Source organism: Ammodytes marinus (genome assembly GCF_949987685.1).
Source record: "Ammodytes marinus genome assembly, chromosome: 15".
NCBI classification, from domain to species: domain Eukaryota; kingdom Metazoa; phylum Chordata; class Actinopteri; order Uranoscopiformes; family Ammodytidae; genus Ammodytes; species Ammodytes marinus.
Window position 1 is genome coordinate 19711152 of NC_137219.1, and position 57397 is coordinate 19768548.

General features: G+C 38.9%; 1 protein-coding gene across 1 annotated transcript; it reads right to left on the reverse strand.

The window, feature by feature from the left end:
* Positions 1-1476: 1476 nt before the first annotated feature.
* LOC307261989 (thyroid peroxidase-like) lies at positions 1477-41489 on the reverse strand (the record flags this gene model as incomplete). Its single annotated transcript, XM_080042720.1, has 10 exons — positions 1477-1793; positions 17341-17549; positions 17726-17963; positions 26109-26279; positions 26612-26870; positions 27617-28102; positions 35174-35374; positions 36073-36202; positions 38742-38865; positions 41393-41489. The coding sequence occupies 10 exons, from the start codon at positions 41487-41489 to the stop codon at positions 1477-1479; spliced, it is 2232 nt and encodes a 743-aa protein (XP_079898846.1).
* Between the last annotated feature and the right edge of the window lie 15908 nt (positions 41490-57397).

Genomic DNA, 57397 nt, shown 5'->3' on the forward strand with positions numbered 1-57397 from the left:
TTGTCACAATAAGTGAATATCTCCTCACAATCAGCTACGTGTCTCTACTGTGTGTGCTGAAAATAAATCCAGTGTTAATACACAGGGGTCCGTGAACAGGCATGTTGCTTGCTATGGTTGGTTCACATACCTGTTTACAAAGCCTATGATGTGAATTACCACTGGATTTCTTAAGTTCACACACAATACGGACAGGTAGCGGATTGTGAGGAGATATTTGCTGATTTGGACAAAAAGTGATTTTGACAACAAGTGTTCTCCAGAATCGCTGACTCCACCATTAATGGGAGATCCTCGGGATTTAACGAGAGAAAGCAATTCTACCTTGTGCGGGAACATCCCTTTTATGTCTTGTTCGTTCCCCTAGGACTTGCAGAGATGTTTGAAAGACCTCTGCTGCTCTGGAAATCTCCTGGGTCTCGGGATCGGTTTCCCGGATGAATGTAAACACATTTGTGGAAGACAAGGCTGTGCTTTGTCTGGGCAGAGAAATTGACAGATAAAAGGAAAAAAAGTTGTTTTCTCCTGTCCTCATGAAAATGTACTGTGTCAGTTCTAACAGAGAAAGACAATGGCTGTGTTCGAAAAGCCATACTAATGTCCTATTCATACTAATTTTGAATATGTGGTTGTGTATGCGAGTTTGTGTAGGCGAGAAATGCCCGGATGAGTACTTACTTCTGGGAAGATTTAGTGTATGGTATGGATCGATAGGTTGCTTTTCCTACTCAACCGCCCCACAATGTATTGCGTCTTTTCAAACGACACCAATTTTTTTTTGGATGTTATAGGGCTTTTCTAACACAGCCAATTTGATAGTTCATTACCGTTGTCCAGAGTGCAAGGCTTCCTGGACAACGTGAAGGCTTTCTTCATAGGAGGAGATTAGAAATTCTCTGACAGATGTTGCTGGAAGATATTCATAACAGTTCAGCAGACATTGGACACTCTCAATCCATAACATAACATTTGTTGACATTGATGAAAAGTTATTAAATACACTTTACAAATACATGCATTAGAGCTGTTTTGAGGTGCTTGTACTTGATATATTTGATGCCATATTCAATGACAGCTACAATTACTTTTCATATTTTGACTTTTTATAAAATATTTATATGTTTTTAAAATAAAGTTAATTGTCATATAATAAGATAAGATAAGATAAGATAAGATAATCCTTTATTAGTCCCTCAGTGGGGAAATTGCGGAATTACAGCAGCCTTGCATACAATAGAGACACATAGTAATAAAATAATATAATATAAATAAAATACAATACAATTCAAGAAACAGTAAGAAAATTTCTAGTTAGATATACAGACGGAATAAGAGTATATATAGTATATATACATATAAAAAGTGCTTCAGCGTATTTATATTGCACCAGCTGAGTACAATTAAAGTGTCCACAGTGAGTAAAGTAAAAATAAAGTAAAATGACCATGTGTCCAAAAGTCCTGAAATGAACATGGATTAATGAGAGCTTAGTTTGTTGTGCAGCCTGACAGCAGCGGGGAGAAAGGACTTCCGGTACCTCTCCCTCAGACACCGGGGATGAATCAGCCGGTGACTGAAGGAGCTGTGCAGCGCTGCCAGAGTGTCCTGCATTGGGTGGGAGGCGTGGCTTAACATGGACGAGATCTTAGTCATCATCCTCCTGTCCCCCACCACCTCCACGGTATCCAGAGGACGTCCCAGCACGCTGCTGGCCTTCTTCACAAGCTTGTTTAGTCTCCTCCTGTCAGCTGCAGTGGTGCTGCTGCACCAGAAGACCACTCCATAAAAGATGGCTGATGCCACCACGGAGTCAAAGAAGGACTTCAGGAGTGCTCCCTGCACCCCAAAAGACCTCAGTCTCCTCAGCAGAAAGAGTCTGCTCTGACCCTTTTTATATAGAGCGTGTATGTGGTCGGACCAGTCCAGTTTGTTGTAAACAAGTTATCATATTATCAAATATTGCTATTTTAAGTTACCGCTATTCTTAGTTAATTATTTACTAAGTAATGGTTAGCTAAGCATATGTAATGCTTATAGAAAGCATTGCTATAAATAACAGTTAATAAGCAGTAACAGTTAGTTAATGCTAAAGAAGTATTAAATGTGTATTAACCAACTTTTAATAGCATTAAGAATGACCTGAGAGTTAATTAATGTAGTATTATTTTCCTATTTACTCAGATTTGGCTACAAAACACAAAATATAATCAACAAATACATTATGACTTATTATATTAAGATAAGATAGGACTATTGAAATGCACAAGCTACCCAGCTGCATATCAAGTAATTGTCATGATGTGAATTGCAATTAATGCATCAATTATCATAATAATAATAATAATCTGATAATACAAGGTACAATATTTTTCTGAAATGGATCCTACTGCCTGATGAGTACATTTTCTGTTGGGACTTTGAGTAGATATAAATGTTTATGTACTTCTTCTTAAGTAAAACATAGAATTCAGGACTTTACTTGTATCAGGGTTAGAGTAAGGCATAAATGCAATTTTCTATTAATACTTATCTGCTTTTAAATTAGCAGGATTTGTATCTTGACTTTTACTAGTAATGGAGTATTTCGATGTACACTGCATTTACTTAAGTACATAATCTGAATATTTGTTCCACCACTAAGTGTAGTGTAACTAAATTATTTATCTTGCAACTTCATGACATGATGGCACAAACAATCTAAATGTAAGGATTCAATCCTAACATTTGGATTGTTTGTGCTATTAAAAAGTATTTACTTACAGTTGAAATGACTGGATTCTTCGGTTGAAAAACCCGGAAAGTTAATGCAGAGCAAAATAACAAGGTAAACTTCACCAGAATAACACTTCATTTTCTCGGTCAGTTTTTGAAATCAAAAAATCCACAACAACTATAAAGATTGAAGAATACAGCGCTGAGTTCACTGCTGAACCTGTCCTTATATTCAGATAGAGCGAAGGTTAAGTGAACCAAGCCCCAGTAGAGTAACTCAGAGGTTTCTCTTGTCCTCGGTTGACTGGTTTGAAAAATAATCTTATCTCCCTGACAGTATTTCAGACACTTGGCTGTTTGATAGGTCCAGGAACTCTACGTAACATTCCGAGGTATCTGTATCTTGTATCATGCATACATCGACAGATCTGGCCAATGCTTATACACAACTTGTAAGCTGACAATGTTGGCCCATAGTAACTAACAATAGATGTATCCAGATATAAATGCTTTACCTATAATTTCTATGATCAGATCATTTAATTTAATGAGGAACAACAAATGAGGATCATCTTGTTATTATTTTAGTCATCAACCTTTAAATTGAACAGATGTGCAAGTTTTCCACATCGATACAATTTTAAGTTTTTTGTCAAAATCAGTGAATATCTCCTCACGATCTGGAGAATGCTTGTCGATCCGCTACCTGTCCGTACTGTGTGTGCTGACAAAAAAATCCAGTTTTTAAAATACAGCTTAGGCAAAAGGGAATGTTGCTCACTACAGTGGGCCTCTTTTGTTATAATTCAGGCTAGGCTAGGCTAGGCTGTGTTCTAACATCATATTGTTTTAGTTTTTTGGCACACACACAGTATCGGCGGGTAGCAGATCGTGGGGAGATATTCTCAGATTTTGAAAAAAAGTGATTTTGACATCAAGCGTTCTCCAGAATCGCTGACTCCACCTTTAAACCCTTTTATATACACTATAAAAGGGAGTAACTCTGAAAATGACTAGCCTACCATCGTATTAATTTATTGGATAGGACTTATTTTCCAAGCCTATTTTAAAAGTTTAAGACGCGGACTGTAGGAATTACTTACAGTTAGAAAGGCCATTGACAGTGGTCCTTAAGTTTCCCTGAAGACATTTCATTTTCAAATACTTTAGTTAGCATTCAGGGTCCAACGGTGCCACTGGAGTCAACTGTGAGAGTCATGGCCCATTGATAGTTGAGCAGTGTACATGAAATTCATGCTCAAGATGGTGCTGATGCAACTTCATGACGCTATGTGTGTGTGTGTGTGTGTGTGTGTGTGTGTGTGTGTGTGTGTGTGTGTGTGTGTGTGCAATACATTCCAACTTTCTAAAATTTAGCAATGTAAACTTTTCCACTGTGTCAGGAGGTGTTGAATTCATTTTATGGTCATTTTTGTCGACACTATTGTATTGTTATTCATATACCCCAGTAAATATCCTTGAGTCAGTTTTGGTGACGGTTTCTCTGACTTCTGCTGCTTTTTGCCAATCATTTTCCAATTTCCAGTCTTTAGGAGTAATGAACCAGCAATAAGCAGAGACTCTCTGGCTTTTTTTTTTTGTAATGATACCTTTGAAAAATCACTGCTGGTGGTGACAGCTAGTATTCAGCTTATCAAGGCTATAGGTTCTAGATGGTAAGTGAAAATATAATATTTCACACAGCATACTCCTTATGCACAAATAATTGTAATTTCTTAAGTTCACATATTAAATGCGATAAATTAAGAATCCTTTATCGTGTTAAATATATATGTTTTTAGAGCAGAACATTTACGGAAGAGGGATTAAAGAAAAAAAGCGCTTTGGAAATATAAAAAAGTATGTATAGCGAGAAAAATACATTTTAACATTCAGATTAACCTAAATTTGAGTTTAAGAGGATAAGACTGTTTAAAAAATAAGATTGAAATTATGAAGCAACTATGTGAGAGTGAGCAATTCATTGACTCTGTAGCAGCTATTGCATCAGGTGCTGAGCTACCAAAGACAGACTTTTATACACTGGATCACATTAAATAAAGAGAATCCTGTCACTGACTTGGCTGACACGCTCCCTTGGATATGTCCAAACACCACTGGATGAGCAGAGCTCCAGAACCAGCCTTCCCTTATGACGCTTCCTACTAGCACAGCTCCGGTGCCAAAACAAAAGCATCAACCCCGGCCAGGATTGCCGTTGTTCGCAGCAGAGGCAAATCCAACAGAGTATCTAATAAGAGAGCACCAATGCTTGTTCCACCGCCTGGACTCTCACTGCTAAACAGGTACAACCCACTGACTCTGAATGAAACGTGACAAAACTAAGTATTTTCACCCAGGGAAATTGAAGACACCACTAGCATTATAGATAACACCACTGGCATTAGGGCTAACAAAAAAATATATATACTGTATAAACCCCTAAAAGCAATGCCAGACTGAGGGCAAGAAGAACAAATATGGCTACAGTAAAACCACACCTAATAAGACAGACACCCTTTTGAATGGGATCTCGCCAGCCATCATCTCCACACATCCAAGCAACTTGACGATTATTATCTATGCTGAATCATTCGATATTATGTGAAAGAAAACAGGTCCCAGTCCAACCTTGGAAAATGGAATTGAATCTTTTAGCAGACTTCTTTGGCCTGAATACATGGCTGACATCGGCACGCCTTCCCCGTCGGATAAAGTTCCTCGACAAATTCCAACATATTTTGGAACAATAAAGACCGCTTTATGCTTGATGGTGCTTATCCAAACATCACTGGACTCAGATTACTAACTTACTACGTCATGCCCATGGGATGCCAAACCCCCCAAAAATGTGTTGATAAGTGTGAAGGACAGGGCACACTGACAGGTACCTCTCGCCTTCCGTCTGACCTTCTACTCCACATTATCACACACGGCTTTCGAAGGGTGTCGCTGTCCCAACCAGACATCCCTCAGCCCAAATCCTCTCCCCTGCCCCCCCCCCAAAAAAACACTTTTCAACAATCAAGGAGTTAGTTAGGGCTAAAGAAGACTGAAGCTCAGTCAAATGACTGGACTACAAAACATCCATGACCACAGACTGCAGTGCTCAGGTGTCCGTCAGAGATGAGAAAGACCCCATGTCAGACGTATCACAGACCGTCTGGTATCTGTCTTAATCTTCAATTTGTCAATGTTCAGCCACAACCAGTCTTATTTCCTGTCATGCAATCCCTAAAGTTGAAGTAACTGTCAGATCATTAGTTCAGAAATCCTTGTTGGTTGATTATCTGTTTATTGAAAATATTATGCATTTAATGGGAGACACTGCAGGCAAAAATAGGCACAGGTTTATTTTCCTCCGTAACATGTCTTCTTTCATACTAGTACAAAGAAAGGTCCAACATTAACATGTATGTGTTTATTTTGATAAATATTGTCTGTTTGCATCTTTATACAGTATTCCTCCTATACAACCATCTATCACTGCCATTATCTCAAAACATTTTTAATACTAATAATAGAACCACAAATCTCATCTTCTAGTATACCCACATCGACTCAACTTTCCATAATCAATCATAGAACTATTTGGTAGGTTACTACAGAAGGATCTGTCCATATGTTTTTGATTGTCTGATGTATGATACAAATTGTCCTTAAAACATGCGTTAGATGCACTTGTACATAGTATTTTTAGATCTCAAAAAGTAGGCTGTATATGTTGGAAAAAATTCAAATAAAGATTGTAATGTAAATGTTCTAGTTGAGAGCTGGCTAAACTAGGCTTGTCCTCCAAACTATAATTTGTATCAGTATAGTTACACTAAACAGGAGAGGAGGAGGGATTGCAGTATGTTTTGACATTGACCTCGGTGAATTTACATCATTTGCATACCTTGCTGTTGCTCAAAATGTAATGATGAGAATGGTCATCAATACATTATATCAGCTTCCAAAATATTCATCACAATTTCTACAGTACCGTTATTCTCTGAGCTTATCTCACTTGGTATCACTAGATGGAATTTGCCTCCGGAATGACATTTAATGACATCAAATGATAAACCTTGGCATTGCAAGCAACTCTTGGCCACAAAACTAAATGAGAAGCTGTTAACGGTGGTGGTGGATTTAGTTAAGTTTTTTCCTGCTTCAAATACCACTTTTTAAAATTAGAAACATAATCGTAAAAGTCAGATGTTCATGGAGTTGAGGTCTATTCCTTAAATTAAGCCAAATTAAATGTAGAAACAAGTCAAGTTCAGTATGGTGATCACAGATTCAGTGCTTGTATGTGTCTAAAATAAGATAATTTGCACCCACAATGAAAGAAAAATATCCAATCAGGGTTTCCAAGGCTGGTCAAGCAAGTATAGCATGTACCTACAAAACTACAAGTGAAAACTTAACATTAAGTTACTTTATTAGTCAATGGTTACATTGAAATTTGTCTTTCCACATATCCCCTCTCAAGTTACCACACTTTGGAGGGGGTCAGCGCTCATGGTCAGCCGTAGTACAGCCCCTGGAGCAGTTTGGGTTTAAGGGTGTATTCACACTGGGAAAGTCCGCTAGTTCACTTGCTTTGGTCCAGACCAAATACAATTTAGATTTTTTTTGTATGGTGTGGTCCACTTTCATATTACCCCTTTTGCAAGTGAACCGGCATTAAGAAGCAAAACCACACGTGATCTGAGGTCATTCATTCATCGGACAGACATTCTGGGGTGGAGAGAAACAGGAAGCACAAAGTAAAAACTGCGAAATAAATATAGAATAAAAACATCAAATTACATATGGTTATAATATGTAGCCCTATGACAATGCCACGTTATGTGAAACATAATTTTTACTGTATTTTTGCTGCTGGACACGCTGCTCGCGAGAAGAAAAGCCTCAAGCTGACACTCAGCTGATTTAGCTGTGAATCAGCTGGGTGTCAGTTCGGTGCAGCTCAGCTCCAAACTGACATGGGGATAGTATAAACGGTCCCGTTAACATAGGAACAAAAATGAAAACACGCACGTCATGCAAAGCGCAGCGTAAACCTGTTGTCACTGTGCGGGAGACGCTCCCTTCTCCTTAATCTGATCGCTGAACACATCAGCATGTTTCCGCATCTCTATCAAATGTAATATGCATATTCGCTGGGGGCTCCCGGTCAAACCACAACTTATCTTCCTAATAATGGCGACAACAACACTTTCCCATAATGTGAAGCAGACGGCGATTTATTAAACAATAAAAGAAAGAAAAGGCACAGTGCTTCCTGCAATTGGGTCGGATCGAGTCCGGCCGAATTCACACCACAAATGAACTGCAGCAGAGTGCATTTGGAAGCGCACCGAGACCACCTCTTCAAGTGGGTCTCGGAGCGCATGTTTGGTCCGCCCCCGAATGCGATTGCTGTATGCACACCTGCCTGCAATATGCGCACCGAAGGCGGAAGTGCACCTGAGTTTGTTTCAACCGAACTAAACACGACAGGTGTCAATACACCCTAGGTGCCTTACTTAGACATAAGTGAGTCTGCCATTTTTTCACAATATGGAAATGCACAGAAAATAATGCATGCAGGGTAAAAATCACTAGAGAGAGCCAGGGTTCAATCTCTAGCTGCTGGTAGCCCAACTGCTCGTTTTTATACAATCAGGAGACAGAGCGCTATAAAGAGGCAGGTCTCTGACGAACACGGCTGCGTGTTCATTTGTGGTGGCGACGTAGGGACGAGGGAGGGGACTGCTAACTGCAGTCACTGACAGGAACTTAAATAAAAGGACCATATCACTTACTTCTCCTTTAACAGTAATAAGCTGATATCTATACCACAATAGGTGATGTATAATGATTAATTGGGAGAATCCAAGCAATTACATGTAAAAACGGACATTTAGCCGGAAAAGCATGATCTTTGTTTCACATTTTGCAAATATTCGACTGTAAGATTGTAAATCAAATCAGGCTCCTTTGATCGAAATGCGAATAGTTGACCAGGTAGCATAGGATTTCTGTTATTCCGCATCTGTTGAAAAAGTATATTAAAGTATAAATTAAACTTTCTGAACATGTTCAAATCTTTGTGAAGACCATTAAGTTGCAAAAAAATCCAAAGTTAAAGTGATGAAAATGTTTCAATAGCTGGAAATGTGATTTAATCTTTATCAGTGTCAAAATATGCCTAAAGACTGCCTTAAATAAAGTGACAGCAGGAGGAAATCAAATTTCAGTAGTGGCAGGTGCAGTGGCGTGCACAGGTAGACCTGAAGTGGTGCTGAAGCACCTGCCCTTTTCCCCTGGCCCAATCAAGTGCCCTTTTGAAAAAATAAATAAATAAAAAAATCTGAAAGTTCGTTTTTTTTTTTTTTTTTTTTACAGTGTATGTGGCCCATGCCGACATTATCATCTATAAATGCTCAACGTTTAAAAACGTTTGACAATAATGCCCCAAGAAATATGCCCCCCCTCCTCCTCCTCTGCACACACTTCCTTTGTCAACGTGAATGCGCAGAGTGCCCTGCCCCATCAGCGAGGTAACACATACATTGAATGGAGTCAAGAGTGTATTGTTTGCCCCCTAAGCCTCAGTTGCCAAGCTATAACTTGCATTTATTTGTCTCTGTTACAAAGTAGCCTCTATCATGCAGCGCCACACAGCTGAGCATAAATTAGCCGACTGTCCTGCTTAACAAGCTAGCCTCCCAAAAAAATAGATATGACGTGATGAACACAACTAATGTCGGCGGAGTTTGTCATTGGTACAGCATGTGAATCTATCAGTATGCTGAATATTTAGTGTTGTTTAGGTTAACTTTAGGCTATATAATTAACACATGCAGTAATTTATTTGCTAACAGGCAATTCCCAATGTAGCCTTGTGCCTGGTTGTAATGTAACCAAGCTCTCTGCTCTCCTGGATGAAAGCATCCACCAGCAGCAAGGAGGAAGATGAAGATGAAAGGTCAGAGTCAAGACCAGAGTATCTTAACTGTTCAGGGCCTTTTAAAGCTCAGATTTAAATGTTGAACTGTTCCTCAAATGTCATTGAAATATCTTAAAAGCTGTCCACACATTTTATTTTAACTACGCAAAGTGGGTTGGTGGTACTAAATCAGTCATGACACCAGGGCCGCTGCTACGCTTTTGGGTGCCCTAAGCAGAAATTGTCAGTGATGCCCCCCCCCCAAAAAAAAAAACACCCAGAAGCTCGCGTCCGCAGGGCGCGAGCAAATTTTTTTTGCCATTACAAGATCTCTGCGACTGCTTTTTGGCACATTTGCCAGCATTTACTAACAGAAAGAACAGCTTAACTTGTGAAAAAACTGCCTTTGCAAAGGAATTGAGTGATAGGATCATAGACTGATTATGAGATAATGGGCCCCTGGGCTTACACTCTTAAAGGGCCCCCCACTTGTCCCTATCCAGTCAGGTACACTGAATTTTCTACACGGATACATACAATTAATGGCAAAAACATATTAAGGAAGTCAGTGTTTCCCACAGGATCTTGGGGTATTGTTGGAGGGACCCTGTACCTTGTTGGGGGGTGGGTGGAATTTTTTTTAACCTTTTTAAAGTAAAATGCATCAATCTGGTGCACTTTGTGAGGAAATTTTAGAGACTAGAGAGATATCAAATCCTGAGATGCAGAAGGAACCTTATTTTTCAGATTTTTCTTAAACAGGCAGCACTCTTTACTCTGCAACTGTAAAAACAGTAGATTGGTCTGCAGACCCATGTTCTATGATGGAGAGGCCCATTTCAACAGATATAGGGTGGATATGAACAATTTAGAATTCACACATATAAAGTTTATTTGTGTATGTGTGAGGGGGCCTTCAACCCCCTTAGACAGAGCTATTAATGCTGTTGTTTTTAACTTGCTTTTGTATTTCTCCCCTACTAGTTGAGGGGCCCATGATGATTTCTATCTTGTTACATTTTAATGAGTACTTATATTTAGGCTATTCCTTTTTGGACCCTGTTATTGACATCAGTGACTGAGCTCTTTGACTATGCAACATGAAAAGTTACTATCTGTATCTCTGGCTAAGGGCCCCCCTGAGCCCTTGGGCCCCTGGGCCTGTGCCCGGTGTGCCTGTGCAGTAATCCACCCCTGGATAGGTTACACAATTAAGAAAAAACAACGATGGGCCTGTTCATAACTAATTTATATGTTTTTTGTAATGTAATGATTATCATGAACTTTAAAAAAAAAAAAAACTATTTTGGGGGGCACCCGGACCATCTCTTTTTCCTTTTTAATTAAAAAAAAAAAAAAAAAAAATTATAATTATAATTTTTTTTTTTTTGGGGTGCCCCCCCCCAGGAACTTGGTGCCCTACGCAGTCTGCGTACTCTGCGTATAGGGAGCGGCGGCCCTGCATGACACTATACAAGTTAATTATATTATTTTGTCCCAACCATAAGTTATTTCTATGTTACAAGACTTGCAGTAATCTTGTATTTACCTTAATAGGATATTATTAGTACGGAGATCAGGGGCCTAACAAAGACTTCAAAGAGAGAATTCGGGATAAGGGATTATTTAAAAAAATCCGAACTTTTTTTTTTTTCAAACATGTACATTTTTTCTTTCTGCTTTTTGGTAATTCTGTGTCTCCAAATCACTCCAGAAAATAGTACTAAATAGCCCACATTGACACAGGTGATTTAGCCTTAGCTTTCTTCTCAAAGTGCACCCCCGGATCCCCCTAGAAGGTCCAGGGTCCCAAACACAGTCTCCCAAATTACTTTGAGAAAAACCCTATGTGTGGCCGGGTATTAAAAGTAATTCGGCCAGGGGGGGATTTTGTACAAGTACCCTTAAAATGATTTGGTCATTCATCGATAGAATATATTGTGGCCTTTTTTTTGCAATGAGCACCTGCCCCCGAAAATATCTGTGCACGCCACTGGGCAGGTGGACAGACGAGCAAGGTGCAGGTTGTCTGTTTACTTGATCATGTGGACTTTGGGGTGATGACGAGAGGACATTTGGCGCTATACTCAAAATGGAAGCCAATGAGGCAAATGAGAATATGGATAGATGAACAGGAAACAATTCTATTAAGGTAGGTCAGATCCATACAGTCTGTTCGGCATGTGACATGCAGCTCATGGAACAGTTTTCAAATTGTACCTGGCTGGTGATGTGAACCTGAAGACATTGGTGTCAAAGACTTTAGGGTGTATTCACACCTGCCGTGTTTAGTTCGGTTGAAACAAACTCAGGTGTACTTCCGCCTTTGGTGCGCAGCTTTCAGGCAGGTGTGAATACAGCAATCGCACTCGAAGGCGGACCAAACAAGCACTCCGAGACCCAGCCGAAGAGGTGGTCTCGGTGCGTTTCCAAGCAGTTCGTTTCTCTGCTGCAGTTCGTTTGCGGTGTGAATTTGTCCGGACTCGATCCGACCCAATTGCAGGAAGCACTGTGCCTTTTCTTTTTTAATAAATCGCCGTTAGCTTCACATTATGGGAAAGTGTTGTTGTCACCATTGTTAGGAATATTAGTTGTGGTTTGTTTGACCGGGAGTCCCAGGCGAATATGTTACATTTGATAGACAGGACGCGTAAACATGCTGATGTGTTCAGTGATCAGATGAAGGAGAGGGGAGCGTCTCCCGCACAGTGATAACAGGTTCACGCTGCGCTTTTAAGCCTATGGAGTGCGTGTTTTTATTTTGCTTCCTATGTTATGGGACCGTCATTACTATCCCCGTGTCAGTTTGGAGCTGAGCCGCGCCGAGCCTATTCCTCGCGAAGCCGCGCGTCCAGCAGCAGAAATACAATAAATATTATGTTTCACATCGTAGGCTACACGCCATACATTGACACAGGCCTACATATTATAACCATATGAAACAACAATAATTTTATGTTTTTTTTATTTTATTTATAGGCTAGATGTAGGCCTATTTGTTTATTTATTATTTTTAACCCCATATAATATCAATTATATATTTCACTTTGTGATTCCTGCTTCTCTCCACCCCAGAATGTCTGTCCAATGAATGAATGACCTCAGATCACGTGTGGTTTTACTTCTTAATGCTGGGTCACTTGCAAAAGGGGCAATATGAAAGTGGACCACACCAAACAAAAAAAATCTAAATTCTATTTGGTCTGGACCAAAGCAAGTGAACTAGCGGACTTTCCCAGTGTGAATACACCCTTAGACGTTATTGTCATTATACGTTGTACGTTGCGAAACCAAACATGTTCATAGACTCAGGAAAATGACTTTAAGTAATTACCCTGTACACTTTATAAGAATGTAGAAACACTACACAAGGCACCAACCTCTTTTCTGTTTTATCTGAGGGGTCCAAACACTTTTTACAAATCAGACACCCAGACACAAGTAGCAGAACAACGGTAAAATAATCAAGCCAAAAGTGTACAACAATATATCAAAACCCAATTGTTTCAGCATATGGTACACAACAAAGGAATGAAAAGTAATGCATCATTTTATTTAAGAACTACATTCATCTGATATAGAGGCACCTGAATTCATCAAAGAAACAATTTTACTGTTACTCAAACTTAAAAAAGCTATTCAAGAGTGTAGTGTTTAATGCGGTGCCACTTGAGTTCATGGGCATTCAATTTTAATTTTCAACCTTGTCCCTTACGTGACGAGATTTTGGTAACACTTTATTTGAAGGGGTATGCATAAGACTGACATCATTACACTGTCATGACATGACACCTGTCCTGAACATTATGAATAGTTATGACTGTTGTCATAAAGTGTCATTCGGTCAATTATGTCACGTGTAATGCAACATTGACATTGAATGAGATGTCTAACATAAACTAAGACAAAATATCTTGACTAAATCTTGGTTATGTCGACTTGACATTAACCAATAAAATGACCTGTCGTTGACGATGTCTGGGAGGGAGCGCTAAAAAGCATAAAATCCTGCTCTATAAACTCGAGGCTTCAGTTAATTAAATTTAAGGTCACACTTAGATTGCACTATTCTAAGGTTAAACTGCATAACATTTTCCCAGATCTTTCGCCTTTATGTAACAGATGTAAGATTGCAGAGGGTGCACTTGCTCACCATTTTTGGGAATACCCAAATCTTTACAACTTTTGGTGTCTTGTATTTCAATGGTATTCTAATGTTTTAAATGTGTCTTTAACTCCTGACCCGGAAACTGCCCTGTTCGGACATTCCACAGCCCTGGAAAAATTGGACCACAATGCACGCATAATCATGGTGTATGGCATGGTTATTGCCAAAAGATGTATCATGAGGCTGTGGACTTGGCCCCCCAGTTTGATACCTGGCTGAGGGAAATGGTGGGCATTCTACATGTGGAAAGGCTACGACATGAGCTGTCAGGTCACCCCCATAAATTCCCCGCTATATGGGGCCCAGTGCTGCGGCACTTAGGGAACCAAAAGGTGTGAGGTTTAACCCAGTTTTGTTTTTGTTTTAGCTTTGTTTTGTTTCTTGTGTACTTATAGCTTATTTTCTTAATCATTTTGTCTTAGTTATTTATTTCACTTTTTTTCTGTATTCCTTGTCTGTTTATATTAGGGAGGGGGGAGGGGGAGGGGAGATGGGTTTGGGTGTTGTGTATGTATTGTATGTGTTTACTTATTCTGTTTTTTTTGTCCATATGTAAAAAAAAACATAAAACCACTAAAATAAAAGTAAAAAAAAAAAAAGAGACCTGTCGTAAAAATGTCATAGTAGGCTTAACAATCAAACGTAAAGAAACTATTTTGATTTATGCGGTAAAACATTAAACTGTCATATGCGGAAGGTTTTGACATTTTTGACACTGTAATGACAATGCTATGTCAGTCTTATGCATATCCCTTCAAATAAAGTGTACCGAGATTTTCTCTCTTCCAGATTATCTAAAACTTCTTTAACCTTTATGTGATGGCCCTTTAATATCCAATCAGGATAATATCACCTGTTGCCAGTTAACATGTTTGAGAGTAATATTCCAAACAGGTGTTTTTTTATATTTACAAAAAACAATTAAATAGATAGTTAAAAATTAAATTAATTTATTTTGTATGGTTTTCAACTTGAATGTATGTCAAAAAGGATTAACAAATGATCACATTTCACACAGCGTACCAACACACTCCAATTCACCTGACATTACATTTGGATAGAAGACCAAAGAAACAAATTTGGAGACTCAATACAAGTTTATTGAACAACAAAACAGTAATTAAACAGGTGAAATCTGAAATTAAGACTTTCTTGACCTAAATGATGATGGGAAGTTGGACCCAAATTATATCCTGTGGGACACCTTAAAGGCAGTCGTCAGGGGCAACATTATATTGATTAGTACAGCAATCAAAATAAAAACAGAATAGGCTGAACCAATTTGAAAATTATCTTAAAGATTTAGAAACACAAAACAGCAAAAATCTGAATCCCCAAATAATGATTGAAATAAAAATAAAATAAAAAAACATATATTGGCCATTTCTAAGGAAGAATTAGACAAAGATTAAAAATGTATAAAACAATGGCTTCATGAAGAAGGCCCCAAAGCTACAAAATGATTGGTAAGGAAAATAGGAAAAAAAATATCTCACATTTTATACATAAATTATCAAATAATTCAACAGGACAATATGTAACAACTTACACTAGATCAATACTGCATTCCAAACATATTACAATAATCTTTATTCTCACACAGGCAATAAGAGAATGTAGTTATATAGATGGAATTATGTTTAACAACAAAAAACACACAATAGCATTATATGCCGACAATGTTTTGCTATATACTATATATTAGCAACCAAGATGATTGCTTTCCTGCCCTACTGGATCTCCTTGACATATTTGTATCATATACAGGCAATAGGCTAAATATAAACAAAAGTCAAAGTTTAGCATTCAATTATTGCCTTTGTTCTTAACTTAAACAAAGACTCCCCATTGACTGGCCATAGAAAGCTATTTAATACTTAGATATTTGGTTAACACAATCCTAAAGACTTCTATAAATGAAAATTATGAACCTGTAAATAAGGGAATTAAAGGGGATCTTAGTAAATGGTCAACAGTACTTGCACTAAAGCCAATACATGGCTCAAGGTTTATTCGGAACGGAAAAACAAATACTAATTATAGGACATAGTGCATTACTTATTAGTAAAAACAAAAGTGGTATGTCTCTCCCCCCTCTTATCATTTGGGCTGACAGTGGATATGAAGCCAAATGGAAGGTGTTGGAGAGGGAATTTAAGAAATTGGTAAAACTGAACTTCATACAATTATTGATAAATGCATACACAAAATCAATAATTTCTAAAATCTAGAATTGCAATTTAAATAAATCTTAGAAATGGAAGACTAACCTTCCTGCTGAGTTGCAGAGATCTGTTCTTAGCAAGATGGAATAAGTGGGATGAATGTTTGTTGTAACTGTGCCTTGCTGTATTGTTCTATTTGTTTTCATTTGTTTGTATTGAAAAATCAATAAAGATTTAAGTATAAAAAAGAAAGGAAAAGAAAGATAGAAATGTCTCTCTGTGCTTGGTTAAAAATATATGATTAGTATACATTATTATTACATTAGTATAGGATTTCTCGTCCCGCTGCATTTTTCTCTTTTTCTCTTCTTGGAGTCTCTATAAAAGAACAACATGGTTATTTTCATGTCACTTACATATTGGCAGTAAACCACGTAAAATCATTCTGCAGCTTGTACACTCCATGTGACATACAAAGACTATATATGTAAATGTTTTCTTGAAATTTTGTTAGTGAGGTATTTTTAAAATCTAAATTTGAGAAGATATTCTGTTCACTATGATAAATTACCTGATTCAACCGAGATCGAAGTCACTGAGGCCCATTACTATGATGTAAATGACTGCTTGGAAGTTGATGAACTCATTAAAACATTCAACACTACTAAATAATGTATTTCATTTAATCCAACTTTGGGATTTTGCTGAAGGGGGATTTAAAAAATGCTATATAATAATGGCACTGAGAATTTGACTCACTAGCTAACCTCCTAAAGCAGCCCCCCAATATATTCATATTGGAACATTTCTCTATAAGTACCAGAAGATAGCAGTAAAGTTCCAGTCAGACAAGGGAACTAGAATGTTGCATGTCCAACAATCTGTAGTACAAAACCAAATCTTTACTTTGCTGATCTGCATACTATTCAATATGTTGCTGTTCATACACACACAAAATGTCATAAACCTGCGAGCTTATTAACCAGAATCACTTTTTGGGGTTAAACTACTGCACATGGAAATAGTCATTCCAAACAGAAGCCTTGAAACAAACATAAGGTTCAAAAACAGTTCTCGTACCTGTGCATTGTGGGGGGTGATCATTCCATCGATGTCCCTCACAAACTATTGAAGCAGTACCCATCAACATGAATCCATCGTAACACGAGTACAGAGCAATCAGTCGGCCATCTGAGGAAGTCAAAATAAAATCCCCATTCTCTATCTGTCTTGGAGGGCCACACTCTTCCAAGGCTGAAATTGAATGGTAATAGTTCTTTTTATGTTAATGTATAGTCGAACAAAACACATCAAAGGAATGTATGATTTTTTTGTCTTGAGTCATGTTGAGCCCAACAGTTTCTTAAGCTCACCTCGGCCCTTCGCCTCTCTCCAAGCTTCCCAATTGATCGATGGAATATGATCACAGGAGACGAAACCAGAGGGGTATTTCCTGAACCTGAATGAATCAGGAAGGACTTCTTCTATGTCGGTGTTGTCACAGATGATCCGCGACAGAGAAACTTTTAAAAGCTCAGCCTTCTGGATTTCAGTGAATATACCTTCAGCGTCCCACCAAAACCTGAAACCAAAAAAGAAATGCTTGATTTCTCCATTTATGATTAAACATCTCAATACGTAAATAAAAGCCTGAGAAAGAAATGTACTCCTGATCTCTGAAGTCATACAGTGAAAGGTGAGGTACTGTACATAACACTGATACATAGCATTGTTTAAATGAAACAAATATTGATGTACCTATCGCCGTCACGGAGCGCCTTCATCTGCTTTCCAATCAGGCAGGCAAAGAGTGGACCATTTCTTGCGCCCGGCAAACGGTTTTCAGCAAGACCTCCAAGCCATACATCGATATTGTCCAGATTTCTGTATGTGTTCAATATCTTCTTTGCAACCCTGGCGTCACTCACAACCTGTATGAGCTCGTCCAGTGTCTGGATTCTCTTCAGCCCACAGAATGATCTCCAATCATTGTATCCTGCAAAGAAATTTCAGCACATAATAATTGAATAGTCAGCACATTCATTTCACAGTTTCCTTTCTTGCTGAGAGCTAGGAGAGAAGGCATAGTTATAGTCCACAAGACCTGTGCATAGACTGATGTGAAAACATGTGGTGGAATTTCCCATAATCTTGGGTAAACTAAGATTTCTGTATTATGAATATTAGATTAAAGCCACACTATGGTGAACACTATAGGGTGGTAGGATGGCCTAGAGGTAAGGGGTCCGACCAGTAACCATGAGGTTGCTGGTTCAATCCCCAGCACTGTACAGGAGGGTGTTATTTGTAACATCAGTGGTGGCTGGTATTACGGCTATAGGGCCTACCATTGTGTCCTTGAACAAGGCACTTAAGCCCAAACTACTTCAGGGGCTGACCCTGCGCTCTGACCCCCTCCAAAGTGGAAAATTTGAGAAGACAAATAATTACTTTTGCCTCCACTACACTGGTGTAAAGTACTTAAGTACAAGTACTTAATTACTTCATTAAGTAGATTTTTTGAGTATCTGTATGTACTTTAGTTGAGTGTTTATATTTATTGCAACTTTCACTATTACTTCATTAAATTATTAAGAAAAAATACATACTTTTTCTCCACTGCATTTACATAGGACACTGCTAGTACATAGTCAAAATTGGAATAATTAATCTCATGATATTGTATCTGGACTGAATGTATTCACGCGCATACAACTGACGCTCTAGTCAGGACAAGTTGGGGAGTATCCAACAAGACCACGGAGCAAATTTCTATGTAGCTAAACAGACACATTGATGATGGTGTCTGTTTAGCTGGTGCTGCCGCATCTATTATGTCTGCAACAAAATCCGGTAGCCCAGAGAAAGACGAATACGAGGGAATAGGGGGATGTGGGGGTAAGAGAGAGAGATATGTTTCATTAATTTTCCTTTCCTCCTAGGACCCGAACTCTTGCATGGCATGCATTTTTATTTCTCTTTGCTATTTGGGCTGATTGGGACCTAATGAGTGTAAAAACCAAGAATGATCTTTTTACATGATGTAGTTTCTGAGAAAAATGATGTCCACATATGAGGACCGCGGTTTTAAATCGAGATAAAACACAATAAAGTCATGAATAATAATCATGAACAAAACTCTTTTTTTGGTGCCTGAACACAGCAGGATTTTTCCTGAGTGCAAAAACAAAATGAGAAACAACAATTGTGCCCCTTTGAGCAATATGGCTCATTAGAAAGGCTGCTAACAGTTGCAGGAAGACGTATATCCTGAATGGTAGCCAGAATCCTGGCCTTGGCCCCTGAGATGGTAGTCAAAGACCTGGCTTTGGCCCTTGGGTTGGTAGTTGGCAATCTGGCCTTGGCCCTTGGGTTTGTAGCCAGAATCCTGGCCTTGGCTCTTGGGATGGTAGCCGGAAAACTGGCCCGGGTAGCCAGAATCCATGGCTTTGGCCCTTGGGTTGGTAGCTGGCTATCTGGTCTTGGCCCTTGGGTTTGTAGCCAGAATCCATGGTCTTGGCCCTTGGGTTGGTAGCCCGAACCTGGCCCGGATAGCCAGAATCCTGTCCTTGGCCCCTAAGGATGGTAGCCGGAAAACTGTCCATAGCCCTGGCCCTTGGGTTGGTAATCAGAGACCTGGCCTTGGCCCTTGGGTTTGTAGCCAGAATCGTGACCTTGGCCCTTGGATTGGTAGCCAGAATCCTGGCCTTGGTAGCCGAAAACATGGCCCTGGTAGCCGGAAACCTGGCCTTGGCCCTTGGGTTGGAAGCCGGAAACCTGGCCTTGGCCCTGGCCCCGGCCCTTGAGTAAGGAGCCGGAAACCTGGCCCTGGGGTTGAAATTTACTGAAATGTACTCATTGTAACTGTACATGAGGGAAAACTCAGTGTCTCTTTAGTGAAGAGTGAAAGGTTATTGATTGATTGATTGATTGAAAACATATAAAAATGTTCAACAGAACAAAGTCCCGCTGTCCACATACAAGGATTTTACAATAAAACTAACAGAATGAAGTCCCTCTGTCCACATATGTGTACATCATATTTAGCAGCATGGTACATCGTTACAGTTACTAGCTTTTGTAAAATGTTTAATTTCATAACAAACATTGAACACTTTTATACATATCTGAACAAGAATCAGCCCTGAAATTTGATTAGATTTTTTTCCTGGTCGAAGTTTGGATCGGGAGTTGCCATTTTGGGTGTGTTGAACTTTTGGGTGTGTTGTCGGCCATCTTGAATCTAAAGTGTAATGTATTATACTCTTCTGCCACCACTAAGTGGCAGTATAATGTCCTTGTATGTGGACCCCAGGCCCTTTTTAGAGCAACATTTTGCATTGCGGTCTAGAAAAGCCCAAAATGTGATGTCCACACAGGTGGACGCCAGGGGCCTCATTTATAATGGTGTGCGTAGAAACCATCCTAAAACATCGCGTTCGCACAAAGCCAGAAATGTGCTGCGCAAAAAAATTCAGATTTATAAAACTGTGCGGCGCACACCTGCACGTAATCTTCCCTTTATAAATACCCACCTGCGGTGAATTGTGCAGACGATTTCCACCCTGTGTCCTCCCACTTCACCTCCCAGTTTCATCCCACAATCTACCATACATGGAGGATGCTAAATAGCTCCTGAATATGATGACGCTCTTAATAAGCACGGAATTTTGACTGACATGAGGAAAAAAGGGAGGCAACCGGCCGCAAAGAAAGCGACTGGGAAGGAAGAAAGCCCGTGATGTGCATGTGCTGCAGTTTCTGGCACACAAACACACATACACACGTGCGCGCGCATTTATCACATATCGTGATTGGCACAGTCATTAGTCTTTGTAAAGCAGTTTCACCCAACTGTGTACTGTATGAAATATCACGTATTATATATAAAATGTGTTCTGAGAAGTGAAATAATGCATTTTAGTTTATTCCAGAGCATTGTTTCCTTCACGTGAGATCCACACATTTCCAACAACGTCCTCTTGTAGTTAAAACTTCCAGGGTGAATTGCTATAGGAAAGAGATGCATGTAATGATTTGCTAAATTCATAACATGATTTTATCTAACGAAATATACAGTTTGAAATACATTTGTTGGCTTTAACTTTGTAAAAAATGTCTTTGACACACCGCCTAAAATATAGACTTGCTCTCCCGCTGGCCACTCACGTCACGGACACACCTCCCGACGTATATTATCATAGAGTAGCGCTATAAGATTCAATTAAAAGATATAACCAAAACATGTAAAGACCTACTTGATAAGTAAATCAACCAACATCATAACTGCATACAATATACTACAGTGGCCTATATTCGCAACTATAGGGACGCTCATACATATAATTGATTAAATATATTGGATGTCAAGCATTTCACAGTAATATGTTTGTGTTTTTCTGATGACTGAGCTTTATTTCATGGTGTTGCCATTGAGGGTCGCTGATTCCCCGAGTCAGGAAAACCTTGCATGAGCTCGACGCATGGTCAAAAGTTGGCGTAGGGATACGCACAATTCTCCGCAAAGAATTTCTTTATAAATACCAACGTTTTGCCACCGCACATTTTACCGCCATGTCTGCCTGTCTACACAAGGTTTTTGTGCGCAGCAAGCTTTATAAATGAGGCCCCAGGTCCTATGAGGTTAACCTCGAAAGATAAAAAATTTAAAAATAATTTGGTATAGAGGATAGAATAAGATGAGAGAGAGAAGAGGGCCAGGGGAGGAAAATGAGTGAATTACAGGAGGAGAGGGAGAAATACCATTAAAAGTTTAAATTCAATTAAAAGTGATTTAAATAAGATTTAAATTGAAGGGGGGAAACATATCAGTTTTTTTTTGTTCCTTGGTACTGTTTACTTTTACTTCTGATACTTAAAGCGGCAACGAGTAACATTTAAATATCTTTTAAACAGCCTAATTTTTCCTCTGATAATCATAAATTACCTTTAACAGCAAACGAGACCATCAGTGCAAAGAAAGACGTTTTTATATAGTTTTTATTACTGCATTTGATCTGGTCGTACACCCAGTCCGATTTTCGGTTCACGCGTGCATGCTCTATGGTCACATATCCGTATTGGTCGCAGATTTCAGTGTGGCGCAGGAACGTGAATTGAAAAGCCTATCACTCCAGGTGAGGGAAGGGGAGCGGGAGACCAGATCCCAATTCACCAGATGTGGGACAAAGACTACGTTTGTGCGGGACAAAGTGCCGTTTTTTTAGCAAAATAAACTCGTGTCACCACCGGTAATGCCAGAGACACGGCTTTCTAAATTAAAAAAACACTATCTTTAGATCAGCGTGCAGCAGTTAAGTTAGCTACTGTTAAACAAATAGAGCATTAAGGCTGCGGCTTCACATTAAAAGCATTTCACTGGCTTCACATTAGCATTTCACTTGACAAACGTGAGTTGGCTTTTATTTTGAAGTAACAGGAAAGTGAACGTTGAAGCACTGCAGGCAGCACCTTCACAGAGCCACTGAGCCCAGCAGCCCGATACACACACACAGACAAACACACACACAGACAAACGGAGACTGCTGTCTCCTGACAGCTATCGGATAAATGCCAGATTATAAAACGCATTTAAAAAGGGGGGCTCACTTTCAATAACAATGCGGGACAACGTCTCAATTTGCGGGACGTGTGAAAAGTAATGGAAATGCGATCCGGTCATCCTAGAAGGGGAGCGGGAGCCTTGTTTGAGACAGTTATTTGTCGTCATAATGACTGATAACGGGGCTGAACCATCAAAGAAAAAAAAATAAAATGCAATGAAGAAAAGCTCAAAGGGAGAGTGATAGGCGGGCGGGAGGGCGTTGCCAAGCAACGTATACACAATTTCACGCAGCGAAACTAGACTGCAGTGTTTACTCCTAAATGAATGAGCGGTAGCCTACTAAAACAAAGTTTACTTTGCCTCACCAGCATCATCAGATGACCATTATTCATCTGAAATAGTCATTATTTACAACAACATAAACACATTACCTCATCGTGATCCATAACTAACTGCCGTCTCTCGTTCATTCGCTTTGTGTGGGGACTGGGGACACATACTCGTTCAGCTCCGTGAGAGGTGACAATGGATCAACTCATTGCAATCAGGTCAGGTGTAGTTGATGCTGTGTCACTAACCACTCTCACCGAGCCGAAAAGAGTCCGGTGCCCTCACACTTTCAACACACGGACACGCACTATATTGCTTCCTGATTATTTGAATCTTGAGGCCCTGCACGAGCTAGAAAACAGCTTCACGACAGCTGGCGTCGTAAAAATACTACCGCTTTTGTTCAAAGGTGTCGCCAACGTGCCGACTTACTCGTTGTACCTTTAAGTACATTTTAATACCTGACATGTACCTTTGACAGTCAAGTAGATTTAATGTAAGCTACTTTAAGACTTTTACTCATGTGATTTTCTTAGGGATGGCTTTAACTTTTACCAGAGTAATTTTCCATAGGTAGCATGTGTTGGTTGTGTTCTCTAAACAGTAGATTCAGACCTTGCTCGCGCTACTAGCCCCCCGAGTGAAATTGGCGCGTTAGCAAAAATGCCAAGCACAGCGGCAGGAATCATCACAGCAAAGCTTTTATTTGATGGATCAGAAGACAAATATGAACTTTGGGAAACAAGATTTCATTACTGCTTTGAGAGATGCGGGTGAGACCATGAGTGATGGACTGACCATAGCCATGGTATTAAACGGACTACCAGACTCCTTCAAGCCTCTAGCCGTCCATGTAACACAGAATGAGGATAAGGTTACATTCACAGACTTCGAGAGAAGGCTACTTATTTCTGAAGAGTCTGAGAAAGTAAACACTGTAGAATCCGCAGACAACGTGAGGAAGACGAGTGTGAGGCCAAGCCGAGACCCCGCCAAAACCCACGCCAGCAGCAGAAAAAGTGAAGATTCCGAAGTGACATGCTACAGGTGTGGAATAAAAGGACACAAGTCAAGAACATGCTCCATAAAAGTGTGGTGCGGTTACTGCAAGAGCAACACACACCAAGAGTCTATATGCAGGAAAAAGAGGACTCAAGCTGGAGCCAGAAGAGTCGCAGAGGAACCGATTAGCGACCAGCACTTCCTCTTCAAGGCCAAGCACACCAAAAGAAAGAAACCACCGGACAATGTGAACATGAAGGGCATCATGGTGGACGGGGGAGCGACATTCCACATTGTCAATGACATCGGAAAGTTCAAGAGCTTCGATGACTCATTCCGGCCCAGGACGCCATAGCGTTAACAAAGTCAAAGCATTGGAAAAATGCAATGGATGAGGAGATGCAACCACTGGAGGAGAACAAGACTTACAGCCTCACTCAGTTGCCACCGGGTAAACAGGCAGTGGGGGGTAGGTGGGTCTATGCACTCAAGAGGGATATCGACGGATCTAACAAGTAGAAGGTGAGGTTTGTAGCGAAAGGCTACAGTCAAAAACAAGGAATTGACTATGAAGAGACATTCTCACCTACAGCAGATATGACGAGTGTGAGAGTGGTCATGCAAAAGGCAGCACAGGAGAATCTTATCTTGCACCAGATGGACGTTAAGACGGCCTATTTGCATGCACCGATTGACTGTGAAATATACAGTATATGGAGCAACCACAAGGTTTTGAGAAAGAGTCTGAAACAGGTGAAACAATGGTGTGTAAATTACAGAAGTCTATATATGGCCTAAAACAGTCTGGGAGAAATAGGAATCTGATGTTACATACATATCTAACAGAGAATGGTTTTGAACAGAATCCTGCAGACAACTGTGTGCACACAAGAGGGTCAGGTTACAATGTCACAGCAGAGATATGCAACCAAGATACTAGAGAGGTTTGAAATGCAGGATTGCAGGCCAAGAGAGACTCCATGTGAGCCAAAGCTTGAGTACTCAGAGGATGCTGAAAAAAGTATTGAGCCAAAGAAGTACAGGGAGGCAGTGGGAAGTTTAATATACTTGTCCACATGCACTCGACCAGATCTAGGCTTTTTGGTCAGTAAATTATCTCAGCATTTTGCTGAACCAACGGAAGAACATTGGAACACAGTAAAACACGTGTTCAGATACCTCAAAGGTACAAAATGAATGAATGTACTGTTATGCTGACTGGGCGTCAGCCGTAACAGATAGGCATAGTATAACAGGATATTGTGCCAGTTTGAGTGAGGGAAGCTCTCTCATCTCATGGAAAAGCAGAAAACAACCAACAGTAGCGTTATCTACATGCGAGGCTGAGTACATGTCTTTAGCATCAGCCTTACAGGAATGCATTTACTTAGAACAGCTACTAGAAGGCATGGACAAATACAAATATACACAAACAAAGGTTTACGAAGACAACCAGGGTACTATTGCACTAGCCAGAAACCCAGTAAGCAGGCAAAGATGCAAGCACATAGATATTAAGTACCACTTCATCAGGGAAACTGTAAATAATGGAAAGGTAACTTTGGAATACTGTCCTACTGAGCAAATGATTACCGATGTGTTGACAAAGCCAGCCACTAAGCTAAAGCTAAAGACGTTTGCTCAGGATATGTTTGGCACTTAAAAGCGCAGAGTATATCTGTGTGTTAAGCCAAAGAGGGAAACCTTGTTATTGTTCTGTTTTTCAGGTAACCCAGTAAGCTAAGTGCGAGTGGGGGTGTTAAGTGTTATTATATGATTGCGCCCTTACTCTGAAGGGACAACGTGATGATGTCACTACGTTCTAGTGAAGTAACGCACAGGTCAAACTGTCACGTTGTACATTGTTGTTGAACTGACTGGACAGTAGTCAGTCATGTATTCAGGAGAATAAATACACCATAAAGGATAAAGAGAATCTACCTCTTTGCTTATTATCCACCACGCCAGAGACGAGGAGTCACCGCTCCATCCCAGCTTTACACAATCAATTTACTGAAACAAGCTGATAACACAGCTGGATGTTGTCTCATCAAGTGAATAGTAATGGTTTGACAGACTGGTGGTTTGTCATTGAAAACGTATGAATGAATGAGTGAATGAATAGGCTTGAGTATGTTGACAAAAGGAAAGGGTGTGTACACTGCTTTTTAAGCTTCAAAGATTAAATAAGGCATTGATTGTTCATTGTCCCACTGATCTAACAGGCTAAAGTATGGCACGTACCTGGGAGACCGTGATCTCGTCCTCTCTGCAGATTCAGTGCAGGTAAATCTATCTGCCCTGGATGTTCAAGAACGAGCAGATTATTTGTTACCTCTGCTGTCACAAGCTTGTCTGCAGTATTAGCTAATGCTTCAGTTCCAATTATGCCTCTCATGATTGGATCAATTCCACCTAGACACAAAAACAGTATTGCTTATTTTCAGTATAAGATACAGCTTTTAAGATGTTTCTCTCTGTGGGATGCAGAAATACTCTAAGCAGTCATGACAAAATAAAACGGCTCCTGTGTCGAATTAAGTTTTGAAGAATTTGGTCAAAACTACAGAAATGTATGTAAAAACTGACTTCTAGTGTCAAACTTGGCCGATACATTATTCTGCACAGTACAGCTCAAACAGTCAGGCTGAGGAACAATAAGTTCCCCAGCGGAGGAACGGTGTGTTAAGCGTGCTTGCAGGATGCATTCTTAGTTCAGATAGGCAGCTTTATAAGAGTGTACTGACCTTCTTTGACTATTCTCCATGGAGAGAAGAAAGCATCTCGCAGTCTCATATTTGGGAAAACCTCATCTTCTTGAAAGCTCCCATTCAGTCTCATGGTGGATGCAGCGATGGTAGCGTGGCCAAACCGGAATGCAGCAGTGGAAAACACGTTGGCACTTGAGGGGTCCGTCGCTGGATTATATCCCTGGTAGGGTCCAATAAAATTTTCAAAAGCCTCCGGGCCGAGAATTTTTGGAAGATAATCTCTAAATGTTATGATCTGAAAGTTAAAAAGAGGGGAGGGGGGGGTCACAATGAAGCAAAAGAAAATTCAAACATCTGACGGAGTGTGTGCATCACACGCTTGCTATGTTGCCACAAGACTTTGATTAACCCTCTTTGCACCCCTGGACCATTTATGGTCCTTTGGGATTTTCATTGTACAACTGTTGAGGCTGTGTTCATGCACATGGCTTTATATTTATGAGGCTAATGTTTTCTGACTAATTTAGGAAACACTTTACAATAAGGGTACATTAATTAACTGCTTGTTAACTAAGCATTAACTAAAAGTTAACTATATAATAACTAAACATTAAAAGATAGTTAACGCCTAAGCATTCGGCTGTAGTCTGACCAATTGAAAGTAATGTTTACAATTATTTGAGACGTGTTACTGTGGGATTCTGACTAGGAGGGATGGCTTTGTGACAGATGTTAAAAAAGAGAGGCAGAAAGTGTCTTGTACTTTTCACCGAACATTTCAAATTAAACCAGAGACAACTAGTTTATACAATTGACAAATGATAAGCAAAAACCGTGATAATCAATTTATCAATTCACTGGTTCCAGCTTCTCAAATTTGTATATTTTATTTTAAAGGGGGTTACACAATTGACTTCCTAGGAACTGTTGTGAAGTTGTCTGGGCAACCAGCAAAGACTTTAAACCTACAACTTTTGAATTCATTTTAGAAATTTGGAAGATTTAAAGGTGCAAATGTGAGGTGAGTTACTAGTCAAATACCTGGTGCAGTGCTCCAATAATCTTGCGAGTTTCTTGGTAAACAGTTTCCGGGCTCCAGTGACCGTTCATGTTTGCCAGTGCCTCCGCAACCCGATTGTGTTCCCTCAGCGACAGGGTATGCAAAGAGGTCAGGGGCAGACCCTCGTTGGACCGGCTGTCCCCAGCACTGAAGCAATCCACTTGGAACTCCTCGCTGTGACATGGTGAGGGCACATTGGCTACGAATGGAAGAAAGGCTCTGCCTTTACGATCCTTGAATTGGTCATTGACAGAAAGTTTCCCATTAAGGCCAGAAAGGTCACGTAGGAAGCTCTGCAATTGTGGAGTGCTGCCGTACACCTGCGAAGCATCCAGGAATGATGTGAGGCCGTTTATCTGTTGTCGCTGCATGGCTTGTTTATTATCAAACCCAGAGTTGACAAAGCAGGCCGGTTTCGAGCGACGAAAGGGCATGCAGCCTATTGCACCAGTTTCATAATCCTTTGTCTGTAGATAAGACAAAACTATTAATTACATAATAACTTAACATACTTCATTTAGTTTTTGTGATTCTGGATTATTAATAATAATATAATTGCTAACCTAAGCTAAAGAAGCTTCTAGCTCAATCTTCATATAAAACAAACACATAAGAAAGTGGTATATCAATCTTCTCATCGAATGCTTGACAAGAAAGCAGATAAATATACGGTAACGCTTTATACTAAGGTTCTTGTAGTAAGCCTTAGTTAATAGGTAATAAGGACCTTATTAGATGCTTATTAACATTAATTTGTGTTAATAAGACTATATATAAGTGTTGATAATAACATAATAAACATGTTGACAGTGTGATTATAAGACTTTTATAAGCACTTATAAGAAACTTCTTAACTATTTATTGATTGCTTAATAGCATTAATAAAAGTCTTATGAGTTTCTGATAGCTGTTAATAAAAGCATTACAAACCTATTTATTGAGTCTTACTAACTTGCCTATTATGTCATTGTTAAACCTTTACTAAGCATTGTTTGTTGCTTTATGAAGGTAAACACATCTTTATTAATCAATTATTAGCAGTTAACTATGCTCTATGAACAATGCTTATTAAGGTTAATAAGTCCTTTTTAACAGTTACTAAGTACTATATCTTGTCAAGGTGGATACAATGAGAATTAGAAAAACGACATATACAATGTTAGAGCGGTGAAGGTATTTGATTAGCTTTAATTTTTTTCTAGTTGAAGTACCTTCAAAAATTAGTTTTCTGAGTTTGGTTTGCAGCGCCATATCTTAGTAAAGTCACAGATTTTTATCCCTCTTTCCAAAATGTTGTCTTTTGGCATCTAGCATAATGAGCATAATATATTTGTTTTTGCTCTGAAGTGATTCTTTCACCTCTTTGTGTGCGCGCACATGTTGAGTGAGTGTTAAAATTAGATGCCCCGAGAATGTTGTATATTTTTCACAATCTATGATGAATATGACTCGTATGATCGGTTTTGTGCCTCATATCAGATCATTAAAGGCTTTTATTTCGAAGGTAGTTGTAAAACCGGAAGTTCCGTTTATGCAAGTTGCTGATGGCTTGACGCCAGCTTGACGCCCATGCTTGACGCCCATGCTTGACAAAGTGTTTCACGACACGAACATATGGCGAACATGTCGTCAGCACCCCAAACCAGGTCTCTGAAAAACAAGAGGGTGAGGTCCTGGAGGATGGCTCTTCTGGTAAGTTTAAGAATGTAATGCTATAGTAACGTTAGCTGGTTCTAGCTAGCTAGTTGTTTGCCTGGCTTACATTACTTTCTTTCAGAAGCTTTGGTGAGCTTCCTTTTTGAGCTAAGTTTAGCTTACGCTATCATATAAAACTCATAGCTGCCAAGTCTCACTCTTTGGCCGTGGGACACACGCAAATCAACCCGTTCACACTCTCACACGCCACACCTCAAATGTCTCACACGGAGAAATTAATCCCCAAAATAACATTTGTTTTGAGGGACTTTTATTTTCAAATTCTTATTTTGAAAAGCTAACAGACATGAGTGCCGTGACTTCCTCTTTCTGAACGTGCATTAACGTTATGCTTTGATGTGCACTATGCATAATAAACACGTTGACAGTGTGATTATAAGACTTTTATAAGCACTTATAAGAAACTTCTTAACTATTTATTGATTGCTTAATAGCATTAATAAAAGTCTTATGAGTTTCTGATAGCTGTTAATAAAAGCATTACAAACCTATTTATTGAGTCTTACTAACTTGCCTATTATGTCATTGTTAAACCTTTACTAAGCATTGTTTGTTGCTTTATGAAGGTAAACACATCTTTATTAATCAATTATTAGCAGTTAACTATGCTCTATGAACAATGCTTATTAAGGTTAATAAGTCCTTTATTAAACAGTTAACTATGCTCTATGAACAATGCTTATTAAGGTTAATAAGTCCTTTATTAAACAGTTAACTATATGCTCTATGAACAATGCTTATTAAGGTAATAAGTCCTTTATTAAACAGTTAACTATGCATTTTGAAGGTACTGGATCTAAAGCGAGAACATTGCTTAAGTCCTTTAATACACTTAGAATTAGAAAAACTACATGTAAATACAATGTTAGAGCGCTTAAGCACAAAAACACACTTTAAGACAGCTCTTTTGAAAAATATATATTTATTTTCCTTTAAAATCTTCAGAACTTCAATGAAAAATATTCTTGAAAATCAATAATTAAGGAAACAAATCACAACTGTGCATTTGTAAAAATCAGATTTTTTTCCAGAACTTTCAGAAACAACATTTTACTAAGTGTAAAAAAAAATAACTTTTGTAAAATAAAAATGCTGCCTGACATCGATTCAAGTGTCCAATGATTAAGACTGGACTATTAATTAAAAATATTAAATGAATAAGAACAACAAAACAATTAAACAAGTAGAGCAAAAAAAACTTCCATCAAACAATAATTAAAAAAAAAAATGTTGTAGGGAAAACAATATAAAACGACGGGGTTGTATGAGTTGCTTCTGCATATTGAATCTGTAACCTTATGGAGATGGCAATCATCACTATAAGACTTTAGGCGAGACGTTGCTGTATCAGAAGTCAGCATTATACTGTTGCAGATAGGACAAGCAGAAAAGTGCCACAATTTTCACCACATATATAATTGCTAACCTAACAAATACAAGTCCATGCAATTGTTCTCTAAATGTATGATTTTGTCAGTTTGATTCGGCCATGTATTACTACGTAAATCAGCTGCTTTAACTCAAATTTGATGATTTATTCGCTGCTCTGCACCAACACGAGATGGTGTGTTAATACATGGCTGAACTACACTCGAAAAGAAGTGCAAAAATAAATGGCTGTCTGGTTGCAAACTAAAGCAGTGAAATTATTAATGCATACATTTGAACAGATCATTTTATATACAGTATGTGGTAAAAAAAAAAAAAAAGCCCTCTACTGCTAGCCCCCTCTGCAACAGTACAATGCTGACTTCTGCTATACTTCCTCTTCCCATCGTCTGAGGAGGAGTCAGACGACAACGGACTTGACTCAGACGAATCCGAGTCGGGCTTTTCCGTTGCCTCAGGGGAAGGTTGAGTCAGGCTGGTCTTTCTTGTTACTGTATAAAGACAATACAAATAAACATTGATTACAATTAGACAGATAGCAGACAGGTTACAATAAGCATTTAAGCCATTTGGACATGGAATCTGCAAAAGGGGGTGCAGTATCAAAGTAAATTGTGTCTGTAATGGTGAAAATGGTTGAAAAAAGTAATTATTTTCTTTCATTCAGATAGTTGTCCCTTCAAGAAATCTCTCTCCGTTGTCAGGTCTTTTATTTTTTCATCCTGGCATTCTAATTTAAACCTGGCCAGCTCAGGTTTATATTTCTGTAGACCCAGTTTGGCAGTTGGGGCCATTTGGGCAGCACCTGGGGTCAGCACAGAAATAACCATTCAGGATTATTTTGAATCTGTATCATGGACTAAACCGATTTTGTAGCATTACTTGGCCCCTTCCTGACAAGCTAGCATGACAAAACTGTTAGTAATAGATACTATTCTGCTCTTGCTCTCGGTTAGCTTAGCTTAGCAGATAGCTAACAGAAAGTTGATTCCTTGAAAGAAAGCCCAGGATACAAGATAGGGTTTAGGCCTTTGATAAGTTTCCGATTACTTCAGATGTTTTGTAAAACTGTAGAAAACATACAAAAAACGGACTTTACAATATATTCATACAAATGAACACACACTATACAAAAGCTACAACTAGCTTAACACTAGCATAAAACAAATGAGCAGCCATTAACAAGGCTTTTAGGTCCCGCTAGCTTCAATGCTAACTTACAATTCATTCTCAATGTAAAATGCTGCCGCGATTAGCATCGCCAAATTTAAATTAAAATTAAACACGCAGAAATTAAACAAACATAGTTGCTATGCCACACAAGTGATTAAAGGCCTACTTCACCGATTTGAATATGAAGGTGTATTAATTCTGGGATCTTATGTAGTATAAATGTGCAATTTTTTTTTAAATCGGTTCATCCTAGCCTGAGAAAAGGCAGAAAGAGTGTTTTTTTTAACCCTATATTTCTCTTTCTCGTGACATCACAGAAAGAGAAATATAGGGTTAAAAAAAATCTTACTTTGTAAATATTACTGTGATGTCTTTTACTGTGACATCACAGTAATATTTACAAAGTACGTTTTTTTTTAACCCTATATTTCTCTTTCTGTGATGTCACGAGAAAGAGAAATATAGGGTTAAAAAAAAACACTCTTTCTGCCTTTTCTCAGGCTAGGATGAACCGATTTAATTTTTTTTTGCACATTTATACTACATAGGATCTCAGAATTCAATACACCTTCATATTCAAACCGGTGAAGTAGGCCTTTAAGAAGCTTTAAACATAAATACTCACAGACTGAGACTTTCTCAGGACAACAAAGCTGAGAATTAACTGACATGCTGCGCTCTCTTGCTGGTTGCATCAAACTAAACTAAGGTAAACCAGGAGGGTCAAAAAAAACAAATCACACATGCGATGCCGTTTTTAACCACCAGTTGTCTAAAGCAAAAACAAATTGTGGGGGCAGAACAGATACGTTTGGTTTCAGTTTTATATCAGGGCTGCCAAGTTTCACCAAAAGTTTGGAGTGAGATTTTTTGGCCGAGGGACCCAAAACCGTGTCCTCTCTCCCACCCAATAATTGTTGCTAGTGTCCTGCAAGTTTATATATCGTTCATAATAAATCAGAAATAAAGACAATTGGAAAATGTGATAAAACATCAAAAATCTTATTAAAATAAACTAATTCATGAATTGCAAAGTCGTAGGACAGGTTTTAATTAAACATTGGGTGTGGACACATTATGAGTGGGGGTCTGGGGGTCCCAGACTTAATTTCCTGCATTCTGGTGAATTTTTATGAAGCAATGTGTGCCTTTTCTGCATTCATTTTTGTGTAAAGTAAAAGAGAACATTCACGGTTTCGCTGACACAAATGTTATTGAATAGCATTCAATTCATGTGTAGTGCTTTCAAATATCTCCTGTAGCCTATTGTTAAAACATTTGGTTAAACTGTAATAAAGGTAATTATTCTATATCATGTCTACTATTGAGTATGGTATTTTACTAGCAGCATTAGGCTTTATTCAAAGAAAAAAAATTACTACTAGGCTAAAATAAAACATCTGGGTTACTTGGTCCCTCCTCTTAGGCTACCTTGATTTGTGTTATGAAAAGTGCTATAAATGTGCAATACATAGGCTACAGTTCATTACACAGAAGAATAAAAGCATTTTTATTGGCGGATGAGCCATTTGTTACTTTGCAAACCTAATTTTCAAACTAAATTACCAAAAAATAATATACAAAACGATCCAAAGATCTTCTGAATTTACTTGAGTGAAATTGAAGGGTTAATATGTTTGATGCACGCGCGCTCACCGGCCGGCGGGGACACAATTCTTATCAGCGGTAACTTGGCAGGCTATCAACACACACCTCAGAAGAGAAGGTATAGGTAGGGGGCTCGCCTCCCGCTTCGAATGCATAGTGCACATCAAAGCATAACGTTAATGCGCGTTCAGAAAGAGGAAGTCACGGCACTCATGTCTGTTAGCTTTTCAAAATAAGAATTTTAAAATAAAATCCCTCAAAACAAATGTTATTTTGGGGATTAATTTCTCCGCGTGAGACATTTGAGGTGTGGCGTGTGAGAGTGTGAACGGGTTGATTTGCGTGTGTCTCACGGCCAAAGAGTGAGACTTGGCAGCTATGAGTTTTATATGATAGCGTAAGCTAAACTTAGCTCAAAAAGGAAGCTCACCAAAGCTTCTGAAAGAAAGTAATGTAAGCCAGGCAAACAACTAGCTAGCTAGAACCAGCTAACGTTACTATAGCATTACATTCTTAAACTTACCAGAAGAGCCATCCTCCAGGACCTCACCCTCTTGTTTTTCAGAGACCTGGTTTGGGGTGCTGACGACTCCGACATGTTCTCCTTATGTTCGTGTCGTGAAACACTTTGTCAAGCATGGGCGTCAAGCATGGGCGTCAAGCTGGCGTCAAGCCATCAGCGACTTGCATAAACGGAACTTCCGGTTTTACAACTACCTTCAAAATAAAAGCCTTTAATGATCTGATATGAGGCACAAAACCGATCATATGAGTCATATTCATCATAGATTGTGAAAAATATACAACATTCTCGGGGCATCTAATTTTAACACTCACTCAACATGTGCGCGCACACAAAGAGGTGAAAGAATCACTTCAGAGCAAAAACAAATATATTATGCTCATTATGCTAGATGCCAAAAGACAACATTTTGGAAAGAGGGATACAAATCTGTGACTTTACTAAGATATGGCGCTGCAAACCAAACTCAGAAAACTAATTTTTGAAGGTACTTCAACTAGAAAAACATTAAAGCTAATCAAATACCTTCACCGCTCTAACATATGTCGTTTTTCTAATTCTCATTGTATCCACCTTGACAAGATATAGTACTTAGTAACTGTTAAAAAGGACTTATTAACCTTAATAAGCATTGTTCATAGAGCATAGTTAACTGCTAATATTTGATTAATAAAGATGTGTTTACCTTCATAAAGCAACAAACAATGCTTAGTAAAGGTTTAACAATGACATAATAGGCAAGTTAGTAAGACTCAATAAATAGGTTTGTAATGCTTTTATTAACAGATATCAGAAACTCATAAGACTTTTATTAATGCTATTAAGCAATCAATAAATAGTTAAGAAGTTTCTTATAAGTGCTTATAAAAGTCTTATAATCACACTGTCAACGTGTTTATTATGTTATTATTAACACTTATATATAGTCTTATTAACACAAATTAATGTTAATAAGCATCTAATAAGGTCCTCAATACCTATTAACTAAGGCTTACTACAAGAACCTTAGTATAAAGCGTTACCAAATCTACTTCTAAAATTGGTAACTCCTTTGACGCAGGATTTTGACAACAGGAACAATCATGATTTACTACAGGTAAGCAAATTATACAAAGACTCTTTATTTTACCTGAATGGGAAAGCATGGATGCTTATTTTCACATGTGGCCGAACAGTCCTCGCCAGTCCAATAAGCTGAAGTCCCGGTGATTTGAGGGGTAAATGATATGTCGTGGTCAATGTACTGGCCCCATTCCACCAGTAATCGCGAATAGACATGATCTTTGAATTTACAACGGGTCTTAACTATCTTCTGGCTGACCTTCTGTACCTGTTGACAAAGAAGGGGTTTGTCATTTTGGTTGATGGTGAGCATTTTCATTAAATTGACATATCATCTGGGAAAGGCCTATCATGTTGCAGTCAGAGGCTAAGATGGATGATAGCTTTCGTGTTGAGTGAACAAGTTAATTTGGTATTCATTAAGTACATCTACAAATTATAAATAGATAAATGGCTTTAACTCAACAAAAGGGGCAGTGCACTTTTTGTTATGGCCTACTCATTTCTCTCACAAAAGCTCTTTGGCGAATGATTGGAAATGATGTATGCAATACATTGAGTATCCAAAATGTTGTTTCCTTGATTTTTACTTATAAGGAATGGAATAAAGAGGATCAAAGACTATTAATATTCCAAAACAATGTACAGCTAATAAATAAAAAGACAAATATCAGCAGTTTCATCGGTTGCTTTAAAGACATAGTATTTATGTGGCTGAACATCATCTCCTCTCAAGCTATGGACATGTCACATTTTGTATTTTAAAGCACAGGCAGCAATATTCAAATGCTGCCTGTGCAATCTGTGTAATCTCATACACACCCTTCTGCTGTTCACAAATTGCTGTGGAATAGATCTGTTAAGAAAACCTTAAGAAAAAACTCGGGTTTGCAGGGTGAGCTTGCTTCATTTATAATTTTACCACCAAGACTTTTGTGTCTGTCGGACCAGCATTTTGTAGATTACCGGGGGAAGTTGGAATCCATTATAAAGCCGTCCTGGGTTCCAACCCTTGGGTTCGCTCCGTCCGTCTTCATATTCAGCTGGAAGCCATCTGGCCAAGGGAGTGTTGGCTGCTCCCCACGAAGGATTATACCTGACAAAAAAAGAATCATGAAGTGTTTACAAAAATACAGCAATGCAAAAACATTAAATGCCATCAATAGATGCAACATCATTTGTTTTCCTCCAAAAGGTCAGAAAGAGTTCAGAATAACACAATGTTAATACTATAAGCGAATTGACGGGTTTGCTTAATATTCTGATACACTATTAGTGACTGATACAATCATGATCCAGGGTGTGGACAGGTCATTCATATATTATTTTAGGCTGTTATGAGCAAATATTCCGCTGTCCTTGAGAAAAAATACAGGTATATGCTGCACAGTAAATGGACTCCACTTATAAAGCGCTTTCCCTGATTTTTCACAGACCCAAAGTTCTTAACTTTGTTTTTGTACACACTCAGCCATTCACACACACATTCATACACCGATAGCAGCAGCTATACCTCACAGGATGCAAGCTAACTATCGGGGGCAATTTGAGGTTCAGTGTCTTGCTCAGGGACACTTGACATGTGGCGGGGAGGCGGTGGATCGAACCACCGACCCTGCAATCCAGTGGACGACCTCCCTACCCACTTCGCCACTATCCGCCCTAGATGTGACTGATGTGGCTGATGTAGTGTAGATAGAGTGCTTTATCTATCCCAAAAGGGACATGTGAACTCAACCATGGATATACTGTACAGTACTATTGCACTCATATAATATTCATGCTAATTCTTTGAAAACAGAGAAATAAAGCAGAGATATTATACTTATTTAATCCATGCAACCTTTTTTCATGCAAAATCCTGGCAAACACCTATATTATCTAGAATGCAACTCGACCACCAGCAGCCTGGTTGGAGATTGGTTGTGTTATGCTGGCAGAGGTTATTATGAAGCTTTCGAGCCTCAAGCCTTGAGCAGAGATAAAGAGCAGGCTACAGGGTTCTGGCAATTTCACTACTTTCTCTATTACCACAAAGTTAAGTTCTTAAACTTGTAGTCTTCAGCCTCAACCGACAACTGAAATTATCACTTGACACAATTTAGTTTCACACAGGTCCCTCTAAAGCCACAAGGGGCTTCCTTCTTACAACTTATTTTAATGATAATAATAATTGATAGTATTTATATAGCACTTTTTTGGAGGTCACTTAAAGACATTTTACTTATTTTTCTTTTTCTTTTTACAGATACAGTAGTACTTCCTTAAAGGAATAGTTCGACATCTTTAAAATAAAATGTTTCACTTTTCTACCTCATCCTCCGACTCAAGAGAAGGCGACAGAAACCTTTCCTGTAACTGTGCGGGCATTTTTCATATAGGAATGGGCAAAGGTCGTTCATCCAGCCTAGCTTAGCCCAAATACTAGTAGTCAAGGGGAGCAGGTCAAAAGATTTACTAGTCACATAACCAAACACTCCTGGGTGCTTATTAGGACGTGTTTATTCAAGACGTATATTGTGTTATACATGTTTATTTTATGTAATTTAAAAACAAAATACATACTGGAAGGAGACAGGGAAGTAGTCTGGTTCTACCAGACCATCGTCGTACTTAATTTAATTTGTACAGAAGGTCTGGAATCGCTCAATTGACAAACGTTAACTCACTTGAAGGCGGGTGTCTGTTGAAGTTTAAAGTTATTGGATCTGCCCAGTGCCACTCTGGATCTGCCAACCAATCGCATAACGTTTGGTCGTGACGTATGTCATGAGCCGGCTTCTGAGCCACTCCCTCTGTTCGCTGATGGGACCGTCAAAAATCTGGCCAGAGAAAACCTAAGAATATACCGCAGGCCCAGACTGGCTACTGAAGGGAAATGAAAATTGAGCGGAAGTAGGCCGGCGGTGCCAGGCTAACCAGGAAGTGCCTTTGACTGTCAAGTATGTATTTGATTCTAAAATGACATGACCTGTACAAAAATATAGCGTGCAACATAACGTGGTAAATAAACCCAACAAGCACACAGGAGCATTTAGAAATGTTGTAAAGTTTATCTTTTGACCTGCTCCCCTTGACTATTAGTTTTTGAGCTAAGCTAACTAGAGATGAGCGACCTTTGCCCATTTATAGATAAAAAATGTAAGCACAGTCACAGACACACCATCACTGATCTTTGCCAGATATTGTAGGAATACTGTGATTTGCTAGATGCGTTAATTAACGCATCAACGGTTCATCATTATGTTATTATGTTATATAAAAAGCCTGATGGCATTGTGTTTCCTCTCAAACATATTTGCTTTTGTTGTTGCTTGGCTGTACATAAAGGCAATTCCTTGGGGACAGTCTTGGGTAAAATCAGTAAAAAGTATGAGAATTACAGAACTTCAGAAATGGATTTTACTGTACCTCCCCTCACTTGACAGAATTTTCTTTAATACCAGCAATTCAATGCTCGTTTATTCACATCACTTGGTTTACCAAACATATGATTTACTTTGAATCTAGTCACAAAAAGAATCACGAAGAAAGCCTGTATCTTTGGTTCGCATCAAGTCAAAGTAATCCTTAGTTAACAGTTACAATGAGGCCCGGTTCTTGATTTGTCAAACAGTAAGAAGCCAGATAGCTACCTGTTGTTGCATTGGCCAGATATGGTGCGGTACTTGTTGAGAGGTTCACAGGTGTTTGGAATGGTTGGATGGATATTCTGAGACAGATGTGCAAGCAGCTCCAGATTCTCAGAGGAATACCATTCTAGGACAGAAAACAAGAAAAAAGTTATGGAATTGAATCTTCCCACCACTTAAAGCCAAATATATTAGATTAGAACACGCAGAATAATTAAAACATTTATTTTTCCTTTTTAGATTTTCTTAATGAGGAATTATAATTTTAATTATCCATTGTTTTGGGAAACGACTACAATGATAAGAATGGTGCCAGACAAGAAATTAGAAATATTATTTGTGTTTTGGTTGTTGTGACTGTATGGTGTCCAAATAAGGTGGAGTCAGCGATTCGGGACAATGCTTGTTGCCAAATCACTTTTTGTCACAATAAGTGAATATCTACCTGTCCCTACTGTGTGTGCTGAAAATAAATACAGTGTTAAACACAGGGGTCTGTGAACAGGCATGTTGCTTTTTTTACATACCTGTTTACAAAGCCTATGATGTAAATTAACACTGGATTTCTTAAGTTCGCACACAGTACGGACAGGTAGCGGATTTTGAGGAGATATTTGCTGATTTGGACAAAAAGTTCTCCAGGTGGTAGGATGGCCTAGAGCAGGGGTGTCAAACTCATTTTGGTTCGAGGGCCACATACAGCCTCTCTGATCTCAGGTGGGCCGGACTAGTAAAATAATGGCAAAATAACTCCAAATCCCTAACTTTGTTTTTCAGTAATATGCTTTATCACTCAGCCTACATTTGTAACCTACATTATCACGGATCACAAGGGATCTCTGTACCCCCCAGGAGATGTCTTAGTAAAGGTTGCTGCCGGCCATGGGAATAGGAGGTGCGGCACGCAGCGCCGCAGCAAAAATTTTGGGGGTAATTTGCTCAAAGATGCCAATGTGCACTAATGAAATAAACAACTGTTTATTTGAATACACAAATACAACAGGCACTGACCTTACAGTTGTCCAATTTTGTTTACTATATGTACAGGGACACATTTTGTGCAAACATGCAGACTGTACAAAATACAATTAAATAAAAGTGCAACTTCTACTGTTTTGATTTATTTTTAAATACAGAGGTTATTGGTTGTTTTGGAATTAGTTTTTCCCAATTTAAAACATAAAAATAAAGCAGCATTGAAAATTAGGAAATACATCTTGTAGGCCTACACTAGCATGCTCCTGCTCGTTTTGCGCACACAGAGCCGCAGACACACCACGCTTGCTAGTACATTAATTGTTCAGCACTAAAAATAAAAATAGTTTTATTTTTATAAAAAAGTAATAAAATAAATGTACTAAAAATAAAAATGTTTTTTTTTTTTGGTTTTTACTTTGCCATAAAGCACTGTAGGAAACATTAATAGAGGTGAAGCAGGATTGCCAATTACCATTTCCCACGTTGCTAAAATGTGCTTTTTTTATTTAGGCTGCCCCCTAGCGGCAGGAGTGAGCATTTCGGTTATTTCTTTAAAAATTCATAACTCCTCACAGGAATGGGCTAGAGACTTACTTTTTTTTTGACATACTCAGAAATTTATGCTCTACAGGTCGCGGGCCTGATCAAATCATCTCGCGGGCCGGATCCGGCCCGCGGGCCGTATGTTTGACACCCCTGGCCTAGAGGAAAAGGTGGCCGACCAGTAACCATGAGGTCGCTGGTTCGATCCCCGGCACCGGACAGGAGGGTGTTAGTTGTAAAACTAGCAGAGGCTGGTATTGCGTCTACGGTGCCCACCATCTCTACCATTGTGTCCTTGAGCAAGACACTTAACCCCAAAACTGCTCCAGGGGCGCTGTACTGCGGCTGACCCTGCGCTCTGACCCCCTCCGAAGTGTGGTAACTTGAGAGGGGATATGCGAAAAGACGAATTTCAATGTGCCTCGTGTACAACTGACAAATAAAGATAACTTAACTTAACTTAACAGAATCTCTGACTCCACCATTAATGGGAGATCCTCGGGATTTAACGAAAGAAAGCAATTCTACCTTGTGCGGGGACATCCCTTTTATGTCTTGTTCGTTCCCCTAGGACTTGCAGAGATGTTTGAAAGACCTCTGCAGCTCTGGAAATCTCCTGGGTCTCGGGATCGGTTTCCCGGATGAATGTAAACAAATTTGTGGAAGACGAGGGTGTGCTTTGTCTGGGCAGATAAATTGACAGACAAAAAAAAGTAGTTTTCTCCTGTCCTCATGAAAATGTACTGTGTCAGTTCTAACAGAGAAAGACAATGGCTGTGTTCCAAAAGCCATACTAACGTCCTACTCATACTCATGTTGAATATGTTGTGGTTGTGTATGCGAGTTTGTGTAGGCGTGAAATGCCCGGATGAGTACTTAGTTCTGGGAAGATTTTGTGTATGGATCGATAGGTTGCTTTTCCTACTCAACCGCCCCACAATGCATTGCGTCTTTTCAAACGAGACCAACGTTTTTTTTAAATTATTTATTGCTTCTGTATACTTCAGTGTAAACGGTCCGACAAACTTCGCATACACAATCGATCGTTAAGTAGACAGTGAATACATCTTGACTATGTAGGAGGGAGGATGTTATAGGGCTTTTCTAACACAGCCAATTTGATAGTTCATTACCGTTGTCCAGAGTGCAAGGCTTCCTGGACAACGTGAAGGCTTTCTTCATAGGAGGAGATAAGAAGTTCTCTGACAGATGTTGCTGGAAGATATACATAACAGTTCAGCAGACATTGGACACTCTCAATCCATAACATAACATTTGTTGACATTGATGAAAAGTTATTAAATACACTTTACAAATACATGCATTAGAGCTGTTTTGAGGTGCTTGTACTTGATATATTTGATGCCATATTCAATGACAGCTACAATTACTTTTCATATTTTGACTTTTTATAAAATATTTATATGTTTTTAAAATAAAGTTAATTGTCATATAAACAAGTTATCATATTATCAAATATTGTTATTTTAAGTTACCACTATTCTTAGTTAATTCTTTACTAAGTAATGGTTAGCTAAGCATATGTAATGCTTATAGAAAGCATTGCTATAAATAACAGTTAATAAGCAGTAACAGTTAGTTAATGCTAAAGAAGTATTAAATGTATATTAACCAACTTTTAATAGCATTAAGAATGAGCTGAGAGTTAATTAATGTACCCTTATTGTAAAGTGTTACCCTTTTATTTTCCTATTTACTCAGATTTGGCTACAAAACACAAAATATAATCAACAAATACATTATGACTTATCATATTAAGATAAGATAGGACTATTGAAATGCACAAGCTACCCAGCTGCATATCAAGTAATTGTCATGATGTGAATTGCAATGAATGCATCAATTATCATAATCTGATAATATAATGTAATATATTTTTCTGAAATGGATCCTACTGCCTGATGAGTAGGCTACATTTTCTGTTGGGACTTTGAGTAGATATAAATGTTTATGTACTTCTTGTTAAGTAAAACATAGAATTCAGGACTTTACTTGTATCAGGGTTAGAGTAAGGCATAAGTGTATTTTTCTATTAATACTTGTCTGCTTTTAAACTAGCAGGATTTTTATCTGACTTTTACTTGTAATGGAGTATTTCGATGTACACTGCATTTACTTAAGTACATAATCTGAATATTTCTTCCACCACTAATTTTAGGCTATGCTAGACCACATTGAATGTAACCTTGTAGGGACAATTAGTATTATTGTTTTACCTTACCAGTGACACTATTCAAATTCTCAAAATTCGCACAAGAAACACTTCTGATTCAAAGTAAATTATTTGAATTTCAATGGATTTCAGGCAAAATTATTTACTTTACACAAAACCACTGTGGGATATCCCCAGCCTCTGATGCAGCATGTTGACAATGTGTCAGATTTGGTAGTTTATATACTGACTTGTTTTTAACTACCAACAGACATATGAATTTAAAAAAGAGAGGTCATTAGTTGTGAATAACATGTCTTCATAGGTAATGCTGCTTTGTTTTTTGGAGAGAGAAAATTGTTTTCAATTACAACAATGTTGACTCTCCTTCTGATATATTATCCACTTTCTCCAATTCCTGCTGCGGGTGAGTCATAACCAAATACGCTTTAAAAATTATTAGTGTAACTAAATTATTTCTCTTGCAACATCATGACATGATGGCACAAACAATCCAAATGTAAGGATTCCAATCCTTACATTTGGATTGTTTATGCTATTAAAAAGTATTTACTTACAGTTGAAATGACTGGCGTCTTCGGTTGAAAAACCTGGAAAGTTAATGCAGAGCAAAATAACAAAGTAAACTTCACCAGAATAACACTTCATTTTCTCGGTCAGTTTTTGAAATCAAAAAATCCACAACAACTATAAAGATTGAAGAATACAGCGCTGAGTTCACTGCTGAACCTGTCCTTATATTCAGATAGAGCGAAGGTTAAGTGAACCAGCCCCCAGTAGAGTAACTTAGAGGTTTCTCTTGTCCTTGGTTGACTGGTTTGAAAATAACCTTATCTCCCTGACAGTATTTCAGACACTTGGCTGTTTGATAGGTCCAGAAACTCTACGTAACATTCCGAGGTATTTGTATCTTGTATCATGCATACATCGACAGATCTGGCCAATGCTTATACACAACTTGTAAGCTGACAATGTTGGCCCATAGTAACTGACAATAGATGTGTCCAAATATAAATGCTTTACCTATACTGTAATTTCTATGATCAAATAATTTAATTTAATGAGGAACAACAAATGAGGCTCATCTTGTAATTATTTTAGTCATCAACCTTTAAATTGAACAGATGTACAAGTTTTTCACATCGATACAATTTTTTGCTTTTTGTCAAAATCAGTGAATATCTCCTCACGATCTGGAGAATGCTTGTCGATCCGCTACCTGTCCGTACTGTGTGTGTGCTGACAAAAAAATCCAGTTTTTAAAATACAGCTTAGGCTCTGCAAAAGGGTTTCTCACTACAGTGGGCCCCTTTTGTTATAATATAATAAATATAATAATAGGTTCTAAATGGTAAGTGAAAATATAATATTTCACACAGCATACTCCTTATGCACAAAGAATTGTAATTTCTTAAGTTCACATATTAAATGCGATAAATTAAGATGCCTTTATAGTGTTAAATATATATGTTTTTAGGCAGAGCATTTACAGAAGAGGGATTAAAGAAAAAAAGGGCTTTGGAAATATAAAAAAGTATGTATAGCGAGAAAAATACATTTTAACATTCAGATTAACCTCAATTTGAGTTTAAGAGGATAAGACTGTTTAAAAAATATGATTGTAATGATGAAGCAACTATGTGAGAGTGAGCAATTCATGGACTCTGTAGCAGCTATTGCATCAGGTGCTGAGCTACCAAAGACAGACTTTTATACACGGGATCACATTAAATAAAGAGAATCCTGTCACTGTCTTGGCTGACACGCTCCCTTGGATATGTCCAAACACCACTGGATGAGCAGAGCTCCAGAACCAGCCTTCACTTATGACGCTTCCTACTAGCACAGCTCCGGTGCCAAAACAAAAGCATCAACCCCGGCCAGGATTGACGTTGTTCGCAGCAGAAGCAAATCCAACAGAGTTTCTAATAAGAGAGCACCAGTGCTTGTTCCACCGCCTGGACTCTGACTGCTAAACAGGTACAACCCACTGACTCTGAATGAAACATGTGACACAACTAACTATTTTCACCCAGGGAAGTAGAAGATACCATTAGTATTAGGGATAACACCACTAGCATAAGGGCTAACAAAAAAAACTAAATATAGCCCTAAAAGCAATGCCAGGCCGAGGGCAAGAAGAACACATATGGCTACAGTAAAACCACACCTAATAAGACAGACACCCTTTTGAATGGGATCTCGCCAGCTATCATCTCCACACATCAAAGCAACATGACATTTATTATCCATCCTGGATCATTCAACATTATGTGAAAGAAAACAAGTCTCTTTCCAACCTTGGGATATGGAATTGAATCTTTTAGCACTTCTTTTAGACTTCTTTGGCCTAAGTACATGGCTGACATCGGCACACCTTCCCTGTCGGATAAAGTTCATTGACAACTTCCAATATATTTTGGAACAATAAAGACTGCTTTATACTTGATGGTGTTTTGCCAAACATCACTGGATCCGGATTACTTGGTGCCAACCTACGTCATGCCCTTGGGATGCCAAACCCAAACAATGTGTTGATAAGTGTTAAGGACAGGTCACACTGACAGGTATCTCTCGCCTTCCGTCTGACCTTCTACTCCACATTATCACACACGGCTTTCGAAGGGTGTCTCTGTCCCAACCAGGCATCCCTCACCCCAGATCCCCCCCAAAACACATTTTAACAATCAAGGAGTTAGTTAGGGCTGCCATGCTGAAGCTCAGTCAAATGGCTGGACTACCAACCAGCCATGACCACAGACTGCAGTGCTCAGGTGTCCATCAGAGATGAGAAAGACCCCATGTCAGACGTATCACAGACCTTCTGGTATCTGTCTTAATCTTCAATTTGTCAATGTTCAGCCACAACCAGTCTTATTTCCTGTCATGCAATCCCTAAAGTTGAAGTAAGCTCTTTTTACTGTCAGATCTTTAGTTCACAAATCCTTGTTGGTTGATTATCTGATTATTGAAAATATTATGCATTTAATGGGAGAAACGGCAGGCAAAAATAGGCACAGGTTTATTTTCTTCTTTCATAGTAGTATAAAGAAAGGTCCAACATTAACATGTATGTGTTTATTTTAATAAATATTGTCTGTTTGCATCTTTATGCAGTATTCCTTCTATACAACCATCTATCACTACCATTATCTCAACATTTTTTAAATAGGCCTACTAATAATAGAACCACAAATCTCAACTTCTAAAGCACCCACATCAACTCAACTTTCCATAATCATTCTCAGAACTAGTTGGTAGGTTATTACAGAAGGATATGTCCATATGTTTTTGATTGTCTGATGTATGATACAAATTGTCCTTAAAACATGTGTTCGATGCACTTTATAGACATGTATAGGGGAAGGTGGGGTGATTTGTGCAACTTTTTACTCAAAGTGATTTTAAAGTGAGGCCTTGACAGTTATGTCTCCAACTCAAATATGTACATATATTTCAGGATGTTGTGCATCCCTGGCAATAAAAACTTTGGATCTGGAATAAACTGTTTAAGAAATATAGCTTTCGGAAAAAAAGTTGTCTTGTCGCACAAATCACCCACAAAGTCACCATCATCATCTTTCTGGCCATCTGAACTCTCATCAGTGGTGTCGTTAAGTGGAATTGAGATGTCACTCTCTTCTGAGCTACTGTAGACAATCACTTTCTTTTGGTGACCAGCGTATACAGCCATGCCACTGGCACAACTCTCAGAAATGTACTTTGCACTAGTTGCTCCGTGCTTGTGGAACCAACTGCCACCTGACAAATGTGATTCCCCCTACATTTCTGCCTTTAAATCAAGGCTCAAAACCCATATGTACACCCTGGTGTTTCCTCCCCATTAACCTCTGCACTACTTACTTACCTCTGCACTACTATCTGTGTTTATGTGGATGTATGGGCTTTACGTCTTTTATTTTGGTTATTGTTATTTTACCTTCATTGTTTACCTACTGAATGCACTATGTACAGCACTTTGGACAGTGCAAACTGTCATAAATGTGCTTTTATAAATACATTTTACTTACTTACTTACTTATAACTCACCCAGGCCCTTGCGCACAAATCACCCCATCCCCAGAATTATGGATAATAGGCATGATGCAGCAATTTAGGGTTGACATTGTGCTAATTATATAGACTCAAAGTGTAGCATACCAAAGCACTAAAACATGTGTCAAATGTTTTCAAACGTGTCTATAATTGTTCAGACACAATAATCAAAAAACCTTGATCATGGAAATTTTACTTTGAAAGGCAAAACACAGTTTTTTGAGCTTAAATGTGCTTATATCTTATTCCTTGTGTCTCCCTTCTTTACAGGATGAGTCAAATGGATGGCTCTTCTTAAATATGTGGTCACATTTCCAATTTCTTCCACGGTTTTCTAGAAACAATGGGTTTTGCAACTTCCAAAATGCACAAATCACCCCACCTTCCCCTATAGTATTTTTAGATTTCAAAGGTTAAAGTAGGCTGTATATGTTGTAAAAAATAAAAATAAAGATTGTCTTGTCCTCCAAAGTAGAATTTGTATCAGTATAGTTAGACTAAACAGGAGAGGAGGAGGGATTGCAGTACTTTTTGACATTGACCTGGGTGAATTTACATCCTTTGCATACCTTGCTGTTGCTCAAAGCAGAATTATCAGTGCTCATCATTACATCCAGTGTTGCCACAGCTACTTTGAAAAAGTAATCCGATTACTGATTACTAGTTACTCCTTAAAATAGTAACTTGGTTACTTTACTGATTACTTGATGTTAAAAGTAACTAAGTTAGATTACAAGTTACTTTAAACATTACTTTACAGGTTTTGAAACATATATCTCAATTTAAAACATGCACATATTAAGAATCATTGAAAATTTATACAATACAGTTTGTAGGCTAGTAGCCTATAAGCTTAATGTTTTCAAAATAATAAAAATGATGGTTTAAAAAATGTAATAAAAAAAAAAGTTTTTCCCCCCATGAAAATAAATGCATTCCTCCAAAGTGCAAAGACAGTAGCAGTGCCGCTTTAAACTTAACGTGCTTGGCCCTTCACTCTCATGCATTAATTTGACTTTTCTCTGCAATGTCTCATGTGTTGATAGACAGGGTGTGTGCGGCCACCGATCGCCACGTGACTATAAATTTCCAAGCGTTAAACACTTATATCTCTTCATTCGTCACCGTACCCGAATCCTAAATATCCCCATAGCAGACGCTAGCCTATATTTCATGGGGGTGGGAACATTTGTTTTGCGCCACAGTTCAGCTTAGACTCGGCCGTAATGCTGCTGCTGCACACACACACACACACACACACACACACTGCATGTCAGAGACGATAGGCGCTACCAAAAAGACGAGGGGAGCGGTTGAAGCAGTTGGAGCGTTTAGAGACACATGCGTGCACATTTATTTACATTAAATCGCAATCGCAGTCATTTGTGCAGTTATGTAAAATGTTTCACTAAGGAAAATGACAGAAAAAGTAACGCACAGTGACTTTGATGATTCACTTTAATCTGATTACTGGTTTGGAGATGGTAACGCGTTAGATTACTCGTTACTGAAAAAAGAGGTCCGATGCCGGTATCTACGGTGGCCCTGAGAGCTCACAGCACTGCAACATCAGAAAACACATGCAAGAAGACAAAACGCAAGCAAATTAAGAAAACATCTTCATCAATTTGACAACACATGCGCACCATTTAGAAAACACATGCAAGAAGACAAAACGCAAGCAAATTAAGAAAACACAACGGAAGTGCTTCTGTAAGTGTTTCCAGAGGACACCCCTTCCAACTCGGAGCCCGCAGTACTGCGTTCTATTGCGTTCTGTCGGTGATTTCGTTATGTTTTAATACATTATTTAACATTATTAAATCGCAGCAATGTGGTTTAAATATCTCCGGAAAGCTGGGATTCTGCCCTTTCCGGGACATATTCTCACGATAGTATAAGTGACTCACAGCCAGAGATATGTTGCTGAGAGGCGCGAAAATGTATCAATCCTTTCCCTTGCGCTACTGGCTGAGCCGCTTGTCAATCAACATTTTGCGAAAACGTCATCGGCCCTTTCCCTTGCGTGATTGGTAGAGCTGCTTGCTGTCATATTTTGTGAAAAACCATCCAATCAACTTAGTGTAATCACTAAGGACCTCCCCATTACTTGTCAAACATTTTTACAATCACTGAACAAAGGACTCCTATTCATGCTCCTATTTCGACTTCACCATGGCGCGGATGTTCGACAGCTGAGGCCCGCGACGAGATTCAGAGGAGCAGTGACGAGGAAGACGCCAATTCCGACATTGAGGGCTTTGACGAAGAGGAATATGAAGATGACATGGATCCATTTGAAGACGGGTAAGAGCATTTATTTGACAAAACGTCTGTTTTTGTAATGGAAGCTAAGTGTGAACATGTAAACTAGCTTGAATGTTGCGTCCGTGACATGACCGATTTTTTTTGTCGCCAGCCTTCTGTTGTTTGAAAACAAGTAATAGTTTTCAAAAGGTAGAGAATAGAAATATATTTCAATAGTCTTACTTTATTCTCCGCAGTGTCTGTGCATTATTGATTTAGTGGGTGCAACAATGTAGGCTAGGTTCAAAACAGTACAATCTTCCCCGTGTGTCTCAATTTTGTTTGCTAGCTGTCTCGCATAAATGGACACCCGCCCCGTGTGTGTGTGTGTGTGTGTGTGTGTGTGTGTGTGTGTGTCAATATTTTTGCGTATGAGTACGAAAATGGTGAATGAACCGGCATAGGCATTAATCGGTGGCAGTGCAGCGCTGTCTGTTGTGGGAGATGGAAAGTCGTCATTTAGTCTGGCTGAGGGGAGGAGACAGAAGTTACGAGAGAGAGAGAGAAACAAACAAACTGTAGCAGGCTATACAGCTGTTTATAAACGGGTATAATAATTTATTTTAGAAATTGCAAATGAAGCTCTGTGTGTAAATGTAAGATAGCTTGAATTTTGCATTCTTGACATTACAGGGACTGATTTCTCTATTGATAGCACTACTTTTGTTTGAAAATAATAGTAATAGGTGTGTATTCTGTGTAAAAGTATTTCCCTTTATAATTTACAAATAGTAGAGAATGGAAATGTTTTTGCATCGACTTTTATTACACTGTTGTTTGCAAATACAAGTTGTGAAGTTTGAATATTTTTGTTATGAGATAATGAGACTGATTTCTGTGAATCTGTGGCAGCACCAGGTCCAGGAGAAGAGGAGAACCACCCGCAAGAGGTCCTGTGTCCCAACTCCACCAGCACCCCCTACGCAGCAGCGGGCTTGGAAGACTGAGGAAGACCTGGGACACCGCTCCTCCTGTCTCCAGGTTTCAACCTGCACGCACCCCTGGCCCACAGCTAGGCACGCACTTCTACACACCAATTGAGCTCTTCAAATTGTGTTTCACTGCACACACTGAACACACACTCTGTAGCAACACAAACAAACAGGCTGCCAAAAAAATTGCCATGGGTAAAAAGTTTAAATGGACTGATTTGACAGTTGAGGAGTTTTACAAGTACATTGGACTCCTCTTTTACATGGCCCTGGTTAGACTACACCACATTGCTGATTACTGGAGACAGAACCACAGTTTAACCTGTCAATTTGCGGCAACAGTCATGAGTAGGGACAGATTTGGTGTCATCTCCTGGAACTTACACATAAGTGATCCAGATAAAGATGTAAACAATGATAGGAAGAAGGGAATGCCACAATTCGACAAACTCTTCAGGGTCAAACCTCTCCTCAATTCGATCAAAACCGCAGCAAAGACCTATTTTCATCCACACTAAAACCTGGCTGTGGATGAAAGGATGGTTGCCTCAAAGGCTAAAACCGGAATGACTCAATACATGAAGGCCAAACCTACTAAGTGGGATTTCAAATTGTTAGTTTTGGCGGACTCAAGCAATGGCTACACCATAGATTTTAACATTTACACAGGGAAAAGTGACATCCCCTCCGGACATGGCCTCTCTTACGATGCTGTAATGTCACTTGTGCAGCCATACCTAGGGACAGGGTATCACATTTACACGGATTGTGATGCGTCCCTTTCATTACACATCCCATGGACCTTTTTATATGTGGTATCAAGTCATTATTCAGTCTCATTTTGCTTAATTCCTCATATGTGGTCAAAGTAGAGTAAGATACTATTTGTATTTTGGCAAATTTGATTTTAGTCATGTTTTTTTGCACTTCCCAACTTTTTTTGAGAAAATGACAGTGCATTATAGAAGCTAATGCTTTGTAAATGGGGATAATGTTTTCGCTCAGCAGGATAGTACTCTTTTTGTTTTCATGCCTGTTCACTTTTCTTGGCTCATTTGTTGTCTGTCTGTTCTCTTCCAGTTTTCCCTGGTGGAGACAAGACGGTGTGGATCAGGTCCTTCCTCTGGCAGCATCTGAAGTCCTCCTGCATCCACACTATTCATATTTTATTTTAGTATTAGCATGTTAACATTAGTCAATTATTGTATTCCTTCATGATTTTTTTGTAAGTGACATCTATTATAAAAATCGGACTTCAAATTTCAACATTTGGCAAAATATATATATTTTTTACATTGGTCTAGGCGGGCAATATTGAACCTTCCTTACTGAGAGCTGAGAGTGTTCTTAACATTTTGATATGAATCACCTGGGTATTATGTTATCTACTTACCCTCTAAAATGGTAATTTATAAATGCATGTAAATCGAGAAAATGCCCTTAAACCTAACCCCATAAAACGTTGGGACAAAAAATAATTTTTGTCATGTTTTTTGTACTTCTCAACCTTTTTTTGGAAAAATTCCAGTGTATTTTAGAAGCTAATGTTTTGGAGAAGCAATTTCAATAGCCAAAATAATTCAATCAGATGAATAAAGGTATTATTTCACACAGATTTCGATTTTTTTCAAAAATCGGACTTAAAATTTCAACATTTATGTCAAAATATTTTTTTTTACATTGGACTAGGCAAAATTGAACCTTCCTCACTGAGAGCTGAGAGTGTTCTGAACATTTTGATATGAATCACCTGGGTATTATGTGATCTACTTGCCCTCTAAAATGGTAATTTATAAAAGCATGTAAAATCGAGAAAATGCCCTTAGATCTCAACCCAAAAAACGTTTGGACAAAAAGATCATTTTAGTCATGTTTTTTGCTCTTCCCAACCTTTTTATGGAAAAATTCTAGTACATTTTAGAAGCTAATGTTTTGGAGAAGCAATTTCAAGAGCCAAAATAACTCAATCAGATGAATAAAGGTATTATTTCACACAAATTTCGAAATTTTTCAAAAATCGGACTTCAAATTTCAACATTTATGTCAAAATATTTTTTTTCACATTGGACTAGGGCAACATTGAACCTTCCACACTGAGAGCTGAGAGTGTTCTGAACATTTTGATATGAATCACCTGGGTATTATGTTATCTACTTGCCCTCTAAAATGGTAATTTATAAAAGCATGTAAAATCGAGAAAATGCCCTTAGGGCTCAGAGGGTTAAAAGTGATGCACATGTCCTACCGCAGATCACTTCAATAGGCTAATATCTGAATCATGCGATCACAATGTTAAAATAAATCAAAAACACTTGCTTTTTATGTAATTTTCCAACACCACTGACTGAAATCCGAAATCCGGTGCTTGCAACAAGCCTGTCTGGACGTGTGCATCACTTTTAAGTGTCCTCTGGAAACACTTACAGAAGCACTTTCGTTGTGTTTTCTTAATTTGCTTGTGTTTTCTCTTCTTCCATGTGTTTTCTAAATGGTGCGCATGTGTTGTCAAATTGATGAAGATGTTTTCTTAATTTGCTTGCGTTTTGTGTTCTTGCATGTGTTTTCTGATGTTGCGGTGCCGTGAGCTCTCAGGGCCACCATAGGTATCACTGATTACATCATAGCAGCTTCCAAAATATTCATCACAATTTCTACAGTACCGTTATTCTCTGAGCTTATCTCACTTGGTATCACTAGATGGAATTTGCCTCCGGAATGACATTTAATGACATCAAATGATAAACCTTGACATTGCAAGCAACTCTTGGCCACAAAACTAAATGAGAAGCTGTTAACGGTGGTGGTGGATTTGGTGGTGAAGTTTTTTCCTGCTTCAAATACCACTTTTTAAAATTAGAAATATAATCGTAAAAGTCAGATGTTCATGGAGTTGAGGTCTATTCCTTAAATTAAGCCAAATTAAATGTAGAAATGTGTCAAGTTCAGTATGGTGATCACAGATTCAGAGCTCGTATGTGTGTAAAATAAGATAATTTGCACCCACAATGAAAAAAAACATCCAATCAGGGTTTCCAAGGCTGGTCAAGCAAGTATAGCATGTACGTCACTGACAGGAAGTTAGCTAAAAGGACCATATCACTTACTTCTCCTTTAACAGTAATAGGCTGATATTTATACCGCAATAGGTGATGATTAATTGGGAGAATACAAGCAATTCCATGTAAAATCAGACATTCAGCCTCCCAATTTAGCCTGAAAAGCATGATCTTTGTATCACATTTTGCAAATATTCGACTGAAAGATTGTCAATCAAATTAGGCTCCTTTGATCGAAATGCAAATAGTTGACCAGGTAGCATAGGATTTCCGTTATTCCTCATCTGTTAAAAAGGTATATTAAAGTATAAATTAAACTTTCTGATCATGTTCAAATCTTTGTGAAGACCATTAAGTTGCAACAAAAATTAAAAAAATTAAAGTGGAAATGTGATTTAATCTTTATCAGTGTCAAAATATGACTAAAGACTGCCTTAAAGTGACAGCAGGAGGAGATCAAATTTCAGTAGTCGCAGGTGGACAGACGAGCAAGATGCAGGTTGTCTGTTTACTTGATCATGTGGACTTTGGGGTGATGACGAGAGGACATTTGGCGCTATAGTCAAAATGGAAGCCAATGAGGCAAATGAGAATATGGATAAATTAACAGGAAACAATTCTATTAAGGTGCGTCTAGTCTCGCAAAGCCAGACCAAACTACAGCAAGTAGTAGGGTCTGGAAGCACTCTGTTTAGAGCCGTCTATTCGGATGGGGAAACCGGGGAAACTGGGCTAGCCTGTTTGTATTTGTTTAAACCAATCACAATCATCTAGGGCGGGGCTAACCCCGGGAAGCAGCAGCGGTGTCCTGCAAAATAGTGCCGGGGGGGGACTTATTTTGATGGAACGTCTTTACGTCCAGAGACTGTCAGAGAAATGGCTAAACCCGCAAACGCCACACAAAAACTATTAAAGACAAAAGGAATATACATAGTGTGTTGCTTTCTAACCAGCATGTCAAGACACCATACACTTTAGCCCCCGAGGAGCTCACGGGATAACTTAACCGGAGTTAACTAGCCACCCACGTAGTGTTATCTCTGGTAACATTATCATCGGCGGTTGAGAGGACGGCTACGGCGGTCGAGTAGAATTTTTAGCATTCGAGAACTTATGTCACCACCTCCTATCGCTGTAGTCAGAGCCGTAGTCCGTCTGTTTACAGGCAGAACAGGGTTTTGACGTTGTGAGCGCTACACCAACTGCAGCAAGTAGCCGTAAGAGTTGCTAGGTGATAGTGGAAGCCGTTGGAATCTTTCCCCGTCGCTAAAACACCGCTGCATAGTCCCTAATTCACCAAAGAAAGGGAACGGCGGATCTTAATCTAGCTGGTTATAAGGTCCGGTGCTCAATTCAAACCCCCACGCTTCATTTTCCAGAGTTTATGAGGGTATTTCTGCCCGGGGGTAGTTGTACAATGAAGTTGGACAGCTAGGCTAAGCTAGGATGCATCCCGGACCGCCGCCGCCAATATTATTATCCCGAAGTATCGCCACACTTTATATCTGTCTACAGTAATGTGACTTCTCACACCCTGTGTGTGTGTGTGTGTGTGTGTGTGTGTGTGTGTGTGTGTGTGTGTGTGTGTGAGAGAGAGAGAGAGAGAGCGCTGCACATAAGCACACGGGTTGACTGAGCGAATTGTTTCCGAATTTGAGGGGGATCACAATAGGGGAAAGCCAGCAACCGGGGGCTGCGTAGCTTTTCGACGCAAGCGAATAGACGCTGGCGGAAGTGGTCATGCCAGACTAAGGTGCGTCAGACAAGTCAAGCCAGTGTGGCAGAGTTCACGATTGCAGGGCCTGCAAACTGGCACTGATATTAATCAATTAAAACATTTATCTTTTGTGAGGCAGGGGACAATACTTTTAATCCGGAAGTGATATTTCATTGAATGAATCAGGCTATAGCCACTCAGGACCAATTTAGTAAGGTATGAAAGAACAGTAGGCGTAATTTAAAGAGTTTTAATCAGCAAGTATTTTTAAATGATCCTGTTATCACAAGTGTTGTGTAGATGCGATCCTTGCCATCAATCCCAAGAAGTATATTGGAGAGGACAATCTGGACCCATTTTCAATACAGTCTGTCACAAATGATTATGCAAATTGGAATTAAGTGTCATAAACATTACATTTTTTGTATTAAATTTAAACTCATGGATGGTATTGTGTCTCAGGGCGCTTTGGATTATTGAAATCAATCTCAGACACCTGTGATAATCAGTTTGCTAAGTAAGCCCAATCAAAGGAAATCTACTTAACAAGGACGTTCCACATGATTAAGCAGGCCACAGGTTTCAAGCAATATGGGAAAGAAAAAGGATCTCTCCGCTGCCTAAAAGCATCAAATAGTGCAATACAACTTAAGTGTGATCATCGTACTGTGAAGAGATTTGTGGCTGATTCAGAGCACAGACGGGTTTGTTCGGATAAAGGTAATATGAGGAAGGTTTCTGCCAGACAAATTCATCGAATAGGAGAGCAGCTGCTAAAATGACATCACAAAGCAGCAGACAGGTATTTGAAGCTTCTGGTGCCTCTGGAGTCACGCAAACCTCAAGGTGTAGGATCCAGAAGTTTGCAGTTGTGCATAAACCTATTATTCGGCCACCCCTAAACAATGATCACAAGCTGAAACAGTTGCAGTGGGCTCAGGAATACATGAAGACTCATCTTCCAACAGTCTTGTTTACTGATGAGTTTACTACGGAAGGACAGTGTCTTCCGTAGTAAAATCATCTTCATGCATGACAATGCACCATCTCATGCTGCAAAGAATACCTCTGTGTCATTGGCTGCTTTGGGCATAAAATGAGAGAAACTCATGGTGTGGCCCCCATCTTCCCCTGACCTCAACCCTATTGAGAACCTTTGGAGCATCCTCAGGCAAAACATCTATGAGGTTGGGAGGCAGTTCACATCAAAACAGCAGCTATGGGCGGCTAGTCTGGCATCCTGAAAATATATTCAAGCAGAAACTCTCCAAGAACTCACAAGTTCAATGGATGCAAGAATTGTGAAGGTGATATCAAAGAAGGGGTCCTATGTTAACATGTAACTTGGCCTGTTAAGATGTTTTTGATTGAAATAGCTTTTGATTTCACTAAATATGACCTCCTAATGCTGCAAATTCAACAAATTACCATTTTTAGTTGTTTACAACCTATAAAATTTTTGGAAACTCTGTTGTGCATAACGATTTGGAACAGTGCATTTGGAGTTTTTTATTTTTGAAAAAAATATTTTTATTATTGGGAGGTTTGTTCAATACAATTCTAAATATACTCTAACGGTTGATGACTTGAAAATTATACTGACTGTGATTTGCATCGACTATTTAGGAAAATCTGGGTAAATCTAATTTGCTTTATAATTTGGAATGCAGTGTAAAGCTCTCCGCACATATATTAAAACAAATAAACCATATTTTGAATCTTTCCATCTCCTCTGGTATAGTTCCTAAAATGTGGGGAAAAGCTCACGTGATTCCCTATATATACAGTACATGGTGACAAAAATAATCTCAATTAAAACTGCGAGCAGTGATGACCGGGCCCTCGCACCTGGCCGGCGCTCCGGGCGACCGTGTGAGAGAACGCGCCGCAGTCTCCTCCTCTTCGCAGCACGCGGCACAGTAATACCTGTCACCAGAAGTGTGGAAGTTGCCGCGACGCGCTTGATAAAGAAGCGAGGAAGTCCTCAGGCCTGGGTTCTTACCAGGCGGTTGAAGTTTGGAGCACATGGAACAGTGCAGAGCGAAATTACAGCGACTTCCTGTTTCGTGGCGATAACGTCGAGAAACTACGAAGTCCACGGAGCCGATAGAACCAGCTTCCAGTGTTATCATGGTGGCTGTCTCTAGACCTCCCTGAGCTGCTTTGAGTTTGATTTGATCCAAGTTTGTAGGATGTGTATATTCAACATGCAGTATTTACATTGTCCAGCAGGTGGCACTCTCTTCCTACTTAATGTAATGTAATACTGCCATCTAGACCTCCCTGAGCTGCTTTGAGTTTGATTTCATCCAAGTTTCTAGGGCTTGGAGGTAAATCACCAACATGCGATATTTACTTTGCCCAGCAGGTGGCGCTCTCACTTTACATGAATAATTAAATTAATAAATTAATAAATAAAATAAATTTGCACAAAAAGTTGTTATGTGTGCACTTTACTCTGCAATCCTGCAGAGTAATATGGAGTTAAGACATATGACGGAATGTTGGAGAATATCGGCCTCCATCTCATCATAGTTATTCGTAATCAAACAAAAGAAATGTTGGTGTATATTCCATGCCTTATGAGTGTCCCTACAGTTTTCGTTTTGCTAAATATGTTCCTGCTAGGAGTTATTAATTTTTGAACATTGTGATGATTTTCAAGTCAGAAATTCACATATTTCAAATTAAAAGACTTCCTGTTAATTTTGGGGCGGGGCTTCAAGAGGCTTTTTTGTGGGGCCTGCAAAGATACATTTGGGTTTTAAATTTGGTGCAGCTAGGTATAACACAGCCTGAGTTATGATGAATTAAAGTTTCATGAGGTTCGTTAATTATGATGTTTACGTCAACTTTGACCCCCAATAGATCACTGG